General features: G+C 36.5%; 1 protein-coding gene and 1 pseudogene across 1 annotated transcript; both read right to left on the reverse strand.

Annotated features, from left to right (window-relative positions):
* Nucleotides 1-15,238: 15,238 nt before the first annotated feature.
* Nucleotides 15,239-30,597, reverse strand: LOC131604249 (protein TORMOZ EMBRYO DEFECTIVE-like; annotated as a pseudogene).
* Nucleotides 15,588-16,499, reverse strand: LOC131601355 (26S proteasome non-ATPase regulatory subunit 2 homolog A-like). Its single transcript, XM_058873141.1, has 3 exons — nt 16,342-16,499; nt 15,887-15,997; nt 15,588-15,811 (listed from the first exon to the last, which is right to left on the reverse strand). Exons 1-3 carry the CDS (start codon nt 16,471-16,473, stop codon nt 15,725-15,727), a joined length of 330 nt encoding a protein of 109 aa, XP_058729124.1. The 5' UTR covers nt 16,474-16,499; the 3' UTR covers nt 15,588-15,724.
* Nucleotides 30,598-72,089: the final 41,492 nt, after the last annotated feature.

The following is a 72,089-nucleotide window of genomic DNA, read 5'->3' on the forward strand; positions in this document are numbered from 1 at the left end:
GCGAATTCTATGCAATCTTTTAACATAGAAGGCCAATATATTCCATATCTAAACAAAAGCCATTTCATTTTGTGCCCTGCTTGATGTGCCCCACATGCTCCACTGTGTACATTTGAGAGAGCCAAATACGCTTCTGCTTCACCCAAGCATTTTAACAAGACCCCTTCAGGAGTTTTCTTGAACAATTCGTTCCCCATCAGGAAATATGACAAGGCTCTATATTTCACCTTTCTATCCGTGTCTGTCGAAGGATCTTTTAGATAGTTCACAATTGGACTCCTCCAATCTGTGTCTGCTAAGGAGTCTACTAAGGAGTCTATATTTAACACTTCGAATTCTTCTTTGCTGGCAAAGCCTAATTGTGAATTCTCCAGGTCACTTGGGGAAAGTTTGGTCGCCATTGCTTTTCCTCTGACTTCGATCAGTTCTTCTAATTTTTCTTTCGATACCTTATATCCTGAGGCTAACTGTGCCAAATCATTTGCTTCTTGATTCTTGGTCCTCGAAACGTGGTTTAACTCCACATATTCGAATTTTTTAAGCAGCCTATTTGCTATGACAAAGTACATGATCAAGTTTTCTTTGATGCATTTGTACTCCTTTGTTAGTTGCTTAATCACTAGTTCGGAGTCTCCTTTAATTTCGACTCTGGTTGCCCCCAATTCTAACAAAGCTTCAAGTCCAGCAATCAGTGCTTCATATTCAGCTTCGTTGTTGGAGCATAGAGGACCTTCAATCTTGTACTTGAGCTTTGTTGGAATTCCATCAGGAGAAATTATCAATATTCCAACACCAGTTCCCTCTCTATGAGTCGAACCATCGAAGTATAGCTTCCAAGGCTTCAAATCTACATATTGTTGAGGGTTCTCAACCACTGCATGGTCAACAATGAAATCTGATACGATCTGACCTTTCATTGCCTTGAGAGATTGAAATATCAGTGAGTACTCAGTAAGGGCTAAAGCCCATTTGCCAATTCGACTATGCAATATTGGCTTTGATAGCATATGTTTGATAACATCACAATGAGACGAAACATAGACATCAACTGGCTTTATATAATACTTGAGTTTGATACAAGAGAAATATAAACAAAGGCAGAGTTTTTCTATTGCGCTATACCTAGTGCATCATTGAGTACTCTACTTAAATAATAAATGGCTCTTTCGATGCCATTTTCATCTTCTTGTGCTAACATACTGCCTATTGTATTATCTGAAGCCGAAATATACAGGCACATGTGCTTCTTCCCATTTGGGGGAGACAAGATTGGTGGATGGATCAAGTATTGCTTGATTTTATCAAAAGCCTCTTGATGCTCGGCACGCCATTCGAATTTTCCTTCTCCGAGACGAAGTGGAGGGGAGAAAGCTTGCGTGCGTCCACTCAAATTAGAGATGAATCTTCTCAAGAAATTTATCTTCCCCAGCAAGGACTGCAGTTCTTTCTTCGTGGATGGAGGCTTAGTTTCCATGATAGCCTTCGTTTTATTCTGGTTAATTTCTATTCCCTTTTTATGAACCACAAAGCCCAGGAAATCTCCAGCCTGCACAAAGAAAGCACATTTAAGGGGATTCATCTTTAAGCCATGTTTTCTCATTCTCTCGAATGATTGGCTTAGATGATCGAGATGATCGTATTCTGAGACAGATTTCACAACGATGTCATCTATGTATACTTGCATGAATGTTTCTATAAAATCATGAAATATAGAATTCATTGCTCTCTGATAGGTTGCCCCAGCATTCTTTAAACCGAAAGGCATTACAACCCACTCATAGGTGCCTATTGCCCCTGGGCAACGAAAAGCTGTTTTAGACACATCTTCTTCTGCGATGAAAATCTGATTATAACCAGAGTATACATCCAACATACTTAGATATTCGAAGCCCGCGGCTGAATCTACTAGCATTTCTGCCACAGGCATAGGATATTCATCCTTAGGAGTCGCCGCATTCAGATCACGAAAATCTATGCATACTCTTAATGAACCATTCTTTTTAATAACGGGTACAATATTAGCAATCCATTCGACATACCTTGTGGTTCTGATGAACTTACATCGTAGGAGTCTTTCGACCTCTGCTTTAATCTTCGAATGAATTTCTGGTGCGAACCTTCTAGGAGTTTGCTTGATGGGCTTTTTTCCTTCCTTTATGGGTAACTTTAATTCGACCAAATCGCGCCCTAAACCAGGCATCTCATCGTAATCCCATGCAAAGCAATCTTTGTTCTCTTTCAACAACGCGACCACTTTTGACTTCAGCATTGGCGCTAGTTTCGCACTGACGTATGTTACCCTCTTTTGATCTCCATCTCCGAGATTTACTTCTTCGAGTGGATCTTGGGCTAACATTTTGATATTTGATCCCATTGGGTCCTTCTCGAAACCCAGAGGTTCTTCATCGTAGATTGCATCCAATCTTTGACCTATCTCTTCTCCTGAGATTTCTTCGACTCGAACTGAATCTTCAGGCAGTTGAGGGATCATATATATCCCCAAATCTGGCGTTTCTTCCTTTTTTAGACCTTCATTAAACAACATGTTTGACAATTCGGCTTCGAGAGCCGTCTTTCTTTTATTCTCGGCTACGTAAGCTGAAATCCTTTCAAAAAATGATGACTCAGGCATCATCAACTTCGTCATCCCAGCCTGTTGGCCGTATCGTTGGATCCTGCTCTATTGGTGCGGTATCTTCTGGGCCATCCATTATTTCTCTATTCCACTGAAATCCATTTGGGTGCAAAGATAAGTAATACAATGCGTTCTTATTCGGGGTATATATACCTTCCGCAGCATGGCAAGGCCCTATGTTTGCCAAGTTCCTATCGAAGTTAGTTTTATTAACCTGGTTAACTTCAGCCATGTAGTAACTTTGGTCTCCCTCAATATTCTCAACTATGCCATCTTCTCTCCAAATGGTTAACCTTTGATGCATTGTCGAAGGGACAGCAGCAACTCCATGGATCCATTCCCTTCCGAGCAAGAGGTTATAATTTGCTTTCGCTGGTATGACCATAAACATAGTTGGCCTTATGACTGATCCCACCGTGAGATTTACTTGGACAACTCCCAAGGTTTTCCCTATTTTGCCTTCATAGTTAGACAAAACCATGTTATGTGGCCTTATATCAGTATCAAACATACCAATTATTTTCAGCATGTATTGGGGCATTAGGTTCACTGCTGCCCCTCCATCTACCAGGACTTTATTAATTCCAACATTTTCAATCTTAGCCCTTATGTAGAGTGGCTTCAAATGGTTTCGCATACCTTCATCAGGCCTTTCGAAGAAGGCATTCTGCTCCTCAACTGCACCGTTGTTCAGCACATAGTAACACACAAGTCTGTGTTTTGCCATCTCTTCGACGTCAGCCTCCTCACAATCTTCAACTTCAGTCTCTTGATTAAACTCGTGAGGGAGTACAGATACAACATTGCAGTTTAGGTTTATAGATGATACTCCATCAGATTCAAAATCATTTGTCATTCTATCATCCTCTTTCCAAAGGCTTGAATGCATCATCTCCTCTTCTTTCTCGTTCTCAGAATCGAACAACTTGCGCTCCAACGGAGGATTGCTTGCCTTTGCCCCCTGCATTGGGATTTGATTGCTACTTGTCTCTCCAACCTCCCTTGGTTTGAAATCCCTTTGGGCTTTCTTCATCCTCTGATGCCTTCTCCATTGGGATCTAGACATAGGATTTTTCCCTTCGTAGTTCTCCAATCTGTACATCTCTCGATTGGAGGTCTGGAATTGCTTTCTATATGCCATTGCGGTTCTTCCTCCTTGGTCCCAACTTCGCCATTTGTTGGTTCTGGAACCAGCTTGCATCCATCTATCCCTGGGTATGTCTGCAGGAACCTTAAATGTAACCCTTCGAGCTCTAGGGTGCGGGCTGTCAGGCCTTCTCGATGGGGTTCGATCATCGAACCCAAACAAGTTAGGACGCAGTCCCTGGGTCTCCCGACCCATATAAAGATACACCCTTTCGAATGATCCTGCTAGCAGTTCGTCATAGACTGCACCACATCTAGGGCATAGTGCAACTTCAGAATTGTCGTTGTGACACCTGACCAAAAAACCAACCAAGCTTTCTTCAGACCTTGGGTACACTTTCAACAGCAGGTTTCCTCCTCTCCAAGGTTGCTCTAACCTTTCTCGCAAAGCCCTCTCGAAATTGGCCTGGATCCTCCGATTTGTCATAATTGAACATGTTGGGCACATCACCCTTTTTCCTCCATTCTTTATATGACAATTCCAAAGATAATCTTTCAAACTGTTTCCTCTTGGTGGAATCTCAAGGTTTGCTTTCTCCCACATCAACCATTTTTCTAGTTCTTCGATTTCAGATAAGGGACGTCTAGCATTGATCATGTTAACAACCACCGGAGGAACTTCAGAAATCTGTATCTGTTGAAGCTTCATCGTGAGGTCTTCAGTGGCCTCACTTGTTTTTTCTTTCGGATCTTCAGTCATTTCAGCATCGAAGGATCCTTCAACATCAGCATTGAGGATCGGATTGGCACTTAGGCTTTCAGTAGCCTGCTTTCCATCTGAAAATGTCTTTGATCCAGCAGTATGAATTTCAGATACTTCCACCATGTTGACATCAAATGGTTCACACAAGTTAGTGTCAGCCACATTCAAGGGATCGGCGTCAACCTTCATAGGGTTCTTGCTTTTGTCAGCGAATTTCAAACGTCCATCCTTGATAGCATTCTGGATTAGATCCCTGAAAAGAAAACATTGTGAGGTTTTGTGGCCTAAGAAACCATGATATTTACAAAAACCTCTCTTCTTTCGTTGTTCTAACGGAGGAATTTTAGAATTTGGAGGCACTATCATTTGGCCATCTTTTACTAGTAAATCAAATATTTCGTCACACTTAGTGACATCAAACGTGTAAGTTTTCTTGGGAAATCTATCACTTTTATCATTATCTACTGGATTTCTTCCATTAGAAGGGGTGAGTAATTTGCAAGCATAGGGTGGCGCTTCCTTTAACTCGGCAAGATCTATTTCGACCTCTTCCATGTCGCATGAGTCTTCGAAAGGTTCGCCATCAACTTCGTCTGCTTCGACGTATGCTACTCTTTCCTTCTTATAACTCTTACTTGCTCTGGCCTTTTCTACTTTTAACCGTTCGACTTGTCGAACTCTATCAGCCAATTGGGCCATATCTCTCAGGTATTGAGTATCCAGTTTCTTTCGAATTGAATAATCTAGGCCACCTACAGCCATTTCAACTAATTCATGCTCCGGGACAGTCGTGAAGCATCTTGATTTCAACAAACGGAACCTGTTTAAGTAATCGTCAATAGACTCCGAGAATTTCCTCTTGATGCTAGCCAATTCTTTCAAACTTATCTTGGTTTGACCCATGTTAAATTGTTCATGGAATAATCTCTCCAAGTGGGCCCATGCATCTATAGAATTTGGAGGTAAGGTAGTAAACCAAACAAACGCATTTTTTGTCAGCGAACTAGGGAAGTATTTAATCCTTAAATCCTCATTCCCTGCTAAGTCTCCGGCTTCTGTCAGATACCTGGCAATATGTTCCACCGTTGATTCATTTGTGTCCCCTGAAAACTTAGTAAATTTTGGCACTTTGGTGCCCCTTGGCAACTCTGTTTGCATGATATAATCCGCTATGGGAGATGTATAATTTGGACGTCGAAGTCCAGTACTGAGGCCATTATTGGCCATAACTCTCTCTATCATAGCAGTTAAGTTATTTTCTGTGGCTAGGTTTTCTCTCCTGACTCTCTGAACTACTTCGTCTGGGTGTTCGTTCACCTACTACCCTTAATCTGAGTCTCTCTTCCTCAAACCCTTGTTGAGCAGGAACAGTTCTTTGGTTCGAAGCCTCCAAATCTATCACCCGATCTCTTTCGACCATTGTTGTTCTTTGTGGAGGAATCACGCCAGCGGCGTTCGTATTAGGCGGAGGAACTATATTTTGGACACGTTCCAGAATGTGATCCCCTTCTCGATAAGAGGATTGGTTGTTTCTTCGCCTGGGTGGTTGAACTCCCATGAATTCTGCCATTTGGGTCATTTGGGATGATATTTTTTGAAAAGTTTCCATATTCTCCCGATTAGTATTAGCAATATTTGTTGCTAAAGGATTTAAGATTGACGATAATTCTCTGGCCAGGGTTCCTAACATATCGTGATTACTTGCGTCCATCTCTTGTCGGAATGCTGCTTGATTACTTGTGGTAAAATTGGGTATTTGGGCAGAGAAGCCAGTATTTTGTGCGCTTCGACCTACTGAACCAGCATTTGGCGAAAATGTTGCGGGGTTAGTTGTAGTGTATGTAGGTCCTGCTCCTCGTGTACCTGTCATGTATGGATATGGCATTCCATATTGACTGTTCGGTCTCCATTCGAACGCAGATGACCCAGGGGAGAATAACTGGTTTGCAGCATTCGTCGAAGCAAGTTGCATCTCGCTTGCACTTGAGGATCGAGGTGCAGTAGTCGATACCGAAACTGGAATAGTCCCTGTCGTTGCTGTATTGTTTTCAGGTACAGCCTGGGAACTATCCATGGGTCTCGATCCATTCGGACCTGGTATGTTCTGCACTCCTTGAGTAGAAGTCGAAACATGCGCAGAATTTTCCGCTCCTGTTCCTGACCCTTGTGGGGGATCTTGATCTCCCCCCGCACTAGTCGAAACGACCATTTTCTTGTTGTACCTTCGTTTGGGAATCGGTTGTGCACTGTTTGTTAATTTACCGTTCCTAATTAAGGTTCATACAAGGTCTTGATATTTTCTAGACAAAACAAAACAATCGATTAATAACAATCTGTTTGACACGGTCCCACTGGGCGTGCCAATTTGTTTACGGTGATTTCCAGTAAACAACCGCTAGTCTTCCAAACTATAATAAATATGATTTGGTTAATCGCAGGATCGACTAGATTGATCCTAGGACATAGTCAAATAGATTGTTATTCATGATAGTTTGAATTATGTCTAAGATTGATGTGTCTCGAAATAAGAAATACTTAATCAAATAAATAAAGATTAGCAATCACCTTGTTATACACGTAAATATAACACCAGCGAAAGGGTAAGTTAAAGATAAAACATAAGACAAAACTGTAAAAGTGCGAGAATCTTAAACTGCAGAAAAGTTAAGTGCTTCGAAGATAAATGACATGAAAATAAAGAGTGCAGGAATGTAAATGACAGAAAGTAAACGAAAACGTAATAATATCGAAAGATACTTGAATAAAGGAAAATACACATGTATTTAAATTGGTGTTGGTGTCATACGTACATTTCTCAGCGAACTCTTTCTCTTAACACTTGATACTTGAGCAATATGTGAGTGATTTGTACAAAATGAACACACAGAATCCTAACATTAAGACCCTTATTTATACTAGTTTCGACCCTAACGGTCATACACTAATCTAATGCCACGTTGCTCGCAGAAAATCCAGGGATGCCATCTGTCTTCGTGCGGTTACATAAACTACTTCGAAATTCAAATCATCCCGCCTGAATCCTCCTTCGACGCGTGGCAACATAATTATAATCGAGAATGCCACGAAAACACGCTAAGCTTCAGTACTTTGCATATTTCGCAAAAACGTCTAAGTTCCAAAGATCATTCTTCTCGAATTTAGCTTCGGTGCTCACTATTCTGTTTCAACTTAAACATCATTCTCGAAGCATGGCCATCAGTAGCCATTCTCTGTCTTCAAAGATGGTCATCAGTAACCACCTCCTTCGAATTTCAGACCTTCGAAGGACATCTCTTCCCAAACGAAATCTTCAGCTAACACTGTCCTATTGAGAATAGCGTGATTATGTTATGTTTGATATACAAAGGGATTGATTCAAAGATAAAAGATATAGTTAACGTAGAAGTTTATATTTTATGTGACTTCATAATATATATTTATAATACTAAAACTTGCACTTTATTAATAAATTATTTTATTAATGTTTAAATTTTTTCTATATATAGAGCTAGGGAGGGATATCATTTCTTGCATGGTGCTAGAAATAATAACTCATGTTTCTGTGAGTATTATTACTCAATATATAAAATTTACTTATAGGTGAAGCGACAACCATCAGGACATGATTGTGGATATCATTAAAATCAATATATCTAATATTTTTTTATGAATCGCGCATTATTTAAATAGGACCTTTTTACTTATTGCGATTTAAATATATGGTACAAAATGTGCCATTTAGGTTTTGTTTATAAACTATATATATTTTCATAAAATAATTTTTTGTTTAAAGAATTATATGATCAAAGTTAACACTGAAGATGTAAAGTATAGGTTAGAATTGTTTTCTAGTAAAACAATTTTTACAATATTTTATTCTTTTATGGTATTTCAATTCCTTATCAAAATGACCTTGAACCCTTCACTGATGCTAGGACCACCCATTTCTTCAACTATGATAAGATGACCTTGACCCCTTATTAACATAACTTCAACCTTTCAACAAAGTCAATGGCTAACTACTAAGATAAGAGACAACCACTTTTATTTTATTAATTAGTACCAAGCTGAAAATCAATTTAACAAATGATTATCTGGATAAGACAAATATATATATATATATATATATATATATATATATATATATATATATATATATATATATATATATATATATATATATATATATATATATATATATATAAATTTTTCATTAACAATATCCATGTGGTTGTATTGTGATTACCCTCATGTCTACATGAACTAAATGTGAAGAATAATAAAGTCCAACACAAGGAATATTATTCACTCCAAGTGTAGTGAAAATAATCCAAACCACAAGTGAAAATATAAATATTTATCTGCTTGATTGTAATGCTAAAGAGCATACAAATATTTCTCTGCTTGATTGTAATACTAAAGAACATACAAATATTTCTATGCATGAATATCATGATCACCGACATTCACAAAAAGAATTAACGCACATCTTACGTTTTGGAAGCCAACACATAGCTTTTGGACAATCACGTGAACAATAGCAAGGAATAAAACCTGGGATTTCAAATAACAACAAACGAAAATGTTACTAAAAGATGATGAAAATATGTGTATAAGATGAAAAAAAAATCGAGATGGTGTAAAAAATAACTTGCCCCCGCCGATTATAACAACGAGTAGAGAAACAAAGATGATCAAAGCATAAACAATTTTGAGAATTCGGTCCATTTTGTTTGAAGAAAATAGAAAACTGCTTGATCACATTCAAAGTTGCATGCTTTGATGTCGTTAAATATAATTGTTTTTGGAATATTGGAGTTGCAAGAAGCCACTCATAAGAATGGAAAATTTGTTAAATGTCCTTAAAGTATACTAAGGTGTTGAGTTTATCTCCTTAACTCAGTTGTTTTTGGTTATTAAGTTTTCAATATTTTTCGTTTTAGTTTTCTTGTAACCTTTTAAAATAGGTTAGGGCTCTCTCAAATATATGGAAAGTCAAGGTGCCTTCTAAAATTCTTTTCTTTTGTTGGAGACTTTTACATAATCGGCTTGCTACTAGAGATCTTTTAGTGAGCCGGGGCATTTTGTTAGAGGGTAGCAATTCTCTTTGCGCTCTTTGTTCGAAGGAGGAAGAATCTAACGTGCATCTCTTCTCGGAGTGTGAAGTGTCGCGTCGTGTTTGGTGCCGGGTGTTCATGTGGATTGGAGTAGGTGATAAGTTGTCTATTGAAGAATTCATAGATTTCTTCTATAATTGTGAAAAGATAACTTGTCCTTCTATGAGAGCTATTGTGTCGGTTGTTTGGCTTGCTTCGACTTGGACGTTGTGGTTGAAGCGTAACGCAATCATTTTTAAAGAAGATTCTTTTAGCTTTATAGATTGTATGTCGGAGATTATTAGCTTCTCTTGGAATTGGTTATGTTCTTTCTACAAGAAGGCGCCGTTTTGTAATTACTATGGTTGGAACATCCAACCTCTTTTATGTTTTGAGTTGTAATGACTTTGTATTGGGGTGGAGCATCCCTTTTGCTCCCTATAATTCCATTGCTTATTAAAAAAAAAATGATGAAAACAATTAATTATGGTAACAACTCATGAAAGGTGGCAACTATTTATTTTAAATAGAAAGCATCATTATATGAACAAGATTTGTTTATTGATTCATAAGATCAAAGTTAATACCGAAGGGAAAATTCTTAGGTGGACACGGATATAAGAAATTGTTTTACACACAACCAATCACAAATTTTTAATTAATTAAAAAATAAATCATGAATTTTCTCTCTTCTTCATAATCTCAACCACCCTATGAATCCAATTAAAAACAAAATTAAAATAAAAATAAATTAAAAAATTGGACTCTTCTTATTGGTTGTGTCTAAGAAATAGATTTAGGGTCGTGTCCATGCAAGAATTTCTCATACCGAAGATGCAAGAAAGGAAAAAAATTGGGATTGGGTTGTGTTAACGTTTTTTTTTTTTTTTTTTAAATTATTTGATTTCGGTGATATTTTAGTTTGTATAAGAATAGAAGACAAACGAACAATAAGATGCATGTTATTTTTTTTAACTGCTAAAATCAGTTATTTTAAAAATTATATTTATAGATTTAGGAGATATAACATTATTCATAAGCCTTTAGATTTTAAGTAAAAGATCAACTAGCTGTTTCTGGTGTTAGGAAATTAAAAGTGTAAAAAATAAATGGTATCAAAGCATGTTGATTGTTGAGCATATTTTTTCATGTTTAAACACTTTACTTGAAGCAGTTTTTAGAGCTATCTGTTCCATAATAAAACCTCAATTCCTCAATTCCACCAATAGAAAAACTTTAGTTAAGTTCATAGAAGCATGTTTTCTATCAGAACATCTGTTAGTCCAAGTGTTAATCTCCCCTCATGTTGGTTTGTCAAGAAATTTACAGTCGTGTCTCTTTCTTCACAAATATTTCAATTCACCAAAATATATCAAATATGACATCTCTAACAATGTTTTATTGGTATTTGAAGTCTAAAAACTTCTTACAATAAATCGCGCGTTCCAGAAGTATATTCAAGCATATGTCTCATGACACATAGAATAAACCTCATCAATAAAAAAAATATAAAATAAAGTTACAAAATATTTAAATTTTCTTATTTTAGAAAATACTTTCATCAAAACCTTTTGAATAACAAAAAAAGAGAAAAAAAAGTAAAGAGATAAGAATTATAATTACACAATTTTTTTATAGATCAGTATTCTACCTGAATGCTACGTTTAGTCTAATTATATTGAGATATTTACCTTCAAACATTGAGAATTTCAACTATCAAATAATAATTCTTAATAATAGAGGAAAAATAAATTATCCTAGTAAATACTTCTAAGGTAAATTAATCTCTATGAGAGAATACAAAGTGAAGTTCTTGTTCAATGAGTTTTAAAAATTCCCATGATTGATTGTACATATATATAGTTTTATTACCAGTCAGTTTCTCAACTTTAAGTGTTACAGAAATGTTGAATTTACAGTGATTGAGCAACAAATTTGTTGAAGACTCATATGTTTAAAGAGTCGTTGTCACTATATAAATATTATAGGACAAAAACCCAAATTTAAGGTACATAATAGAAACACACCATTACACTTACTGGTACAAATTTTGCGTCATTCAAAATTGATTCTTTCAAACAATTGACTTTTGCATACTAAACTATATACTTTGTGATGGCAAGTCGATCATTTCGTCTATCAATATACTGAGGTAGTCGTCCTTAAACATTTAAAAATTGTCTCTTCCCAATTTCATTTGGGTTCATGAACATATGTGAGGGTCTTCTAACTATGTGCCGAGCACAAGTCTTGAAAGCCTTCTATTAACATATTATTTGATCTTTTTTGTCTGATGTGTACTTTCTCGGACAACTTTCGTAACCAATGACTTCTTCAGCTTCACCCGATTGTCTCTTGGTTTGACCCCTTTATCCTAGATGATGGTGATTTTCTAAGACCTTTTCTCTTGGTGAAGCCCCTCACCTCCACCGTTCATTCTACTTACTGTGTTATATTTTCGCCGATTCTCCTCAATATTGTCGAATTTCATATCCAAAGTATTGACCTAAGATCCACTTCAATCGGAATGTTGGCTCTTATTGTACCCATTTGGGTTCTAATTCTCCGAACGAGGTGAAAATGATGGAGGAAATACATTTTGTATATCAGGGAGTTGGTTGTGAGGAAGGGTTCGGCCTTGGTGAGGTGCCCCCTACCGAATTAAAGAAAAGGCGGATTTATACTCACGTTATCTTCAGTGCAAATACTCTCTAGGAAAGGAGGGGAGTATTTTGTGAGATCGTAGTCTTAATGTTTTTTTATATGTGTGATTACATTTTTTATATTGCAGATATGAAGCACAAAGAAAGTAAGTTGAATATATTCTACTGCCTGCCAGATGCCCAAGGTATCCAGACTGAGGTGAATACTAGAACTTCTTCATTTGCCCCTAATTCTACTCCGACTCCTTTTTTATCCCAACTGTAGAACCCTTAACTTTCGTGCTCGAGGTGGATCGTCTTGTGGATGTTGTGACAATTTTAATGGTGGATGAACCACCTCTGTCTCCGACTTCAACTAAAAAGGCTCAGGTTGAGGAATAGTCGTCTTTGAGAGACGAGGTTTCTCCAAAGCAGACTCATGTTGTTGAGGGTAATGCTTCTAGGGGGTGATCTCATTTATAAAGATACTAGAAATTTTCTCTTCCCGACATCCGTGCCCTCTTAAGGAGACTACTGCTTTTGTTTCGACGTCGTATTTATCCTTCTTCTAGAACCTTAACGGGACTAGATGGAAATGGCTTATAAGCTTGCTCATAACATGTTCAAAGTCGCTTCTATCTTTTCTCTTGTATCTACTAGACGGGGTGATGTTATGGCCCCGACTAATCCTTTCAAGGAGGTAGATACTTGGAGAGAAAGAGTCGAAGCTATGGAGCTGAAACATGTCAATCTTTAGAAGGAGCATCTTTCATTGAAGGATGGGGTTTAAGCATCAAATTCTTTGTAGGAGGCAGTGAAAGTATATGGCTCCCTTTATGCCTTGGCGGCTTGTGTGACAAAAATGAAGAGTTTTATCTTAAATATAGAGAAGTGATACAGGGCCGCTACTGACTCTGTTGAGAAAAAGACCCGCCAGGTGGAAAAGTGTCGGAAAGATGCGGAGGCTATAAAGGCTCTCCAAGATGAGGTGTTATGTCTTGTGCGCAATCTTCATGTTGTTCTTCAGCATACTATATGCAAGATTTTCTTGGAATCCGATAGCAAATGGTGGAGCAGGAAAGGAAATTTTGTTTGAGTGTGAAAATTTCTGCCGAGGGGCCAGACCCGTTTAAGTCTTCTTCTAGAGTGAATCAAGGAGGCGGTCCTAGCATTCATTTTTAAAGGCTCCAAATTGATTTTCTTTTTGCCTTGTATTATTCATTCCTACAATGATTCACAGGCTTTCATGTCTCGATTGTAACAAATTTGGATATTTAATAAAATATTTTACCTTGATATTCCAAGTCTTGTTAGCATTAGAGTTTTGCGTTGGTCTTTGCTCAGTCGTTATCATTATTCAAGATTTTTTATAGCTCTAGACCACCAGTATTCGTCAATGATGGAGGGATATTTGTTGTAGGCATGAAAACCTTTATTTCATAGCTTTTACGAAAGAAGTTGCGTTTTTAATTGTAATAAGATGGTTGATATGCCTCTGGAATTTTTCATATTTTTTGCAACTTGGTACATTGAATGATTTCGGCTAACCTCTTTAGAAGGGGTGCTCCAGCTATGCAGAAGTGCGTTTAACATGCCTCTGATACGAAGTATGCCTTTGAGCTATATAAAATCGCAAAAATGTATTAAGCGTGTATCAGTGCATAGTTCGACCTAAAATGTTTTTAAGCCTTATCGAAATCGCAGAAATGCATTAAGTCCGTATCTGATACATAATAGGGCGTAAAGTGTGCTTTAAGTCGTATCAAAATTTAAGAAGTGTGTTAAGTTAGCATCGAATGCACAACAAACTCGGACTATGCGCAAGCCATATCAGAATCATAAGAGTGCGTTAAGTCCCTATGAAAGACGTATTCATACAATTATCTTTGTTCTCCTTTTGCGGGCTTTCAAACAAAGAGACAAATAAACACACATCAAGGAAATATATATATATATATATATATATATATATATATATATATATATATATATATATATATATATATATATATATATATATATATATATATATATATATATATATATAATTAGACTAATCTATTTTTTTTCCCAATAGACCCTTAACTGAGAGAGAACACATAAATAAAATTAAATAAAAATAAATGAATATAAAAAAAAAACTATTTTATAGGTTTATGTGCACACCAACCAACTGACCGACATATCAATAAATTAATCATATAAATAATTAAAATTAAAATCAAAATTTAATAAAAAAAATATTCGTTAATATTTAGACGCATGTGTATATTAAGAAAAACGGATAAACGGACACGAGAGTATTTATAATGTTTATGACACATTAAAAGATGATCAATGAAATGAAAAATATATATAAATATTTTTTTTATTTTATTTAGTCATTTTAGTGATTTTTCCCTTATCGTAGAAACTATAGTTTTCATAGGAAAATCTTGCTATCATTATGCTACACAATTATATATTGTATTAAACTATTAAATAAGTCATTATACACTAGTACAAAAATGTTAATTTACACCCGTTTTTTATTAAATTTACACCCATTATTTTTAATAAAAATCGGGTGTATATCCACAGGGTGAGAAATGTCTAACGAATTTACACCTGTTATTTTTAACAAAAATCGGGTGTAATTGGGCGTAATCACGTTTTTAATTACACCCTGTTTTAATAAAAATTGGGTGTAATTGGGCGTAATTATGTTTTTAATTACACCCTGTTTTAATAAAAATCGGATGTAATTGGACTTAATTACGTTTTAATTACACCCTATTTTAATAAAAATCGGGTGTAATTAGACTTAATTATGTTTTAATTACACCCTATTTTAATAAAAATCGGGTGTAGAAATGTTTTTAATTACACCCTATTTTAATAAAAATCGGGTGTAAATACGCCATTTATGAATGAACAATTATATCTATTTACACCCTATTTCATATACACCATTTAGTTATATTTCATTTTCAATTATAATAGCAAATACTATAAAATCATACACATAAAAATCATATTTTAACTAAGTCAAAATATTTTTAATATTAACCAAAAAGTATACAAAATCATGTACAGTCATAATATTTTAAGTATTATAAAATCATACACATAAAAATTATATTTTAACAAAGTCATAACACTTTCTTCATATATAATTTTACGCCATGCTTGACGGTTAGCTTCGGTGTTCTCTAGTCCAATTGAATCCAACCGCTTTCCGCATGTAGCATTGAATTCATCCATGGCCAAAATACCACGCCCTAGAGAAGCAATTGTTTTCTGTATGCAAAAAAACAAGACACAAGAAATTATTACAAGAAAGTGTTATTACAAGAAAGAGCCACATGTATCGATGGTAACCATACCGCGGTTTTGACGAGTCTAACCATGATCTGATACCACTTGTTGGGCAGTTCGGAAAGCGTCGAAAGTGTCAATGATGATAAACATTCAGGTTCTAAGAGACTTTTATACTACATATCCACCAAAAAAAATCATTTATTTATTTCATGCCATACACATCTTTCATGGGAAAGCACTTGCGAAGTTGTGCCAGACCAGAGTCAACATCCCAGAGTGAAATCATACCCTGATATATCACATGGATAATATAAGTATCACAAGTGGAATTTATATGATCCATAAACTAGTAATGAAGACATACCAGGCATGCTACAGCATTAGTCCTCCCGTGTTCCTCGTGTTTGAAAAGCCAATCTTCAAAATAGCTGCTTAAGCAATGTTTTTGGCAGTTAAAAATAGTAGCTTCTGATTTCTGAAAATAACTTCACACATACTTGCATTGCAGATTATTTTTTGGCTTTTAAAATATGAGCACCAAGTTCAACACATGTATAAAAAATCATAACCAATTGTTCAACAATCACTTGCAACTATTAATAAAAAAAATCATAGATTTAAAAGAAAACACATGCAAGCAGCAAAACTAATAGTTGTTTGTACTTCAAATTAAAAGAGCATGATTTATTTACATGCCCTTTCATCAAATTGGACCATAATTTAATTATTTACAATTCTAATCTTAGGGCATTAGATGTAAAAACTACACATGTACCGGGATTCATTGAGGCGGGACTAAATTTATTCTCAGTGTCAAACCTTGTATATATCCATAGGGGACTTGGCCTCCATGACTTCAAGATCACGAGCAAGAGCTAGATATCCTTCACTTAACTTAGAATTGTATAAGATATCCTGCAACATTTCTCTGTCGTCTTCATTTCCAGCCATTTCTATGTTGAGCACAAAAGCAATTCCCTACACACATCACAAAAATCATCAAAAGAGAGTCTCAATAAAGCTGTCGTCTTCATTTCCAGCCATTACTATTAACAAAAGCAAAATTCACATGACATTACTTTTCATTGATTCACTAATTTCTATTAATTTATTATTTTTCTACACAGGTCATCATCATAAGAAATTTTATGTCAAAAGAACATATATTTATATTTATATGATGACTTATTTAAATAAAGGATTTATTATAAGTAACATAGTTTTTTATTTAGAAATATAATCAAGGTACAAAACCCGCATGAGAATTATAAATAAACTAAGAAACTACACGATGAAGTAACATAACATGTTTATTGAATCTCTTTCATCACAAAAGCACAAATTTATTTAGGTAAACACTGAACACAGACAAGATAGAATAAAATAAATGGGGTTTTGTGTGAGCATTTGACAAATGGGGTTTTGAACAAACTTCAGACTGGTCAAATAACTTGTGTTAGGAAAACATGAATAAACTACTAACAACGTACCTGCTGTACATCAAGGCCACAAGCCTATCATAAAGATCACACAGAGTATCAAACTTTCATTCCTCCCTCTCAACCTCAACAAAGTATTGCTTAATGCACTGTAATCAGGGAGCAAAGTAATTGCATCAATATCAATATCCTGTTAAAGACGAAAAAGCAGAAATACAACGAAAGCAATTGATTAATTACCTCCAATGTCAATTCATCACGTTTTACAAGGATCCTTACAGGATCTGTCATGAACTTATTTGTCATCTCCAGTACTTCATGAGGTAAAGTAGCGGAAATCAAGACAACCTGAAGACTAGGTGGGAGGTATCTGTACACATCATAAATTTGATCTTTAAACCCTCTGCTCAGCATTTCATCAGATTCATCCTGTAACCAAAAAGAAAAATATAACATAATCATTGACACGACTACAAAAAGAAATAAAAAAAATCAATAGAAGGAATGAACTACCAGAACTAACAACTTGATAGCCCCCGTGCACAATGTTCTCCTTTTGATCGTGTCACAGACTCGACCAGGATTCCCAGATACTACATGAACTCCTTGTTCAAGTTTCCTTATGTCTTCTCCCACACTTTTGCCTCCAATGCAAGCATGCAATGGAATCTAACTGCAAAATCATAATTGTAACGCCACTTGATAACAAAATGCAGCAGATCAACCAAACCTTATGTCAATCAGTTCATGAATGAAACAACAAACAAGCATGATACTGGCTTTGGACATACTAATCAATCCCTCAAATTGATATTACACACACAGACACATATGATTGAGACCACCTTAGTTCAAAAGTAACTTTTGTCATAGTTAATTCAATTAGCAACTTCTTTGTAGACATTGAATTGATGAAACTTAAATATCTACAATGAGTTATTAAATAGACTAACTCTGACAATAAGTATGAATTGTGTTTCCAGAGGGATATCTCTTCCACAAGTTCCTACTCTATGTGTCATCCACCATAACTTGAACCGGAAGCAACACAAGAATCGAAGATCCCTGTTCATAACTCATAAACATAACCAATAAGAATAGGAAAACGAACTGCAACCTTCTGATAAAGCCTGAAACCATTGCCAATGAGCTGCCTTGAAATAAAGTTTATCAAAGACGGAAGAACCAAATCAACTATTACATCCATATTCGCTATTGTCCTACAAAATTTTAATTATTGAATTAGGCTTTCATACTATTAAAAATCATTTTCTTTGTGGTATCGTTCCATTTGCTAAGGTACACCTAAAACTCACCGAAAGTAACTTCTTTCGGATGTACACTTTTGCAAGGCAAACCCTCCCACTACATCAACTTTCACGATTATAAGTATATAACATAGGATCGAGTAGAACCTTGTCTTCGTGATTGTCATATGTGGCAACACATTCATTTGATTTTACAGTCCATAGTTTTACTAAACCATCAGCACCTGAAATATTAATTGAGGATATCACACAAGCAATCAAAACATTGGAAATTAAAAAATCAGCTATAGATAGCCCCATACCACAAGAAACAATCTGTGTTCCACGAGTAACAAACAGTGCTCTTAGCACACTTGAAGTGTGTCCTTCAAATGTTTTCAAACACGAACCATCAGATATAGCCCATATCCTTATTGTTTTGTCCCCAGATGCTGTTACTACACATTGATCAACAGGGGAAAACTCTACAGACCAAATTCCTCTTTTATGCCCTTTAAATACAACTACTGATACTAGATCCGGAAGTCTCCAAACACATGCGGTGCCGTCCTGATTGAAGACATGAAAATATAATTGATAGTAACTACAATGGAAGCACAAAATTTTCAAACAGGAAGAGTAAAGGAAGGAAGCTAGTGTAAGTAGTCTTTACACGTTAAAAAATGAAGAATACTATAGTCAGCAATGGGAACATACCTTTTAATAAGATTAGTTAATATAAAAGACCAAAGAAATTTGCAAGTCATATATAATACCAACCTGAGAACCACTACATACTAAACTATCATTTGGAGCAACAGCTACAGAATTGATATCTTTATCGTGAGCTGCAACAACAGCTTTTGCTTTTAAGTTAATTGGAGCTGTCAAGTTGTCCAAGAGACCATCCATACTCCACACCTTAAGAGTATGATCACTGAGAAACATTCACACATTCATAAGAAAAACTTAAACAGTATAAGTAGTATCCGAAAGCTTGCGCGTTTAAAACCAAAGGATTCAACAATAAACCCGGTAACATATTGGAACAGTCAAGTCATACAGCATAAAAAAAAAAGGAAAGTTTAACATCAAAAAATAAACAGGAAAGTCAAACTTTATTAAGGATAGGGATCCATTGGGAGAAAACTATTTGAGAGAGATAATTGTGGCTGTCTTCTTTAAAAGATTGGCAACACAGCATAGGTCAACCATAATGTTTTTAACATGTTATATCAAAGTGACATTGTCACTGGCAAAACAAAGCAACAGATAACAATCAAACTTAACGACAGAAGGTTTTTGAAAATATATTTCAAACTAGCTATTGGTGCTAAACCATAATGTTTTTAACATGTTATATCAAAGTGACATTGTCACTGGCAAAACAGAGCAACAGATAACAATCAAACTTAACAGCAGAAGCTTTTTCATCTTACAGTAATTACTTTTACTATTAAAAGAGTTATCATGAGAAAAACCATATAAAGCGACTCCAAAATGCAGGAACTTATGGAGAGTAAAAAATAAATCCTTGCTGTTATGAAAAAAAAAACAGTAATGCATCGACAGATTCTACACTCACCTACTGCCACTAACAAAGAAGTCCCGCTTTTTTTTTAAAATGCAATGGCTCCAACAGCTCCCATGTGACCTATACCAACTCCAATGCAGCTTGTAATTTCTGAGTCCCATAACCTAACCTATACAGCCAGTGGACATTGTTACATAATTTTATATCGACTTCAACAAAGTGCACTACAAGCATATTATTATTATTAACTTATTACAAACATTATATAAGAGTTCCTGCAGAAGAAAGTTCAAAGTCATAGTGGAGACCAAAGAGGTAAAACTTACAGTGTTATCTTTACTTCCAGTCACAATTAGGTTTCTCCCGGAACTTGATACACAGGTGTCAAGGCATAGAACTATTTCAGTATGACCAGATAAGACATAAGAACATGACATAGATGCAAGGTCATAAACCCGAACCTGCAAAGAGGTAGTTCATTAAAGGCCGAGAACATAAACATCACACTTGCGCGGCTGAAGAATGCAGAATTGATACATAACAAATTGAAGGATGGTAACCAAATGCTGAACTTCTTACATTGATCAATCATTCAAATCCCAACAAATATGGGAGACGGCGTCTCCTTTATCCTTTTGTGAAAATAACTGTATAGCTTTAATAAAATTAGGATTGTTCAATTTCAGAAAATTAGGATATATAGTTTTCTGGTGTGACATTATACCAGTCTTTGCAAGACACTATTGACTAGCACTTTCTCTATTTTTCTTGTTTGTGTTCTTTTTTGACCTCATTTGCAATGCATCCAACGGAAATTTATCCTTTTTTAGCATAAAGTTTAAATGTTGATTAAATAAAAAAACTGAGTGCACAACTTTTTGCACATCTGAAGCTTTTTGCTCAAACAAGCAAACTGCACTGTTGATATTAAATAAAAAAACTGAGTGCACAGCTTCCATCTTGATTAAGATAATTTTGAAACTTAAAGGCCGGTCCTTTAGTTGGTAAAAAATATTATATCCCAAATTTAGGTGAGCCAAATTACTTACAAGTTACAGGTTTGCCACCGTATAAATAAACTCCAAGTGACAAACACAAATTATGTTAACAAGTTTTTAACTCGGGTCCTTGCATACCTCCCATATTTCATTTCAATCTAATTTCAGTCACAGTTTTGGATTGATCAGTATTATTAGGTGTACACTATTCTCTCTTTCCTTTCAAACAACAAGACTATGGGAGATTGATTCCTAAGATTTTCGGCTTAAACTCCTAACCTTAGGGTTAGGGGCCTTGGTCTTTGGGGGTTTTTCTCTTAGGTTTTTCTGTTGTTTCAAGTTTTATCTAGGGTTAGACAAGATGAGGTTTTCAAAAGAGGGTCAATGGATGAAGGTGAGGGGAGGAGGCAGGAGTGTGTTGAAGTGGGATATAGCTAGAGAAGGAAAAGGGATGCTGAAAGAAACAGATGTTTCGTCGTCTTTTTTTGTCACTGAGTTTGGAGATAGGTGGAAAGCTAGGGATTTATTTTATGAATTCAAAGAAATGGGAGATATAGAGGAAGTGGTAATCCCACCTAGAAAAGATAGATTCGGGAGACGCTTTGGTTTTGTTCGGTTCCTTAATGTCATAAACGAGAACTTAATGGCAACAAAGCTGGATAACATTATTCTTGATGGAAGAAAGCTCTTCGTAAACTTGCCTCGATTCAGTAGACCTAAGGCCTTTAAAGAAGCTGTCAAAGAGACCAAGAAGGAGCCGGCTCAGATGGTTTTGCAAGTTAATAATGGTGATAAGTTTAGGGGTAACAGATTTGGTAAGTTTGTGAAGAATCGTTCTTATGCGGATGTTATCCAGAATACCTGTGGCGATAAAGATGGTGCAGCAGGTAGCCCGATGAAAAAAACAGTATGGTACCAACCAAGTTTAGATGCAATCTCGCAATACAAGAAGGCTTACACAGGTTGGGTTAAGGATCCGGGTCAAATGGTAGATTTTAAGAAACTTTTTCATGAGGAAGGAATTTTTACTATTAGAATAACGAGCATGGGTCCTAATCTCTGCCTTTTGGAAGACTTGGTTGAAGGTGACATTGATTTGTTCCTGGAGGAGAGGAAATCTTGGTGGGAGCAGTGGTTTTGTAAGATTAGGAAGTGGGAGCCGACAGACATAGATGAAGAGAGGGTGGCATGGATTAGAGTGGTGGGAGTTCCCTGTCATGCATGGGGTGAGAAGTGTTTTAGCATCTTAGTTGAATCCATAGGAGTTTTCGTGAGATGTGATGAAGGAACGGCTCTGAAGAATAGGTTGGATGCAGCTTGCATTTGCATCAGAACTAGTCACAAAGAAAAACTGGATGTGGCGGTTAGGTTAAACATAGAAGGAATATTTTTTGAAGGCAGATTAATGGAGGACACTCACGGTATCCCTGAATGTCCAAAGCATTTGGCTTTTTGGGAAGATTCGGAATCGGAGTCATTTTACCAGGCGGAGGGCAGCAGGACCGGTGGGGAGGAGGAAGAAGATGTTCAAATCGAGGCAGAAAGTGAAAAGCTGTTTGTAGGTGTTGATGGGACAGAACCTGCATATAGGGATAGACAAATGATCTCTATTTCTGATTCACAGAGTCAGAAACTTTTGGAAAAGGTGTTTTTTGAAGTTTCTAATGCTGGTAATAAGGAGTATACCGAGGCTAACTTTAAGGAAGCATTTAATGATAGTGGGTCAAATGTCAATACTAGCTGTGTGGGGGAGTCTGTACGTGCAGAGGCTGTAGAGAAGAGAGGGGGTGATGCTGACTCAGCAAAGGTTAATAGTGGTTTAAAATCTATTGGGCCTGGTTCCTCTATGGATAGGTCTAATGGGCCTTTATCTTTTGATGAGGTCTGTAGAAGTGTGTGCAAGGGGGTGGGACCAGCAAGTTTGCCTAAGGGCCCAAGTTACAGGAAATAAAAAAAAACAAAAAAAATCAAAAAGAGAAGCCTAAGCGAAAATTTTGGAAAACAAGTTTCAATTTCTTCCTCATATTTTGCCTGTATCGCTCCAAGGCATGAGAAAGGCGTCGGAATTAATAGAAGAAAGGGAAGCATGGTCCAGACGGAAAGGAATGGTTTAGCCGGCACCTCTTCATCTTCAACCGATACCATCTCAACAGGTGAGTCCTTCTCGGAATCTTCTTTAGCGGATTCTGCTATAATTCGTTGTAATAAGCGACTGACTGAGAAATCGGATGTGGGTACGAGGGTGTGGAACTCAATTACCAATTTAGGGGTGGTAAGTGGTAAGGAGGATAATGAGAACGAGAGGATGATTAGTGATATGGAGGTTAGGGATATGGAGGGTATGAGGAGTTTGAAGGTGATTAATGAGAGTGTCCGATGAATTTTCTTTCCTACAATATCAGAGGGGGTGGAACTCTTTCTAAAAGAAAAAGAGTTGGTTTGTTGATTCAATCGTTTGGCATAGATGTGTGTTTCTTACAAGAGACGAAATTAGTTTCTTTTAACGATGTCCTTGCAAGAGAGTTCTGGGGTAATAATGATGTGGAATGGACAGCGAGTCATTCTAGAGGAGCTTCGGGTGGTATGGTGATCTTATGGAGAAAAGGCGCAATAATGGTTAACTATAGTTTTTCGGGTAGTGGTTTTGTTGGTATTAATGTTGCGTGGAAAGGAGAAGGGTATAACCTTGTTAATATATATGCGTCTTGTAAGAGGATGGAGAGACTTGTTACGTGGGAAGCTTTGATTTCGCTTAAACAAGGGAGGAATTTGGAGGAATGGTGTGTGGCGGGAGATTTCAATGAGGTTTTGAGAAGAGAGGAGAGGTTAGGAGAAGGAGGTCACCGGAATTGTAAAGGGATGGAGGACTTCCGTAATTTTGTGGAAGGTATGAATTTGATAGATGTAAATTGTGTCGGAGGGAAGTACACTTGGTTCAAAGATAATGGCAAAGCTATGAGTAGATTGGATAGATCCTTAGCTTCAAAGAAGTTGTTAGATAGATGGGAAGTGGTTGATCAAAGAATAGAGAGAAGAGAAATATCGGATCATGCCCCCATTACTCTTAGAGTGGGTTATGTTGATTGGGGTCCTAAACCTTTTTGCTTTAATAATGCTTGGTTTAAGCATGAGGATTTCTTTGATTTTGTGGTTCAAGAATGGAAGTTGTTGGATGTAAGAGGAAGGGGAGACTATGTGCTTTATGAAAAATTAAAAAAGATCAAGGAAAAGATTCGGGTGTGGAATAGGGAAGTGTTTGGTTGGATAGATTTGAAGGTGGAAGAGGCAATGGATAAAATAAATGATCTTGATAAGGCTATTGAGGTGAATGTTGGGGGAGGTATTGAAAAAGAGGTTTTAGATAGAAGCTTGGCTACCAAAGATTGTTGGAATTTCTTGGATATGAAGGAGAGTATGCTAAGATTGAAGTCTCGTAATCTTTGGTTGAAGGAGGGAGATAAGAATACAAAGTTCTTTCATAATTCTATGAAGGAGCGTCATAGGCGTAAAGCGATCTCCTCGTTGGAAGCCCCTCAAGGTAGAATAGAAGGTGTAGTGAAGATAAAGGAGGAAGTTAGAAGACACTTTGATGATTTCTATAGGGAGGAGGATAGGGATAGACCGGTTCCGGAAGGCCTTGTGTTCAACACTTTGAAAGAGGAAGAGGCTTCATGGCTAGAGAGGGTTTTCTCGGAAGAGGAAGTGAAAGAAGCGGTGTGGTCTTGTGATGGGAACAAAAGTCCGGGTCCGGATGGTTTTACCTTAGAGTTCTTTAAAAGGTTTTGGATTGTGGTTAAGGAGGATGTTCTCCTTTTTGTCCATGACTTCTATGAGAGGGGGAGACTCATTAAAGCTTGTAATTCCGCGTTCATCACTTTAGTCCCTAAAACCAACAATCCTCAATCTTTGAATGAATATCGACCTATTTGTTTGGTGGGAAGCTTGTATAAGATTTTGGCTAAGTTGTTGGCAAATAGGTTAAAGAAGAGGATTGGGATTCTTGTTTCGCAAAATCAATCGGCTTTTATTGAAGGTAGAAATATTTTGGACGGCGTTCTTGTTGTGAATGAGGTGATGGATTTAGCTAAAAGAGAGAAAAGAAGTTGTGTGGTTTTGAAAGTAGATTTCGAGAAAGCTTATGATAGAGTAAGTTGGAACTTTGTTAGATATATTTTTAAAAGGATGGGTTTTGGAGATCGGTGGGTGAGGTGGATGGAGTGTTGTGTTTTTTCTAGTTCCTTGGCTATTCTTGTTAACGGGAGTACTACAAAAGACTTTAGTGTGGAGAAAGGCCTTAGACAAGGCGATCCATTGTCCCCGTTTGTCTTTGTGTTGGTCATGGAGGTTCTCACTGCGCTAATGAAAAGATCTAAGGAGATAGGAGAATTCCGGGGGTTTCGTTATAAAGAGGATAAGGAGATGGATTTGCTTCAATTTGCGGATGACACAATATTTTTGGCCGAAGGAGATCCCGCGAATCTTTGGAGTATGAAAGCTATTCTTAGAGGTTTTGAAATGATGTCGGGCCTTAGAGTTAACTTCCATAAGAGTAATCTTTATGGTATTAACGTGGGTGAGGAGTTTTTGGAAGCGGCTTCGTCTTTCTTAACTTGTAAAGTGGGTTCCTTACCTTTTAAGTTCCTTGGGGTGAGAATAGGTGATAGCCCTAGGAAACTTTATATGTGGAAGGATCTTTTGGTTAAGTTTAGAAAACGGATTAATAGTTGGAGAGGTAGATATCTTAGCATGGCGGGTAGAGTGGAGATGATTAATTCGGTTCTCAATGCTCTTCCGATTTTTTCTTTATCGTTTTACAAAGCCCCTAAGAAAGTGTTACAAGAGATCAAATCTATTCAAAGTAGGTTTCTTTGGGGAGGTGGAGATAAAGAAAAACCTATTCATTGGGTTAGTTGGGATACGGTTTGTAAATCTAGAAAGGAAGGAGGTTTGGGTGTTAAGAATGTGGAAATAATGAATGTTGCTTTAATTAGTAAATGGAAGTGGCGTATTCTTACGGAAAAGGAGGCGGTGTGGCAAGATTTGTTAAGAGCTAGATATGGCAATATTAGTCTTAAAGTTTTGATTGGAGATGTCTCAATTTTGTCAAAGAAGGAGTCGCATTGGTGGAGAGATTTAATAGCCTCGGACAATTATGAGAAGCTTCTTTTCGATCACTTTACGAGTGCTATTAAATGTAATGTTGGGAATGGATTTTCTACTCCGTTGTGGTTCGCTTTTTGGGCGGGTCAAAAATCTCTTATGGAATTATTTCCTAATTTATTCTCTCTAGCTGGAAATTTTCTGGACTCAATTAATCTTGCAGGAGCTTTTGTTGAAGGAGTTTGGAATTGGAACTTGGCTAGTTGGTTTGCAGAAGGGAGTATAGCGGCTGAGTTAGCAGTGCATCTGCCCCAAAATTCCATGCACAGTAGAGTGGCAGCGCTGGAAGCCACCGTAGCAGGCCTTGCTGCCGCCAACAGTGGTGCTGGGACTGCTTCTGTCCCGACTCAGCACCTGGCAGCTGAGATGCAGTCCCTACTGGCAGCTCTTAATACTGTTCGGATCAAGGAAAATGTTGAGGACAGCTTCTCTTGGGCGAAGGATTCTAGTGGGAGCTTTACCGTTAAATCGTGCTATGAATTTTTTAAGAAGTTTCTATCCGGTCCGCCGTTGGAAAGTGAAAAGGTGGAGGCCTTAAACTTTCTATGGAAATTCAAAGTTCCTCCAAAGATTCTTTGTTTTGCTTGGAGGTTTTTATTAAATAGATTGGCCACTAGAGATCAATTGGTGAGAAGAGGTGTGTTGGAGGAAGGAATTGATTCTAGGTGTGCCTCATGCGGCTCCGGTGAGGAATCCTTAACTCATCTTTTCTTTTCGTGTAATGTCACCATTTGCATATGGAGAAGGGTGTTTATGTGGCTTGAATTATCCGGATTTTTGTCCTTTCAAGAGTTTGGGGATTTCTTCTATAATTTCCGGAAAATTCCTTGCATTGTTAAGCGTACGATTGTGGGTACCGTTTGGCTTGCTACGGTGTGGTCGATTTGGCTTAAGCGGAATGCGGTGATCTTTGAGAAGGAAGTTTTTAGCTTTACCGAATGTATGTCGGATATAGTTTTGAGCTCTTGGAGGTGGTTATGTGCTTTTCATAAGAGAGTTAATCTTTGTAATTTTTATCTTTGGAACACTCTACCTCTTCTTTGTTTTGAAAGGTAGTAGTTCTTTTTCTTGTATCGGTTCGGAGCATCCCTTTTGCTCCCGTTTAATTCCATTACCTATTTAAAAAAAATCCACCACTAACTAAATTTAATTCATACAAATTGATATGGAACTAGAAATATTTTAACTTATGGAAAAAAAAAATTCACATATATTACCCTTCAGAACTCCATATGCGCACAATGCCTCGTTCACCAACAGTAACAAAATGTGTTGCTTGAGAACCAGTATGTTTTTTTGAATTTTGGCAATATGAATCTAATGAGGAAGCAAAAGGACTCCCAGCACTAATAAGACAAACAGATTCAACTGCCTCATTTGTGATGACAGTCTTCTTGCTACTATAATCACGAAGATCCCACAATGTCACAATCTGCCAATACAAATTCAGAGACCAATTTGTCAAATTAATAAATGAAGTTCATTGCAGTTTTGGCCTACTAGTAAAACTGCCATCCAGACAAATTAAGCAATGTGTAAAACTAAGGATAAGTCTCACTCTAAAGAAAAATAAATAAAATGAAGAAAAGAAAACGCTCATGGTGCAAAAAAAGGACATAGCGGAAGCCGCAAAGTGGTTAAAATAAATAACTAAAAATAAAATATAGCATGCTGCACACAAATAAAAGCTGCATAAACAAAAATTAAAAAGGTGACTAACAAAAAACTCAAAATCGCAACAGCTCAAACAAGTGACAGAAGTGCTGTTTCATTTTCTGCAGTTGATCTAAACCCCTCTGTGTAATAGCAGTATAGCAATGCTATACCAGTTATTTAGCAACACCAAACCATTGTATCACAGGTAAATTAAAACAGAAAGGAAAGTGAAGTGTTAAAAATCTTGCCTTATCTCTTCCAGCACTGAGCAGGGTCCATCCGTCTTCAGATACTGCAATGGAGGTCACTGCAGAGTGATGATTATCTAGGACTGCAATGCATTTATTCTTTCGCTTGCTCTTGGAAAAATCCCAAACCCTTACAGTTGCATTATCACCCCCATCATCACTGCCAGAAAAAAGCTGCATACACCGATTCCATTAGGCTCAAACAATCGATTATTTATGGTTTAGGTTTAGAATCGGAATGGGAAACGTGTTTTTCTTCAATGCTGAAGCAAATCCCCATGAATCTGGATCTAACAGAAACCGCGTTTACACACATTCGATTTTCATTGTTGGAATGAGAGAGTGGATTTTGAACAGTTAGGTTTTTTAGAGAGAGAGAGAGTGAAGAATGATTCAAAGATCAAGAGTGGCATTGCTTTGGGCGTAGAAAGCGCCAAACTAAACGTTCTCAAATCAATCTTGTATTGAAATTATTCATAATATTCACAATATTCACTAAGAATAATATTTTGACTTATAAAAATAAATATTTTTTTAAGTCAATTTAAATTTACACCCGATTTTTAATTTAACGGGAGTAATTGAAATTTAAATATAATAATATTTTTAATTTACACCCATTTTTAAAAAATCGGGTGTATATTTTCACATGATCAATCATAAACTTACACTTTATTTACAAAAGTGCCACCGTGTTTCTTATTTACACCCGTTTTTAGTATATTGGGTGTAAATTTTAAAATTATATTGTTCATTTTGCACTAGTGATAGTTATAAATTGAAGTTGCTATTTTTCATATCTCTATGAATGAATTAAGGTAACATTATTTGCATTACATAATTTAGGCATAAGATGTAAAACTAAAATGAAACTTCCAAATATTTCTCTACATGATTGTTATGCTTACTCACATTCACAATAACCTAATACACATCGCCTTCTTCGTGGAGGCAAGCACATATCTTTCGGACAATCTAGGAATGATACACAAGGAACGAAAGCTGAGATGTCAAACAAAAACAAAACAAATGTTATTAAAAGGAGACGAAATATTGTGTATAAAACATAAAAAATATTGTCAATAAAATATAAAATTATTGTGGATAAAAAAAATGAAAATGGTGTGAAAAATAACTTACATCCAACAGGTTCACGTGGTCCTGTAAGAGCAAAAGAAATTTTATTAAAAGGTGATGAAATAATATGCCTAAGATAAAAAAAAATAATAGTTTAAATGCAGTAAAAAATTGACTTACTTCTACTAGTTCCAATAATAATTAAGGAAAGAAAAATGATCAAAACATAAATGAATTTGAGGATTTGAGCCATATTTTTCCAGATATAAAAAAAAAAAAAAGAAAATTGTTTTATCACTTTTAGATTAAAAGCTTCATGTGTTGTTGGTTTTTAATGTATTAATTTAGCACATAAGAGTTGCAAGAAACTATTTTTAAAATTAAATTATTGCTAAATGTCTCTATGATACATCAATATGTTGTGTTTATCTTTTTAAATTGTTATTTTTTATTGAACTTTTAATATATTTTTTCTACTTAACCTTTCAGGATAGCCAAAGAAATAAAACCTCTCAATATAAATAATACTAACATATTACTAATTAATGATTAAATAAACTCATTATTGAAATAATGAGTCAAGGAGGTAACGAGACATATATTTTAAATTTAAAATACGATATGATAGTTTAAAATGAAATCTATGGTAAAGTTAGTATTAAAAGTGCAAGAAATGTGTTTGAATTTTGTTGAAACATTTTAAAATTGATTTTACAAATTATTTATAAAATATTTCTCTTTATAATGAAAAAACACAATTTTGGAAACAATGTTTAATCAGATGAAAGACAGATAAGAATGAAACAATCACACAAATTTTTGATTTTATTATTCTTTTATTGTACATAAATTCACTTCATTTAGTGATTTACCTAAAATATTAGTGAAATTGTTTCACTCTTAAAAAAACCTATTGGACTTGATAAATGCATGCCACTATGGAATGAGTCAACTCTAGTGTGACTCCATACCTATCTATCACTTTTCACATTAAAGTGAACCAACTAGAGGACAAAGAAGAACTCGCTGATCATAAGTTCTTCATGAACGAAGAACAATATTATTAATATATGAACGAAGGCGTTGCCACAAAGAAAGAGCCATTTCTAGTGTGTTTATAAACCTACATGTCACTCTCCACAATAAAGTGAATCTCCTGGAGGACAAGGAAGAACCCAGCGACAATAAGTTCTTAATGAACAAAGAGCAATATTCTTAATCTAAGGTCTTAAGTAATTCTCTCTGAAAACACCTTTTTATCTCCACTATGCCAAATTTGTCTTTTAACAGCACCCCTACGAAAGCACTTTTAGGAAAAAGCGCTGGTATAGGCTTCGCTAAAAACAAAATTAAAAAACACGCTAAAAAAACATTAAAAAAGCGCTGGTATAGGTTATGTCTACAAAAGCGCTTTCTAAAAGCGCTGGTATATGCCACCTTACGAAAGCGCTTTGTAAAAGCGCAGATATATGGGTAGATATGAAAGCGCTTCAAAAAGCGCTGGTATAGGTATAGGCTACGAAAGCGCTTTTTGGGAAAAAGCGCTGGTATAGGGGTAGATATGAAAGCGCTTTTGAAAAGCGCTGACGTAGCTCATTTTAAAATTAAATTTTTTAAAACAAATTAAAACAGACGCGTTTTGTCTTTCATTATTCTTCATCGTTCTCACTGTTCTCACTGTTCTTCACTGCCCTCACTGTTCTCACTGTTCTTCATCGTTCATCGTTAACAAACGCTACAGCCGACCACCACTCAACGTCTGCTCGCCGCCGCCAACCTCCACAACACCGACCACCACTCAACAACTTCTCGCCGCCGCCGCCGTTCTATATTACAGTTTCACTTTGTGAAGGTTAGCGAAATTCTCTGTTGTAGTTTTAGGGTCTGTAGTAGTTTTAGGGTTTTGTGTTAGGTTTTAATGAATGGGTTTTCTGTATTATTGAATCCTATTATTAGTAATTTGCATAAGCCATAAAATTCATGTGTGCTGTGAGTAGAATCGAATAGAGGATTTCATTGCTTTCAGTGCTTTTTCTAATTAGAGAATCGAATGAAAACTGATACTAATTAGCCTCTGAAGAACTTATTATTAGTAGAAAGAAACAGAACAGTTTTGTTACCCATTTTTGGTCTTGTCATGATTCCACCAATGTCCTGTGTTGAAAATGATTATACCAGCATTATAATACTGAGAATTAGTAGCCCAATTTTATTTGAATTTGAAAAGTGATTTATAGCAACTTGTATCGTATCAAAGCTAAATTGCAATGACTCAATGACCATTATTTCATCTTCTCCGTCGTCTTCGTATTCTTCATTGTTAGCTTAGGACATTAACCAAGTTAAATAAGATAGTTTTTTTAATGGCGCTGCTATGGCGATGACAGTATGTGTTTTGTTGTGTCCTGCGCCACAAATTTAGTCTCAGTTACTAATATTTTCACTGTATTTAGTGTGTGTGATTTTCAAGCAAGCATCTTTAATATATAGATATGAGAATTATGTTTTCTTTTTTATATGTTTAAATTAGAATTTGAAGGACTGAATTTCATGTGTCTATTAGGATGTAGGTTCTTTTAGAATCTCTCAATCAATTTTGTCTTAGCGGTTACTAACTTTGTGAATTTGCTATAGGGGTAACTTGTGTAAAGTGAAGGTTTGATCGTTTCCCGGCCTAGTTCGACGTTTGGTGTTTTCTTGAGTTCGGTAACATCCGAGGTAAATTTCTTTCTCAAATTACTGGTATTATGATGAATTTTGCAGTATAAAAACTAATTTTAATATGTTCAATCTAGATTGGGGTTTTTTTGATATTGTGTTAGTAGTGGTGTATTTAACAACATCGTGTGTGTGTTTAATTTTACAGTTACTTTGAAGCCTCTGGTTTCTACTTGTACAACGCCGATTCAAACCTACCCGTCTCCCACATCAAGTCCAACTCAGGTTACTAGCCCTTTCTTCTTGCTTATAGTTTGTTGTTTTATGCTTATAGTTTATTGTTTATGGTTCTATTTAATTTCAATTTAGTGTCTCTCAATCAGTTTTTTGGTTTGTGGACTTATATTACCTTGAAATAAGGTAATGTCTTCTTTAAGAAATCGGGGGTAGGCTGAAATAAGGTACTGTATTCTTTTAGAGACTCAAACAATCGAGACAACTGTAATTTCCTATCTTTAGCTAAGTACCAACTTAACAAATATGAAAGCTATAGCATCTCATTAGGTATTGCTTAAATGTTGCTTATTCACAGTAGTATATTTTTGTACTATAGTTGCATAACATTCTATTATTCACACTTTATAGGATCTCATTAGGTATTTTGATCAAGACATAATGATGATAGCTATTTATTATCTTGACAGAATTCCTTAGTACCTGATAGAGAAACCAAGAAGCATTTGTTTAGCTTAATTAAGACATGGATAAGACATGGATGAATTCAAACCGATTGTCGAAAGAGTACGAGAAAGGGGTATGGGAATTCGTTGAGTTTGCGGTTGCGCACTCCGAAGACCCGATTCGAATGTCGTGTCCTTGCTTGGGTTTCTGTTATGGGGATAAGGTTGACGGGAATAAGTTGGCATCGCATTTACTACGGTTTGGAATTGATAGAAGTTATACAGTTTGGAGTTTGCATGGTGAGAAAAGTAACGGGAATGTTGAGCCGAGGTGTAATACGAAGTATGATTCAAACGACGATTGCACAGACACATACGATTGCGATCGAGTCGAAGAGATTGCAGAAGCGCTTGAAGAAGATCTTGTGGATTGTCCCAAAATGTTCGAGAGGTTGGTAAGCGATGCAGAGAAACCGTTGTATGATGGTTGTTCAAAATTCACAAGATTGTCTGCGGTGTTAAAGTTGTACAACTTAAAGGCGGACAATGGATGGTCGGATAAAAGTTTCACAGAGTTATTAGCCCTTATGAAAGATATGCTACCAAAGGATAATGTACTGTTACGTTAATTATTTTTTACATTTTAATTTTAGACTGCTCCTACAAAACCCGCAATTAAGGGTAGAGGGATTTTACAGGAGGAGGAGTCTGTTGCATCACTAAAAGAGGTACATTTAAGGTGTTAATATATAATTTGAATCTAAAACTGCATGATTTTATATTTTACCGATTGTTATATGATTTTTAGGCATCTGCTCGGGGGTCACAACAAGTGACACAGCAAGTTCGTAGCGTACCACCTAAGGGTCCTCCGAAGCAAGCAGCAAAAAAAGGTGGTGCTTTTGTGCCTCGATACCGGACGATGCTCGAAACACTTGTTGATATGTCCGATTTGAAGGATGGTTCTCTCTGTAATATCAATATGGATGAAGGTATCTTTGGTGTTGAATTCATGTCAAATATTGCAATAGATGACTTGGAAGAGATTTTTACGCATGAACAACTAGGCGTCGCTAATATGCACTCATACATCCGGTAATATTCACTCATCCGATATATTCTTTAATTAGCCGAACAAATAATTTACACATTTCAATGAAAATAATCTAATGTTTATTATGTGTGGTTATTTAAGGTTGTTGTATGACAGAGTGTTGCGCGGGACTGCATTGTCAAACAGATTCCGTTTCGTGTCTTCCGCCCATTGCAGCGGAATGACAATTGCTTCGGAACCGGAATCAGTTAGACAGCGCTTAATCGATAGATTCCTGTCCTCCGGCAATACAGAAAGTATGATTCTTTGGGCGTATAATACCCGACCAGTAGGGTTAGTTTCTCATTTTTTATTCATCTAATCGTTGTTTCTTTTGCGTAGCAAAATTCTCATATAATCTATTGTTTTAATTTATAGAGCACACTGGTTGTTACTTGCTATCAACCCTATAAGAGAGGTGGTATATTTTCTAAATTCGGTAGATGGTGAATGGACCAATTATTCGACTATGAAGTTAATGGTTGATACGTAAGTGGGATCGTTCTAAATATTCGTGTATATTTATATATTTAATTATTTGTGAGATTGATCTAAATAATTGCTTTTATATTTTTGTTAGATCAATACAAGTGTTCCAAAGTCAACGAGACGCACATGTATCCCGGACAAAATCAAACAACATTACTTGGATCAAAGTGCAGGTACATTATTTTTCACAATTTTGCTTATAATATTTTTGCTACTTGATAAAACAAGACGTACAACTATAAAATGTTATTTGTTTTTCTATGTAGTGTCCGATACAGCGAAACAGTTCAGACTGCGGATACTTTGTTTTGAGGTTTATGAAAGAAATCCTTCAAATGAATCAATTAGAGATTCCAATCACGGTATGGAATTATAACTTAATTAGATAACTTCTTATAATTTATTACATTTAACTAAATCATTCATATTATGTTTTTGTTCTGTAGTACTTTGTTGAATTCCGCGTTGCTTCTTACACGAGACTTAAGATGGAAGAAATCAAAGAGGATTTGTGTCAATTTTATATTCATCAGTTTTTCATGTAGGATTTGTGTCGATTTGAAGTATCAAATTATAGTACTCTAGGATATATGGTTACTAACTTTGTTCATACTATTGCCAATATTTGAAGTATAATATTGTTGATGTTACAGATTTTGTTTGTTTGACAGGAATTATAATGATGTATATATATATAATTTTGGATATTAATTATAATGGTATTATATTAGTATATATATATATATATATATATATATATATTGTCCTACGTATGGTTGAAAATATATCGTCGAAAATATATTACACGTCGAAAATATTACAGGTTGAAAATATATTACAGGTCGAAAATATTACAGGTCGAACTGGGAGGCTTAAATTACAGGCTGCACTTTAAAATACCTCATTTAGCAACGACAGCGCTTTTAAAAAGAGCTCTTAAAGGGCCACATACGAAAACGCTTTATTACAAAAAGCGCTGTCAAAGATTAAAAAAAAGCATAAAAAATATAAAAATACGCAACCTACGAAAGCGCTTTTGGAAAAGCGCTCTTATAGGGGGGGCTATCAGAGCGCTTTTTCCAGAAAAGCGCTCTCATAGGGTGGGATACCAGAGCGCTTTTCTGGAAAAAACGCTCTTATAAGGGGAGCTACCAGAGCACTTTTTCCAGAAAAGCGCTCTTATAGGGGGGTCTACAAGAGCGCTTTTCCGAAAAAAGCGCTCTTATAGGGGGGGTTTACCAGAGCGCTTTCAAAAGCGCTTTTGTTACCTACGCCAGTGCTGGCTTTGACAGCACTTTAAAGCGCTTTTAAAGCCCAAAATAAGCGCTTTAGAAGACCTTCCGTGTTGTAGTGCTCACCCACAACCCCTCTTGAATTTGGAAAATAGAGTAAAGTGTTTGAAATATAATCTTGAGAGGAATACTAACTAGCCAAGGGTCTCCTCAGAAGGAAGTCGAAAGACCAGACTCAACCTTCTTAACCAAAGCCAACACAATGTTAACACTTTAACACCTAAGTTAATTTTTGAAATCACTAAGGTACATTGAAATTGGAAAGTGAATATCATCTTGTATTGGGGAGAAATTGAGTATTTATGGGATATGGGCCTTTAGAATCCTTTTTGGGTCTTGGTTCTCGCTGGAACAACTACTAACCACCATTATAATAATGTTTTAGAGAATTTCTTAATGCTCCCTTATGGATTCTTAGGGGGCCCTTAGCAAAATTCTCGTAATACCCCCGTAATTTGGTATGATTTGTGAACTCATCACATTTTAATTTTTTATAAAATAGGTTCGGAGATACATATCCGAAAGAACCAAATGGTAAATTTCGGCTGAAATAAACACTGACTACCAAACAGAAGTAAAATCCTTAAAACAAAGCAACTTAACATAGATTTAACATAGATAGTTAAAATTATATAGATAGTGGAACACAAATTTAAAATTACATATTGTTATAAACAAGTTACTGATGACATTGCAACATTTTGATAACATCTTCTCCCGATCTTTGAAGGTTCACATTGATTTCAATCAGACTTTTAATAGAGTATCAGTGAAAATTACTCCACACAACCTTTAAATCGTCATCCGTCTTCAGTGCAAACTGGGGAAAATTTATTTTTTTAGCTTGACCACCTTTCGATTTTTCAGGATATTGTAGGAGAGCATTCAATATGGTGTTCATCTCAGCGAGAGGTTTGTCCTCAGAGAGAGGCGACATCTCACCTCTAAAGTAGACAAAAATAATGTAAGGATATATTTGACTCATCTCTGTTTGTGGTGTGTGATGTTGAAGAAATGGTTTGGTGACCCTATCTGAAATTCTAGCACTTGTAACACATGTTAATACTGATGTCCCAACATCAAACTCAATGTCAGGACAGATGTTGTGACATCTGCTGATAGACTGAACCAAATATCAAAATTGTAACTTATGCAGAACAAAATAGAATATTACACTTCTAATACAAAACAATACTTGATCTTGCTTAAGAGCTTCAACCAAGAACAGTACTAAACTCTATGCTTACAAGTTTCAAGAGTGAGAACAATAACATGACAAACACTCAAGTAATGATCAATCTACCTCATGGTATCAAAATATACATGGGTCACTTAAAAACGAAAGAGACTCTCAAAACCTAGGACTTCTAACATTCCCCTAATTTTACAATTGTGAAAGACTTGATTACATTAGGTCTAGGTTCCTCTTTAAATACTACTCAGGCGTCCATGGGCTTCGAAATCTTCACCCAAATATTACTTGATACACAAGCTTAGAGCTGCACCAATTTTGCAAAAAAATCTCCATAAATCTTGAAAAGAACATGTGTTTTCAATGCAACTCTCACATTCTGCTATATCAGTTTGATCAAGAAGTTATGACATCTTGCTCAGCATCTGACATGAACTATGTTTTAGAAAAATTGATGTCAATCCTAAAACCATGGATCTAATACTATTTATAAAATATTTGGAGCAATTTGGACCCAATAATTCTTATCCTGCCACCAGGGCATGTTTCAGATATTAACCTCCGAATTCACCATTCAAGCATATGTTGACGAGCACCGAAAATTAGATCATTTGTAAATTGTTACCAAAAATTTATCTCAACATCGATCGTTTTAATGTCATCCTTCACCCCCATTCGGCCTAGCATCGTCATTCACCTTTTCCGTGTGAAGCCAAGCTTCTCCAACATTGTGTTTTGATGAAGTCAACTTTAAAATTTCTCAGGCCCATGTAGATATGAAGAAGGAAAAAGATGCATGATTTTTTTCAAGCTTTATGATCAAGTTTTAAGGTATATGAAACTCCAAACACATACAATCTCAGTGCTCAATCATTTTAACTCATGCATATAACATGTGAAAAATATATTTTGAAATTAGATTGACAGTCTTGGTTAAAAAGTTGAAGACTTGCATGATTCGTGATTTTAACTTAGAAAGATTTCAAAGTTTTCAAAATTGAAATCAATTGCAGTTTTTGTGCAATCAATTGAAAGTTTTCAAAAGTGCAATCAATTTTCACTAAGCCAACGCATATTTCAACGCATATTTTCAATTGAAAGATTTTTACTTAGTGCAATCCATTGCAGCACACTCAGCAAAGTGTAACCTTCTTTCTTTTAACTTTGTGCAATCGATTTTCCTTTATGTGCAATCAGTTGTCATTTGTTTTACTTATAATTTTTTTAATGTTGGCAGTCTTTGCAATCGATTGTAGTTTTAGTGCAATCGATTGCACCTGAAACAGAATTGAAAAATACGTTGTTTTCTAATACCCACCCTCAACTCTTTTCATGGCAATCATTATATCTTTTCACTAATAAAAGTTATGATTTTCTATCAACCATTGCCATATTTTTGAAGGGTTGTTAACTCTACTATAAATGGAATTCAAAGTTTCATTTTTTCATTAACCTCTTTCAAAATTATCAAAAACTGTCTACATATTTTTTATAAACAAAATTTCATACATTGATACTTTTTAGTAACATTTTCATATCAAATTCATAAAAATATCTTGAGCACTTAAGAGAGTATATTGTTCTTGAGTTTCATATTTGAAAGACAATAAGTCCTTCATAGGATTTATATACTACAAATTTATTTATTCAAATTTTTTTGTTTGTATCACATCTTATTTTTCCAGGATTGTTGGAATTAAGATTGTGTGAATCGTATTCCTTGTTTTCAGGATTTTTGGAAACAAGAAGTTGAAAGTGAGAGGATTGTTCTCATTTCAACTTGATAAATCCAAGAGGATTGTTCTTGATTGTTTGGGTGTTAGAAGATTGTGGGATAAGTGTTGGGATTAGACTTGTACAAATATCTAACAATTAGTGAAATCTCTTATTGTGTAAGGGGACTGGAGTACTCTCGGATTGTGAGGGGAACTAGGATATATCCTCGTGTCGTTTATTTTTCTGCACTTTATTGCTTTCATAATCTCATCATAAACCAGAACAATAATTCCATCAACACTAAAACCAGATAAATTTTCAAAGTTCTAATTCACCCCCCCTCTTAGGCGCACTCTTAAACTTACAGTCCGAACCTCTTACAACAACTTTGGGAAACATGTCAGAGCGCACCATATTTAAAATGGGCAAAAACAGAAAATCTGTTAAATTTTGTTTCTATAACAGAGCATGTTTCAGATTTGCACATCTGAAATATAGTAGATGCGTTTTGGATATGCATATATGAAGTGACGTTGTTTTTTAATTCGAAACTCAACATCATTGCAAGGAAATGAGAGATGAAACTAGGAAAGTTTGTTTTAAATTGCAGCTTTCTATGCTCTATTTGATATGACAAAATACTTGAAACTTAGTTTGGAGACGAAAAGTTGATTGAGAATGGTTGAAGTTTTGTGGTATGTTTTGGTTATGGGGGAAAATGAAGAGAATGAAATAGTGGTAGGGGTGATCATGCAGCAAGCTGATATAACAACAATGTTTCCGGATACACATATCTGAAAATACCTCTAAATGTTTAAATCCAACGTTCAAATAATAATAACGTATAAACATAGTGTTTTTGGAGATACATTTCTGAAACACATTGAAAATTAATTTTAGGTGTCTTTGAAAATACATCTCCGAAAAACTTTTTTTAATTATCAAAGATTTATTTCACCTCTATAAAATTGCAGAAATTCTTTTTTTTTATTCACGACTCTGAATAATCTAAATGTTACACAAAAATCCTGTTTTATTTATTTTTTCATTATTACTTTTTATTCTTTAAATGCATGCAAACATTTATCAAAATTATATAGGATAACAATCTGATGCAAAATGTAGAAGTGGAACAAATTATTATGCTACACAAAATTGTATCAAATTAATAAATAACTCATTATAATTATATCCTCTATGAATCAATAGAGGTAACATTATTTGCATTACATAACATAGGCATAAGATGTAAAACTAAAATGGTACAATTAAATAATGAAACTTCCATTTGATCCAAAAAAAAAATGAAACTTCCAAACATTTCTCTACATAATTGTTATGCTTACAGACATTCACAATAATTAAGTACGCATCGCCGTCCTCGTGGAGGGAAGCACATATCTTTCGGACAATCTTGGAATGTTACACAAGGAATGAAAGCTGAGATGTCAAACAAGAACAAAACAGATGTTATTAAAGGAGACAAAATATTGTGTATAAATATTTAAATATTGTGTATAAATATAATATTTTGGATAACATATAAGAAAATGAAGATGGTGTGAAACATAACTTACATCCGATAGGTTTACGTTTTGCTGTAAGAGCAAAATAAATTTTATTAAAAGGTATTGAAATATTGTGCTTAGGATAATAAAAGAAAATTTAATTGCGGTCAAAAATTGACTTACTTCCACTAGTTCCAATAATAAATAGGGAAAGAAAAATTAACAAAACATAAATGAGTTTGAGGATTTGAGCCATATTTTTCCTACATATAACAAAAAGAAAATTGTTTTATGACTTTTAGATTAAAAGCTTCGTGGTTTGTTGGTTTTATATTATTAATTTAACACATAAGAGTAATTGCAAGAAACCATTTTTAAAATAGAATTATTGTTAAATGTCTTTATGGTATATCAATATGTTGTATTTACTTCATTAAATTTAAATTGTTAATTTTACCATTGAATTTTTAATATATTTTTTCTACTTAACCTTTCATAATAGTCAAGGAAATAAAACTTCTTAGGTTAAATATATATTTTTTCCCTATAAATTATCAAATTTTATTTTTGGTTCCTATAAAAAAAGTGGCATGTTTTAGCTACTACAAAATTATTATGTACGTAGTTTTATCGCGATTGTTAAACTAATGTGTATTTTTGAATGATTATTTTGTATACATGTTTAAAAAATTATAAATGTAATAACACCCCATTTCTACCCGACAATCATTCAAGAATTAGAGTTTCAAAATTTCTCGACAAACAAATGGGGAGTCACATATTCACTTAAAATAAATCACCTAATCGCATTTAGCGGATACATAGCACTTTCTTTAATCAACTAAACAAATACTCAGCATATAATACTTTTCAAAAAAAAACAACTTCTTTGATTAGAACATGGCAGAATCATAGTTCTCAATCTTTGAATCAAAAACATCTTATTCACATAAATAACGTCATATTAACAAAGCAACTCCATTTAACATATCATCCTAATAAACTAGGATACTCACAATAAAACAACAACATCATAAACATCATAAATCGTCCCCCCGAGTGTTACGTATCAAAGCGACAACCGACTCGATTAATGGCAACTAAATCTTCATACTCGAACACCTGCACATTACTAATATAAAGGCAACGGAGAACAAGAGAAAAGGGTGAGATATTAAATCATAAAAGTGAGCACATGATAGATCGTATACTAGGATTCAGACATATATAGTTATCACATCACGAGTATTAATACTGCCATACACATCATGCTTTCACCAACTCACGATTCTCACATACTTTTCAGCGCAAAACAAATCACGATACTTCATATTCACATCAATTATACATATACTTCATTTATTTTACAAGTCAAGTCATGATACATCACAAGTATAAATCACAATCCTAGTCCTAAAACATCACATCATATAAGTCATACATCTAGTCACAAAATGTCACATATAAGTCACACATCTAGTCACCAAACATCACATATAAGTTACAACAGACATATTCAGTTAACGCATTTACAAGTATTGATATCTTCCTACTATTCACAAAGTCATCAATTCACATCTTCACATTCTTTCATCATTTAACTAGTCACGAAATCCAATCACGATATATTCACAAAACGTCACAACTATGAATCACATAAGACACATGAGACATCATGTATATGCATGTGGTACCAATCGAAGCTTCATCCTCCGTCACCAATTGCCAGTTCAGGCCATAAGGCATAAGCCTTCGTCACCAATTTTGCTAATCCAGACCATTACTGAGTATGCATATGAAATGTGACTCGACACACATGACATACACAACATACTCATCACAATCACACATCATCACTAGGCATACACATACGTAACTGATAATTACCAATTATTAGAGGCGATTCAACGTCACAATAATCATTCATCTTCACATAGAAATAAACTCATCACGACACCGTCATCATCATGTTTCGGTATATTACAACAAACATATAACTTCACATATTAACAATGATCATTTCAACGATCATCATGTTTCGGCATATCACGACAAACATATAACTTCACATATATTCCAACGACTTCACATAAAAAACGGGGCAATTCCAAGAACTCACAAAATCAACGATCAATGCCATTAATAAATAATCACAAAGATATCAACAATAATTCATAAGGTATGATCACAATTCGATATCGGTTAATCGGACACAATTTAATTACTTCACCGATTATCTAATTCATTCGGTTAAATTCACTACTTACTATCTATTTACGGTGATTTCCGATAAACAACCGCTAGTCTTCCAAACTATAATAAATATGATTTGGTTACTCGCAGGATCGACTAGATTGATCCTAGGACATAGTCTGTTAGAACAAGATTTGTTCTGATCAATATTCTTAGTTTTGATGATAACAAGGATATGAATTTTGTGTGAGATAATGTGGTACTCTAATACATTGCAATTTCCTTTTCAGGAAATATATAAAGAGTATGCACAAATCAGCGCTCAGAAGCTTTGACTCAGAAGGTTCAGCATGCAACATCAGAACATGGTCTGGCAAGACATCAGAAGATGGTCAAGGCAGAATCAGAACATGGGTCTATGGAAGCATCAGAAGAACTTGAGTTCAGAAGCAGAAGCACTGAAGTTCTCATGGTATCACGCTCAGAAGCACTTCAAGGTCAGAAGACAAGAAGTTGCTATGCACCAAGCTGTTTGACTCTGATGATATTCAAACGTTGTATACACAAACATCAGATTAGAAGAAAGTACAGGTGGCAGGCTACGCTGACTGACAAAAGGAACGTTGGAAGCTATTAAAGGCAACGTCAGTAGACACAGCGTGAACAAGGCTCGAGGTAGTTGACAAAAGCGTGAAACATTAAATGCAATGCTGTACGGAACACGCAAAGCATTAAATGCTCCCAACGGTCATCTTCTCAAGTGCCTATAAATATGAAGTTCTGATAAGAAGCTCAAACAACACTTGCGCATTATTGCTGAAACGCTGTTTAACTCAAAGCTCAGAAACTTCATCTTCATCAAAGCTCACTACATTGCTGTTGTAATATATTAGTGAGATTAAGCTTAAACGTTAAGAGAAATATCACTGTTGTGATTATAGCTTTTCAGAAGCATTTGTAATACTCTTAGATCTGATTACATTAATTTGTAAGTAACTAGAGTGATCAAGTGTTGATCAGGATACTCTAGGAAGTCTTAGCTTGTGTCTAAGCAGTTGTAATTAGAGTGATGACGTGGTGGTCAGGATACTCTAAGAAAGTCTTAGCTTGTGTCTAAGCATTTGTTCCTAGAGTGATCAGGTTGTGATCAGGATACTCTAGAAGACTTAGTCGTGGGCTAAGTGGAAAACCATTGTAATCTGTTGCGATTAGTGGATTAAATCCTCAGGTGAGGTAAATCACTCCGTGGGGGTGGACTGGAGTAGTTTAGTTAACAACGAACCAGGATAAAAATAACTGTGCAATTTGTTTTTATCGTTCAAGTTTTTAGACTACACTTATTCAACCCCCCCCCCCTTTCTAAATGTTTTTCTATCCTTCAATTGGTATCAGAGCGCCGGTTCTAAGGTGCAAGCACTTAACCGTGTTTAGAAAAGATTCAGGAAGAGAAAAACGCTTCAGTAAAAGATGGCTGGTGAAATTCCAACAAATCCACCTGCATCTACATCTGGCTCTGCTGAGCAATATAATGGTAACAATGGTTATACTAGACCACCAGTATTTGATGGTGAAAACTTTGAATACTGGAAAGATAAACTGGAAAGTTACTTTCTTGGTCTAGATGGTGAACTATGGGATCTTCTGATGGATGGTTACAAACATCCAGTGAAAGCTAGTGGCGTAAGGCTTACCAGGCAAGAAATGGATGATGATCAGAAGAAGCTTTTCAAGAATCATCATAAATGTAGGACTGTTTTGCTGAATGCTATCTCTCATGCTGAGTATGAGAAGATATCTAACAGGGAAACTGCCTATGATATATATGAGTCATTGAAAATGACCCATGAGGGAAATGCTCAAGTCAAGGAGACTAAAGCTCTTGCTCTAATCCAGAAATATGAAGCCTTCAAGATGGAGGATGATGAAAACATTGAGAAGATGTTCTCAAGATTTCAAACGCTAACTGCTGGATTAAGAGTTCTGGATAAAGGCTACACCAAGGCTGATCATGTAAAGAAGATTATCAGAAGCTTACCCAGAAGATGGGGTCCAATGGTGACTGCATTCAAGATCGCCAAGAATCTGAATGAAGTTTCTTTGGAAGAGCTTATTAGTGCCTTGAGAAGCCATGAAATAGAGCTGGATGCAAACGAGCCTCAGAAGAAAGGTAAGTCTATTGCATTAAAATCTAATGTTAAAAAATGCACTAATGCTTTTCAGGCTAGAGAAGAAGATCCTGAAGAATCAGAATCTGAAGAAGAAGATGAACTGTCCATGATCTCCAGAAGGGTAAACCAACTCTGGAAGAGCAAGCAAAGGAAGTTCAGAGGCTTCAGAAGTTCAAAGAGATTTGAACGTGGAGAATCTTCTGGTGACAGAAGATATGACAAGAAGAAGGCTGTCTGCTATGAGTGCAATGAGCCTGGACATTACAAGAACGAGTGTCCAAAACTTCAGAAGGAGAATCCCAAAAAGAAGTTTCATAAGAAGAAAGGTCTTATGGCAACATGGGATGATTCTGAATCAGAATCAGAATCAGACTCTGAAGGAGAACAAGCCAACTTCGCGCTGATGGCTACGGAAGATGATGGATCAGAATCTACATCAGAATCAGATTCTGAAGAGGTATTTTCTGAACTATCTAGAGAAGAGTTAGTTTCCAGTTTAACAGAACTTCTGGAACTCAAGGCTCATCTTAGTATCAAATACAAAAAGCTGAAGAAGCAGTTTGAATTTGAAACTAAGAAGCTGGAAGTGGAAAACTCTGAACTGAAGGAAAAAGTTTTAAATCTATCCAAAGATAGTGGATCTCCTTCTGAAACAGAAAAATCCATTCCTAGCATGAATCATATTCTGAAAGAATATGACTCGAGCTTCAGAAAGTTCTTATCTAGAAGTATTGGCAGAAGTCATCTTGCTTCTATGATATATGGTGTTTCTGGAAACAGAAGGTTTGGTTTTGGCTATGAGGGTGATACCTCACATAAATTTGAACCTGTTGATCATCTGAAGATCACATAAAAGCCATTGTATGATCAGTTCAAATATGGCCATGCTCATGATATTAGGCTCACTTCACATGCACAGAAGTTTAACACTGTTCACACCAAGAAGCATGTGACACATCCTAAGAAATATCATGCTGACAAACCTAAAGAATATCATGCTGTTCCTCCTGTTAAATATTTTGCTAAACCCAAGTTCAATCAGAACTTGAGGAGAACTAACAAGAAAGGACCCAAGAAATTGTGGGTACCTAAGGAGAAGATAATTTCTGTTGCAGATATCCTTGGCGGCAAAGAGGACAAAAAGCAAAATGTCATGGTACCTGGACTCTGGGTGCTCGCGACACATGACGGGAAGAAGGTCTACATTCCAAGACCTAGTGCTTAAACCAGGTGGAGAAGTCAAGTTTGGAGGAGATCAGAAGGGCAAAATCATTGGCTCTGGAACCATAAGTCTTGGTAACTCTCCTTCCATAACTAATGTACTTCTTGTAGAAGGATTAAAGCATAACTTATTATCCATAAGTCAATTAAGTGACAATGGTTATGATATAATCTTCAATCAAAAGTCTTGCAAGGCTGTAAGTCAGAAGGATGGCTCAATCCTATTTACAGGCAAGAGAAAGAACAACATTTATAAGACAGATCTTCAGGATCTTAAGAATCAGAAGGTGACTTGTCTTATGTCTGTTTCTGAAGAGCAATGAGTCTGGCACAGAAGATTAGGTCATGCTAGTTTGAGAAAGATTTCTCAGATTAACAAACTAAATCTTGTTAGAGGACTCCCAAATCTGAAATACAAATCAGATGCTCTTTGTGAAGCATGTCAGAAGGGCAAGTTCTCCAGACCTGCATTCAAGTCTAAGAATGTTGTTTCTTCCTCAAGGCCGTTAGAACTCTTGCACATTGATCTGTTTGGCCCAGTCAAAACAGCATCTGTCAGAGGGAAAAAATATGGATTATTCATCGTTCATAATTATAGCCGCTGGACATGGGTAAAGTTCTTAAAACACAAGGATGAGTCTCATTCAGTGTTCTTTGAATTCTGCACTCAGATCCAATTTGAGAAAGAGTGTAAAATCATAAAGGTTAGAAGTGATCATGGTGGAGAATTTGAGAACAGATTCTTTGAGGAGTTCTTCAAAGAAAATGGTATTGCCCATGATTTCTCTTGTCCTAGAACTCCACAACAAAATGGAGTTGTAGAGCGAAAGAATAGGACTCTACAAGAAATGGCCAGAACCATGATCAATGAAACCAATATGGCTAAGCATTTCTGGGCAGAAGCAATAAACACTGCGTGTTATATTCAGAATAGAATCTCTATCAGACCTATTCTAAATAAGACTCCTTATGAATTGTGGAAGAACAGAAAGCCCAACATTTCATATTTCCATCCTTTTGGATGTGTATGTTTTATTCTGAATACTAAAGATTATCTTGGTAAGTTTGATTCTAAAGCACAAAAGTGTTTCCTTCTTGGATATTCTGAACGCTCTAAAGGCTACAGAGTATACAATACTGAAACATTGATTGTAGAAGAATCAATCAATATCAGGTTTGATGATAAGCTTGGTCTTGAAAAACCAAAGCAGTTTGAGAATTTTGCAGATTTTGATATTGATATATCAGAAGCAGTAGAACCAAGAAGCAAAGCTGCAGAAGCTGATAGTCTCAGAAGCAATGGATCAGAAGATCAAGTTGCTGCATCTTTAGAGAATCTCAGGATTTCTGAAGAGCCAACAGTCAGAAGATCACCTAGACTTGCTTCAGCTCATTCAGAAGATGTGATCCTTGGGAAGAAAGATGATCCTATCAGAACAAGATCATTCCTTAAGAATGACAATCAGAAGCAGTGATCAGAATCAGTAGGCGTAAAGTCTATTCAGAAAAATACAGCTATCATCTATTATCTGATGGTGAACACGTGTATGTACGGTTAGTACAAAGCGTGCAGTTGAAAAGACGCCGACCTAGGTAACTGTGTTAAATCATTTCATTTACCACGTTCTCTCACCTAACGTCACTTATCATTTAATGTAAATTGATTTCTCTTGATTCTGTAACTGTTCATTTTCTAATCTTATTGCATTTTTTTTAATCCGTCGCTATATATTCTTTTCAAATCATCTCATATATCTTTTTCGCTCCTTGTCTCTCTTTCTTGTTCTTGCATACTCTCTTTTGAAAACTTCTTAGTCGCTTCTAAAACCCTAACCGAAAACCCAGAATTTATTCTTCCTAGTTGTTCATTCTGTTTCAATGGCTGCTTCTTCATCTCAAAATGTTGGTTCATCTACTCCTCTCCATATTCAAGATGAAGAAAATCAGGAACTCACTCCAGTCGTTGCGTGCTCCATTCCTAAGGATAAATTAGAAGTTCTATGTGAACTCATGGTTGATTTTGATAACATTGAAGAACACCAATTTCATCTCAAAGAAGATATAATTTTTCAAGGATGGACTTCGTTGTTCGCTGAGTTCTGTGGACCAGTCTACCCAGATCTTGTCAAGGAATTCTGGGTACATGCAGTTGTCGCCCCTAAATCAATCTTGTCCTTCGTCCATGGAAAGTTTGTGGTAGTGACTGAGAACATCCTAAGGATGATGTTTGATCTGAGAAACCCTGAGGGAGCTTTTGAAATCGATCAAAGGGTAAATTGGAAAGATGTTTTATCCACCCTCTACCCAGACATAAATGAAACAAAGAATGTCAAGGACATGAGAGATCTCTACAAAATCTGGACCAAGATTCTTCTTGGGTGCTTCTATCACAGGAAAGGGACACATGCTTCTGACTTTGTCAACAATGAGCAAAAATACATTCTGTATTGCATTGCCACTAAGAAGAAGGTTGATGCTATCTACATTATCTTCAACCATATGTGGAAGGCTGTGAAGGAGTCCAGAAATGCCTTCAGAGAAAAAAGTTGTACCATCATTCCGTTTGGTAGAATTATCTCAAATCTTTTGGTTCATTCCAAGATTGTTGAGGACCTAGAATTTGAAGGTATTATCAAAGACCTTGCTGTCACCTCTGGGGCCTGCCTGAATGCTTTCACTTTAAAGAAGATGAAGGTGATTAAGACTATCACCAAGACTCCCCAACCTCTTGCAGGAACAAGAATCAGAAGAAAACCAGTTCTAGCTGATTTTGAAACCTTCTTCAATAGTGAGGTACCAGAAGTCAGAACTAAGTATCTGAAGTCACAAAAAGAGGATAAAAGTCTTAAAGATCTAGAGAAAGGTTCTCCTATTAAAGTGAATCGCAAGAAGGAAGAAAGGACCAAAAGAAAGTTTGATCATCCTTCTATCAATCAGGTGAAGGTTGTTCAGAAAGCTGCTGCTACCACTGAGAAAGAAGTGGTTCCAGAAGAAGTCATTGCAAAGGTTGTTAAGGCCGTTTCTGTTGATTTTGAGAAGAAAAAGAAGGAAGCTGAGAAAAAGAAGAAGAAGTCAAATAACAATGTTGAGATTGTTGAAGTTGTTGAGAAGAGGAAAACCAGAAAAAGGAAGATGATTCTTCAAGAATCCAATGAAGAAAATGTTGTTCAAGAGGCTGTGAATCAACAGGAAGTTCTGGCGAGCGTCAGAAGGAAAGAGATCTCTAGCGGCAAAATAAAGTTTGTTGAAGAGCCGAAGAGTAAGAAGCAGAAGAAGACCGAGGCTGTGGTCAAAGCTCTTCAGAAAGCATCCAAAGGTATATGTATTTCTGAACCTGATTCTACTCCTACTGGTATTTCAGAAGTTGCACCAATAGCGGTTGCCCCTATCCCTGAACCAGAAAAAGCCACATCAGAATCACCTATAACTGTCCATGTTCTTACACCTCCATCTTCTCCTGTAACCATTCCTTCTTCTCCACCCACCATTAATCATGTTCTTGATATACCACCCCTTCAAACTCTCTTTCCACCTCACACAAATATCTCCATCTCTCAACCTCCTCCCCATGCCAACTTTGAACCCATCCCTTCCACCTCTCAAAACAACCATAGTGGTTCTGATCTTCCAACCTCTACATCACATGAGCAACTGCTCCGTGATTGCAACTACACTCCCAAGCCTCATCCTGAAGCTGAATTGGTAGTGTTAGATTCTGATACTGAAGTAGAATCTTCTTATAGGTTGGATAGAGAGCCTCAACCTTATTCCATCCCTAACCCTGTCTTTTCTAAAACCAATATAAAATCCCGCCGTCTGTACCCTATTGGTGTAATTTTTGAAAAGGTAAAGAGGAGTCTCAGAAGTATCTTTGATACTCTAAGAATTGCTGAAAGTTCTGGCTTGAATGACGTCGCTATGCGGAAGTTCTGGAGAATCTTACGCAGAAAATCAGATGCTCTCTTTATGGAACTTCAGGAAGCCTGTGTAGAAGCTGCTCCACGGCCTCGTGGAATTCTAAGAAGCTATGAAGACTTCTGGTTTGCTCGTCTCGGAGGAAGGTACACCTTGGAAGAAAAGCCCTTTGTAGATGAATTGGATGTAGCAAGATTAGCTGCTGCATTGGAAGCTAATCCTTGCAGGGAAATTGTGGTCTGGAGACCTCAATATCCAGTTCTGCTCGGGGATTTCAAGACCCTCTTTGACTTTCTGAGGGAAAACCCTTCTAAGGAAGACCCAAGCTTGGTCATTCCAGAAGTTGTTGACCCACCAGAAGTTGAAGGTCCTTCTGCCCCTAGGAATCTAGCCGCCATTCTTCAGGCACTTGAGAATGGAGATTCTGAGATTCCGGCTGCAGATTATGGAGATGCTTCTATGCAAGAAGCAGATGCAGAAGATCATGTTGCTGAAACAGTTCCTGGTGAGGAAAATCCTGCAAATGATTTATCAATGGAAGCTGCAGATCACAATGCCATCCCTGTGGATAGAAGCTGTGAAGCTTCTTCTGATGAACCTTCCCGTCTTGCAAGAACTCTGGAAGTTATTCAGAAGAAACAGGATGAGCAAAGCTCAGTCAATGCTGAGTTTAGAGCTTTCATGGAGAGGCAAAATGAATACAACAATGGGATTCAAGAGATGCTGGCCAAGATCTTGTCAAAGCTAGGGTCATCTTAGATTGAGTCTTAGTTGTTTTGTTTCTCGTTTTTTGCTTTGCTGCATCTGTTTTGTGCATCTTTTTCTTGCATATCTCCTTGTACTTCTGTCTTTTTTTGAGCTTCAATGAAAAATTTATGTTTTTGATGTTATGACAAAAAGGGGGAGAAAATATATGATAAATGATCTGATTAATATTAACAGTTACCGGGTAAAAAGGCCCCACACTACTAACAGAACTTGCAAAGTTCTATGCTTTAAGTTGTGTTGTTGCAGGAATTGAAGATTCTCTTTACAAGATCAACCTAAGAAGCAACAAGATGAATCAAGTTCTTGGATTCTTGAAGCAAGCTGAGTGCTATGAAGCTTCAGAATCAGAAGCAAGAAAGAAGAATGTTCAGATATTCTAATGATAGAATATGCTCTGAAACATTTTGTCTATTTGTTCTGACACATTCTATATGGCTCTGATACATATTATGTATTCTGAAACATATTCTATGTTCTGACTCATTCATGCTGACTTTTGTCGTTTAGTTTTGTTCTGTAACATTTCAGGATGTAGAGATGCTCTGATGATGCTCTGGTACATTCAACAATGTTCTGATACAATCTAGCATGAAGTGATGTAAGAAGAAATTCAAGCTCTGAAGCTGTCCCAATGGAAGCAGAAATCAGAAGCTGTGGATGTTCTGAAGATCTAAAGAAATTCAAGTTCTGAAGCTGTCCGATGGAAGCAGAAGTCAGAAGCTGGGAATGTTCTGAAGATCAAATAAATTCAAGTTCTGAAGCTGTCCGATGGAAGCAGAAATCAGAAGCTGTGGATGTTCTGAAGATCTAAAGAAATTCAATGTTCTGAAGCTGTCCTATGGAAGCAGAAATCAGAAGTCATGAATGTTCTGTAGATCAAGCACTGTGAACGTCTCTACTGAAATACTCAGGGAAGTCTTTTATTATTAAAATTCTTCTAGTATTAATTTCAGGGGGAGATTATTCATCTCAGGGGGAGATTGTTAATCTCAGGGGGAGACATATTCACATGCTTATGATATAGCTGTGTAATTGTCTTTAGCTGTCTGCTCTTTCTGATCGCAAATTCATATCATTTATATATGTTTTTGTCATCATCAAAAAGGGGGAGATTGTTAGAACAAGATTTGTTCTGATCAATATTCTTAGTTTTGATGATAACAAGGATATGAATTTTGTGTGAGATAATGTGGTACTCTAATACATTGCAATTTCCTTTTCAGGAAATATATAAAGAGTATGCACAAATCAGCGCTCAGAAGCTTTGACTCAGAAGGTTCAGCATGCAACATCAGAACATGGTCTGGCAAGACATCAGAAGATGGTCAAGGCAGAATCAGAACATGGGTCTATGGAAGCATCAGAAGAACTTGAGTTCAGAAGCAGAAGCACTGAAGTTCTCATGGTATCACGCTCAGAAGCACTTCAAGGTCAGAAGACAAGAAGATGCTATGCACCAAGCTGTTTGACTCTGATGATATTCAAACGTTGTATACACAAACATCAGATCATAAGAAAGTACAGGTGGCAGGCTACGCTGACTTACAAAAGGAACGTTGGAAGCTATTAAAGGCAACTTCAGTAGACACAGCATGAACAAGGCTCGAGGTAGTTGACAAAAGCGTGAAACATTAAATGCAATGCTGTACGGAACACGCAAAGCATTAAATGCTCCCAACGGTCATCTTCTCAAGTGCCTATAAATATGAAGTTCTGATGAGAAGCTCAAACAACACTTGCGCATTATTGCTGAAACGCTGTTTAACTCAAAGCTCAGAAACTTCATCCTCATCAAAGCTCACTACATTGCTGTTGTAATATATTAGTGAGATTAAGCTTAAACGTTAAGAGAAATATCACTGTTGTGATTATAGCTTTTCAGAAGCATTTGTAATACTCTTAGATCTGATTACATTAATTTGTAAGTAACTAGAGTGATCAAGTGTTGATCAGGATACTCTAGGAAGTCTTAGCTTGTGTCTAAGCAGTTGTAATTAGAGTGATCACGTGGTGGTCAGGATACTCTAAGAAACTCTTAGCTTGTGTCTAAGCATTTGTTCCTAGAGTGATCAGGTTGTGATCAGGATACTCTAGAAGACTTAGTCATGGGCTAAGTGGAAAACCATTGTAATCTGTTGCGATTAGTGGATTAAATCCTCAGGTGAGGTAAATCACTCCGTGGGGGTGGACTGGAGTAGTTTAGTTAACAACGAACCAGGATAAAAATAATTGTGCAATTTGTTTTTATCGTTCAAGTTTTTAGACTACACTTATTCAAACCCCCCCCCCCCTTTCTAAGTGTTTTTCTATCCTTCATAGTCAAATAGGTTGTTATTCATGATAGTTCGAATTATGTCTATGATTGGTGTGTCTTGGAATAAGAAATACTTAATCAAAGAAATAAAGATTAGCAATCACCTTGTTATACATGTGAATATAACATTAGCGAAGGGTAGGTTAAAAATAAAATCTAAGACAGAATTGTAAAAGTGCAAGAATCTTAAAGTGCAGAAAAGTTAAATGCTTCGAAAGTTAAATAACATGAAATTAAAGAGTGCAGGAATATAAATAACATGAAGTAAATAAAATGCAGAAATATCGAGAGATACTTGAATAAAAAGAGAAATACACATGTATTTAAATTGGTGTTGGTGTCATACGTACATTTCTCAGCGAACTCTTTCTCTTAACACTTGATACTTGAGTAATATGTGAGTGATTTGTACAAAATGAACACACGGAATCCTAACATTAAGACCCTTATTTATACTAGTTTCGACCCTAACGGTCCTACACTAATCTAATGCCACGTTGCCCACAGAAAATCCAGGGATGCCATCTGTCTTCGTGCGGTTACATAAACCATTTCCAAATTCAAATCATCCCGCCTGAATTTCCTTTCGACGCGTGACAACATAATCAGAATCGAGAATACCGCGAAACATACTAAGCTTCAATACTTCGCATATTTCAAAAAACGTTTAAGTCCCAAAGACCATTCTTTTCGAATTTAGCTTCGGCGCTCACTATCTTTTGTTCCAACTTAAACATCATTCTCGAAGCATGGCCATCAGTAGCCATTTTTATCTTCAAAGATGATCATCAGTAACCATCTTCTTTTAAATTCCAACTCTTCGAAGAACATTCTTCTCGAACGAAATCTTCAGCTAACAAATTGCCCCCAATAAATGCCTGTTTCGAAAAACAAGAGAAATAGGCGTTTCTTGCTATAACAAGATTTCGTTTTAGAGTTCCGAGACCATTGACTGACGTCATAATTATTTATGACTCTGTTTCCAAAACGTCTTGTCATTTTCAAAGATGTCTACTCATAACTTGCATTCCCACGTTCTGGTCTTACTTCATGATCATTACTCCTATATACTAGGAATGAAGCTAATAACTATTCGACCGCCGTTGGATGAAATCAACACCTGCCGCGTGTCTCTTGGTTTTTACCCAAAAGATTTGAAAGGGTTTCCGTTAAACCTTTAAATACCGGGACTTTCACCTTCATATAACTTTCACCTCTATTTCCTTATTCCTCCACAGAAAAGACCATTCCTGGTTATATTCAAACCCATTCCCAAAATCAAACTTCCTCGTGGCGTCTCCCTCAAACGTTCTTCAACCAGCTTTGAAACTTCAACAATCTACACAGATGGGGAATCAAGAGTACATACCAAACCCAAATACTGCAGAAGTGCGCGCCATTTACGCTTCTCAGGTAATCATTCCCTTTGAACTTTCTGGAAAAACTCATGCCTTCATGGTTCCTTTACCAGGAGAAACTAACTCCTCTCTGAATAAATTATTTCCTGCTTATTATAAAACTAGGCCTTTAGTTAGTAAGAACAAAATAGATGAAGATGGTCGTCCTATCTTAGTAGATCCTGATGGTGCAGAAGATACTTCGACCGTAACCCCTTCAGCCCTAGAGAAAATTAGGTTAAACTATGTAACCAATTTTGTGAAAGTTTTTAGGTCAATTCCCTTAGCAAAAGACCCTGAACTGTACTATGTCTGGCTACCAAGAGTAGAGAAACACAAGGCTTCTTTCTGGAAACAACTAGGCATTTACGATTTAATCCTACTGTCCAAGACTGGTTTAGAATACAACCAAACCATGTTAGTTGCGTCAGTTCATTTCTGGGATGCTTCCCATAACACTTTCCATCTTCCATGTGGAATGATCACCCCCACTCTTTTCGACATAGCTGCTATCACGGGGCTTCGACCAACCGGAGAAACCTTCGACCCCAACGTCATGGATACTGATACTATTAACTTTAACGAAGCAATTGTTACTTACACTGCGTTCATTCAACAATATCATGACGAAAACAATGAGGTAGTCTCAGACGAAGAGCATATTGCTTTCTTAGCCTTATGGCTCTCGAGATGCGTCTTCTGTTCTAGCTCCATACAAGTAGCAAAAAGGTATCTTTGTATGGCCAATCAACTACATGCTGGAACACAACTAAACCTGAGCCAGTTAATTCTAGGGTTTCTCTATGAGAACCTAGGTGAAGCAACAGACCTTGTTAAGAATTATAAAGCAGGTTCCTTGCTTTTCGCTGGTCCCTTCTAAATTCAAGTTTATTCCAATTAAATAGGCTCATTGAAAATTAGTTCAACCATTAATTTAATCGACCGATTAATATCACAATTTCGACAAAATAACACCACCACGATAATATACTAATTTAGCTTAGCTACCACGTCAATTTTCATCAAATTCCAGACAACTAATTATACCACTTATTTCGGCTATTTCGATCAAACGGGACTGTTTTTCATTTTAGTAGTTATATGACTATTTCTAATTATATAACATTTCATAATCATGTTTCATTTCTATTAAAAATATACATATCACATAATTGATAATTGATTCATTAATAATATTTTTAATCATGTTTCATTAATAATATTTTGTAGATACTATAATGATCAAACTAAACGTCTCAATAACAATACAAGCACATAGTAAGCACATAGTGTCGCCCTCGGTTTTTTACCGTACCTCTCGCGGAGAGATATGCGAACTGACTCTTTTTTATTTCTGCTTTTGTGTTTTTGAAAATCAGAGAGTCGCCACCGACTTTTATTTTATCCAATTAAGTAAAGGTTTATAAAAGAAACCGAAAAAAGACCTTTAAGAAATTATGGGTAAGGGGGTAGGTTATACAAAGGGAAGGTGTTAGCACCCTTTGTATCCATGGTTATCCATGGGCTCTTTAATTTGCTTAGCTCACTTGTTTTCAATTACTTTTCTATTGCCTTGAAATGCTCGTATGTGGTTTCAAATACCTTTGTAAATTGACTTTGTAATGATCCTTGTGCGGATTTATACAAAGTGTTTTTATCTTTCAAAATATGTTTTGAAAAAAGAACGTTAACTTCGTAATGATCCTTGTTTGGATATATACAAAGTATTGTCTTTTTGAAAGTTTTATTTTGAAAAACAATGATATATGAGAGATTTGTTTGTTTTGATTTGAGCAAGCAAATTAGGAGGTCTACCTTAAGTTATAAGGTCTTTATCCTATTTCCTTTAAAAAACTATCCTTTCACCGGATGAAAACGAAAGTTCGATTTTGCGTTTGAAATAATAGAATTTGATTTTGATTTTGAAAAGAGTGAAAGAGGGATTACCCTAAGAGGTGCAAGTGTGATTGTGTTTTGATTCAGATATTTTATCTTTGAAGTTAGTGATTTAACGGTTCAATTTTTATCTTTTGCATACACGCAGTTTTATATGTGCTGGAATTTAGAATGCGGAAATGTAAAATGCGGAAAGTAAATCTACGCTATTACATCGATTGTGCAGGAAATGTAAATTACGCTATTTACATGAATTTGACAACCTATACACTTGATCTAGGAATTTAAATTGCAAGAAAATAAAAGAAATGTTTTTGGATTTTTTGATGGTTGATTTTAATTATAATTAATGCATGATTAATTTAATTAAAATGAGAAAAAGATGGAAATAAAATTTAAACCTAAAAATTAAGTTTAAAATATGTTCAAAATACTTGTTAATTAATTTTAAAGGAAAACTAATTTTTTTTGGGAATTTTTGAAATTGTTTTGAAATTATTAAGTTAAATAATCACATAATTATACAAATAATTACACAAATAATTAAAACTTAAAGAGAAAATTATTCCAAATATGTAAAAAATTAGCCTATAATATATAAACTATATTTAATATAAAGAACAATTTTTTTTATGATTTTTTGATTGGTTAAAATAATTAAAAGATGAATATATGCATATTATCTAATTAATTATACAAAATATTTAAATTATGAAGAAAAATAAAATATTTTTATATCAGAAAATAAAATATTATTTTAGAAGCCTAAAAATGTTTTTTGTGTATTTTTTGGATTTTTAAAACTATTTTTAATTAATTTTTCAAAGAAATTAAAATAGAAATAGAAAATAAAATAAGGCATGATCCTGTGTGATTGATCTAAGAGTATATGATATGGGGAGTGTGTTTTGGTGTGTTAGATGGAAGATTAGATGCATCTAGTGGCTCAGATTAAAGGGAACATGACATAATGATAAGACTGCATGCACTGAATTCAAAAGGAATTCAAACTTCTGATGGGGTCCACACGCGCCAAAACTGGCCAATGGAGAAGCGAGATTCGGCCATGCATGCAGTCAAACATTCAACTACACTATTCATCTTCTTTTTCCTCTTTCCCGCGGATTTTGCTGCAGATTTAGCAGCCGAATTACCTGCGGATTTTTCTTTCTTTTCTTTTGCTTTTTGAAACCTACAAAAACATGGAAATAAATTACCAAGAACGACCCAGGTTTACTAAATAGCATGCTGGGAGTTCATTGGTGGTGTTAGTTTCGATTAAAACCCTCTCCATCTATGAAAACGAAAGCTTTGCATCCTTGGAGTTCAAAAATGGCACACGATGCTTTAGGGTGTATGGCTCCTATATGATATGTTGGATCATCTCTAAATCATGGTATGAACCCATAGAAACCATTAGATTATATTAAAAAGCATTGGCACACGAGATATTAAAATTGAAAATTTAATAGAATATGGAAGAATGGCTATGCATGTTCTATGTACAAACAAGCAAGACTATTGGTTGGAACCTGTTCTATAATAGTTCAGGAGAAGATTGAAGTGTTTATTTGAAGTTGATAGGAGCTTATACAAGGAAAACGAAAATTTACAAAGTATGTGATATTTTGAGGTTTTTTGTGAAGTTGATGGCTATGCCCTTGCTATTTTCGTGTCTCCTTTTATTTGATGGAGTATGCTAGCCTTTATATAAGCCAAGAGGTGCTTAAAAACTAAGCTAGAAGCATTTATGTCTTTGTTGAAACTTTGATTTTTAAATATTAAAAATCTTTGAATATTTGACTAAGTCTTGCGCTTCTTCACTTCTCTTGCCTTGTACTTCATTTTGCTGCAGAAAATTAAAGATTCCTTGATGAGTCATGCTTAATATTTAAGCTATGCATTATCCTTCCATTTTCCTTTTTCAATTTAATTTTAAATATGATAAAATTAAATCAAAAATGGAACAAAAATGATGTGGGCTTTGTCTTGGTCGTGGGAGGCCCATTATATCATGGTAGACATGTTTGGATCATGAAAACATGGCCCCATTTGGAAAAAAATACATTTTTGATCAATGTTGGTTTCATGCATTTTCTCAAAATTTAGCCAACTTCAACAAGCTGTAAATCCCTCAATTTTTGTCATATGAAGGAGCTCTTGCACTTTTTGGAAACCTCAAAGAGTCCTCTAACCAATGTCTTTGGTCTCATGTCAAAATGATTTTTGATGCTCCTTGTGTGTCCTTTTGAAAAAAGTGTCTTTTTGTTGACTTTCAAAATGACTTGTAATGTCTTTGTCCATATTTTTCAAATGGTGAATCTAATGACCATGGGACCAATTGCATTTGAAATATAATTGAATTTCCTTCAAAATGAGCGTTGGTTTGAATTTTTTGGATGAAGGATGAGAGAGTTATGACCAGTCAAAGTTCAGTTGACTTTTTAGGAGAAAACCCTAATTTTGAAAATTAGGGTTTTGTTGATTTTTGATCTTTCCTTGATGAATTATGATCATCCAATGATCAAATGATGAATCCTTTGACAAAATATGGATGTTGACAAAAAATTTCATTTTTGACTGCCTGTTGACTTTTTTGCTCAAACGGGTCGTCTGTTGACTGTTTGAGCTGCTGACGGTGCGTCTGAGTGAATTGAAGTTTGAAAATTTGTATGATAGTACTTTGAGATATATGGAGGTCCATGAAATCCATTTGAGGTCTCAAAAACTTGTTTCTCCTGAAAAAACAAGAAACCCTAGTTAGGGACTATTTGTGTATGAGACAGTTAAGCGTACCTGATTTTTGTGCAGTGCTGAGTCTCCACTAATCATGTGATATTCAGAAGACTTCTAGAACAAAAATCTTGGAGTTTTGAATTGCAAAAGATTGATTTGATTGACGGTACAAAACACGAAGAATTGTACTGTCAGCGGTTTGACTGTCAACTGACTGTTCAGGTATTAAGGTAGCAGTTAGTGTGAAAAATCAACAGTCAAAGTTAATTTTCTTTTTGTTGTTTTTGTTTTTTTTTATTGTTTTTTATGAGAGTTTATTTACATGACTTGTTAGAAAAACACAGACGTAATAAATAAATAATATATACTGTATGCGAGCAAAATTACCGATAATAACCCTGAAAATCATTTAATGTACAGAAAAATAAATATTTAACTGGCAGAAAACACACAAAATATTATCTGGATAATTAAGCAACAGTACGACAAAATAGTACAACATTTAATACTGACGGTACAAATATTACATACTATAATGAATAATATGACGAGTAAACGGTACATTAAGAAAATAAGAGATACGGCAAACTTTAAGAATGACGATTAATAACCCATGCTACAAACAATAAAATGTAGATGATTGGGAATGTCAACATCCCACGTCCACATTTTTCAGGGCTATGTAGACAGAAGAAGGACATGATTACCACCACGACGGTGATGATCATAAGAAAACACGTCTCTATCCTCTTCGCCATTTTTGCAGGGAGATGTAGAGAGAATGAATATGAAGTAGAAATTTGAGACATGAGTTAGAATTTGATGTGAGATTTTATGGAAAAAATGAGAGGTTTTTATAGGATGAAAAGAAGAATAGAGACGTTGGGGAATGAAGTGATTCCGTACAAAAGGAAAATTTGAGTGGAAGTAAGATTTGAAAGAAAGTGTATGATAATGTTGGGAAAAAGAGAGATGTATAGAGTATAACCAACCCATGTTAGTAGCAGCGGTTCACTTCTGGAATGCTTCCCACAACACCTTCCACCTTCCACGTGGAATGATTACCCCCACTCTTTTCGATATAGCTGCTATTACAGGACTTCGACCAACTGAGGAAACCTTTGACCCAAATGATATGGATGCTGATACTATTAATTTCAATGAGGCAACAGTCACTTACACTGCATTCATTCTCCATGTGTTTTATATTAGCGCTTTGTTTAAAACTTATGTGTGCCATGAACTTGTCGAATCTCCTATTCCACTGTCGAGGAGATTGTTTCAGCCCATACAAAGATCTATTTAACTTACACACACAATCTTCCTTCCCCTTTTCGACATACCCTTAAGGTTGCCTCATCAGGATTGTTTCATCTAGATCACCATACAAGAACGCAGTCTTCACATCCATCTGTTCAGTTCAAGATCGAACTGTGCCACCTTGGAAAGCAACATTCGAATGGACCTATGCTTCACAACAGAAGAAAACACATCATTGAAGTCGACACCTTCTTTCTGAGTGAAACCCCTTGCAACTAACCTTGTCTTGTATCTTTTCGACGTCACTCCTTCAATTCCTTCCTTAACTTTGAAAATCCATTTACAACTGACTAACGTTGCCCCAACAGGTTTCTTGATCAGTTCCCAAGTATGATTATCATGAAGAGATTTCATCTCATCATCCATGGCCTTCAGCCATTCAGTCTTATTTGGAATCCTCATAACTTCCTTGTAGTCTCTAGGTTCTTCGTCTAGAACCTCACTTGCAGAGATTAAGGCATAAGCTATAAGATCTCCATACCCAAGTCTCTGAGGTGCCTTGATGACTCTTCTCGACCTATCTCTCGATAATAGGTAGTCATCATCAGTTTCCTCAACTTCCTCAGCATCTTCTGCTTCTTCTTCGACTTCATCAGGGATATGCAATTCAGCATCAACATGCTCCACCTCAACTGGAATCTCTACCTGTTCCATCTCTTCGTCAGATGTATCTGTACTTCGACCAACATCATCAATTTTCTTTAAAGCCATTTCAGCTTCATTGAAAACTATATCTCGACTGGTGATACACCTCCTATGACCTGGATCTAGGCACCATAGCCTATAAGCTTTGACTCCTTCAGTGTATCCCATGAACATGCATTTCAGAGCTCTAGGTACGACCTTGTCTTGCTGTTAGCTGAAGATTTCGTTTTGCAAACATGGTCCTTCGAAGGATAAAAACTCGAAGGAAGGATGGTTACTGATGACCATCTTTGAAGATAAAGATGGCTCCTGATGGCCATGCTTCGAGAATGAAGATTTCTAAGTTATAATGAAGATAGTGAATGCTGAAGCTAGTAGGAGTATATGTCTTCGAAGACTTAGACAGATTTCGTGAAATATGTTAAGTATTGACACTTAGCGTGCTTTTTTAGTGTTTTAATGTTAAATACACTGCCACGCGTCGAAAAAGGACTTAGGCGGGAGGATTTGAAATTCGAAGACGGTTTCGTAACTGTCTAAAGACAGATGGCATTCCTGAGGTTCTTATGAGAAACGTGGCATTAGATTAGCGTAGGACCGTTAAGGTCGAAACTAGTATAAATAAGGGTCTTAATGTTAGGATTCCGGGTGTTCATTTTGTACAAATCACTCACATATTACTCAAGTATCAAGTGTTAAAGAGAAAGAGTTCGCTGAGAAATGTACGTATGACACCACCCTTTTAATACATGTGTATTTTCCCTTTATTTTCAAGTATCTTTCAATATTATTGCATTTCGTTTACTTATTGCCATTTACGTTTTTGTACTCATTATTTTCATGTCATTTATCTTTGAAGTATTTAACATTTCTGCACTTTAAGATTTCTGCATTTTTACAGTTTCGTCTCATATTTTATTTTGACTTACCTTTCGCTGAAGTTATACTCACGTGTATAACGAAGTGATTGCTAATTTTATTTGTTTCGTTCGAAGTAATTCTTATTGACAAGATAAAGCATAGATATGGTTCGAATGACCATCAATAACAATCTTTTTGACTATGTCCTAGGATCAATCTAGTTGATCCTGCGAGTAACCAAATCATATTTATTATAGTTTGGAAGACTAGCGGTTGTTTACCGGAAATCACCGTAAACAAATTGGCACGCCCAGTGGGACAGTGTCAAGCAGATTGTTTTTAATCAATTGTGTTATTTTTGTCTAGACAATATCAAGACCTTGTATGAACCTTAGGAACGGTAAGTTAACAAACAGTGCACAACCGATTCCCAAACGAAGGTACAACAAGAAAATGGCCGTTACGACCAGTGCAGGGGGAGATCAAGATCCCCCACAAGGCTCAGGATCAGGAGCGGCAAATTCGACTTCTACTCAAGGAGCACGGGATATACCGGGTCCGAATGGATCGAGACCTGCAGATAATTCCCAGGCTATGCCTGAGAATAATACAGGACCATCAGGGACTATTCCAATTTCAGTGTCGACCACCGCACCTTCATCCACAAGCGCGGAGGAGATGCCACTTTCCTCGACAAATGCTGCAAATAACTTATTTAACCAGGGGTCAAAATCTTCTTTCGAATGGAGGCAAAATTACCAATACGGAATGCCATACCCATTTGGAACAGGCGTACGAGGGGCAGGACCTACATATGCTACAACTAACAATGCGACGTTTTCGCCAAATGTTGGTTCCGTGGGTCGAAGTGCACGCAATACTGGCTTTTATGCCCAAATACCCAATTTTACCACAAATAATCAAGCAGCATTCCGGCAAGAAATGGATGCAAGCAACCATGATATGTTAGGGGTCTTGGCCAAAGAATTGGCTTCAATTTTGAATCCACTAGCAACAAATATCGCTAGTACGAATCGGGAAAACGTGGAGACTTTCCAAAAGATATCATCTCAAATGAATCGAATGGCAGATTTCATGGGAGTTCCACCACCTAGACGAAAAGACAAGCAGCCTTTGAATCTAGAAGAGAGGCCCATTTTGGAACGTATACAAGATGTGGTTCCCCTGTCTAGGACAGCCATTAAGAATGTAGGTGCCCCACAGAGAGTAGAAACGATCGAAGAGACTCAAGTAATAAACATAGAGGCTTTGAATCAAAGAACTGTCCCTGTTCGACAGGAAACGGAAGAAGATCGACCCAGATTAAGGATTGTGGGTAGGAACGAACATCCAGATGAAATCGTCCAGAGAGTCAGAAGAGAAAATCTGGCTACAGAAAATAACCTAACTGCCATGATAGAAAGGGTTATGGCCAATAACGGCCTTAGTACTGGACTTCGACGTCCAAATTATACATCCCCCATATCAGATTATATCATGCAAACAGAGTTGCCTAGAGGCACTAAAGTACCCAAGTTCACAAAGTTTTCAGGTGAAACTAGCGAGTCAACTGTGGAACATATTGCCAGATACTTGACAGAGGCAGGAGACTTAGCAGGGAACGAGGATTTAAGGATCAAATATTTCCCTAGTTCGCTAACAAAGAATGCTTTCATTTGGTTCACTACGTTGCCACCAAATTCGATAGATGCTTGGGCACACTTAGAAAGGTTGTTCCATGAACAATTCTACATGGGTCAAACCAAGATAAGTCTGAAAGAATTGGCCAGTATTAAGAGGAAGTTTACAAAACCAATTGATGATTACTTAAATAGGTTCCGACTGTTGAAATCAAGGTGTTTCACAACAGTCCCAGAGCATGAACTAGTCGAAATGGCTGCGGGTGGTCTAGATTATTCAATTAGGAAGAAACTAGATACTCAATACCTTAGGGATATGGCCCAGTTGGCAGATAGGGTTCGACAAGTCGAACGCTTGAAGGCAGAAAAGGCTAAGGCAAATAAAAACTATAAAAAGGAAAGGGTAGCGTACGTCGAAGCGGAGGACGCTGATGATGAGTCTTTTAACGACTCATACAACATTGAAGAAGTCGAAATAGATTTGGCTGAACTGAAGGAAGCGCCACCTTATGCCTGCAAACTACTCAACCCTTCAAATGGAAAAAACCGAGTAGAAAGCAATAAGAACGATAGATTCCCTAAGAAAACTCACACATTCGACGTCACCAAGTGTGATGAAATATTTGATTTACTAGTAAAAGATGGCCAAATGATACTGCCTCCAAATTCCAAAATTCCTCCGTTAGAACAACGGAAGAAGAGAGGTTTTTGTAAATATCATGGTTTTTTGGGCCATAAAACCTCACAATGTTTTCTTTTCAGGGATTTAATTCAAAATGCTATCAAAGATGGGAGGTTGAAATTTGCTGACAAGACCAAGAGCCACATGAGGGTCGACACAAATCCTTTGAACATTTTTGACGCTAGCCTCTGTGAGCCATTAGATATCAACATGGTAGAGGCATCTGAAGTCGAAGTTACGGAAACTAAAACGGTGTTCAATTGAGAGCAGGCTACTGAAAGCCTAATTGATGATGCAATATTCAATACTGATGTTGAAGAATCTTCCAAGACAGAGATAACTGAAGGTTCGAGGGGAGAGAACAGCAAGGCCACTGAAGACCTCAGGGTGAAGCTCCAGAAAATCCAGATCTCTGAAGTTCCTCTAGCAGTTGTTAACATGGTCAGCGCCAGACGTCCAGTGTCTGAATTTGGCGAATTGGAGACATGGTTGACAAGGCAAAATGGGGCATTGAAATTCCTCCAAAAGGAGAAAGCCTCAAGGATTACCTCTGGAATTGCCATGAAAGGAATGGCGGAAAACAATGGATGTGTCCAAGATGTTCGATCATGCTAAATTGAAGGGTCGAAGCTAACTTCGAAAGGGCTCGACGCGAAAGATGGGAACACCCTGGGAGAGAACCAAACCCTCTGCTACAAGTGTACCCAAAGATGGAGGAAAGCTTAGTGGGATTTTTGGTCAGATGTCACAAGGAAAACACTGAAGTTGCACTCTGTCCCAGATGTGGGGCAGTCTATGATGAAATGCTAGCACGATCATTCGAACGTGTGCACTGCTACATGGGTCGAGAAGACCTGATACGGTTTCGACATATGGACCCCAACGAAAAGACCTGATAGCCCACATCCTAGAGCTCGAAGGGTAACATTCAAAGTTCCTGCGGATGTACCCAAGGACAGATGGGTGCAAGCTGGTGCAAGAACCAAATAATGGCGAAGTTGGGACCAAGGAGGAAGGACTGCAATGGCATATAGGAAGCAATTCCAAAAACCAAATCGAGAGATGTATCAATTGGAGAATTACAAAGGAAAAAATCCTATGTCCCGATCCCAGTGGAGAAGGCACCAGAGAATGAAAAAAGCTCAAAGGGAATATAGGCCAAGAGAAGCTGGAGAGTCTAGTAGCAACCAAGTCCCACATCAGGGGGCAAAATCAAGCAAACCTCCGGTGGAACGCAGACTATTCGAAGCTGAAAAGATCTTGGATGAAGAAGAAAAGATGCTTTCCAGTTCTTGGAAAGAAGAAGATAGAATGACAAATGATTTCGATTCTGATGGGGTGTCATCTATAAACCTCAACTGCAACGTTGTGTCTGTGCTCCCTCATGAGTTTAATCAGGAAACTGAAGTTGAAGACTGCGAAGAGGCTGATATCGAAGAAATGGCGAAACACAGACCTGTGTGTTACTATGTGCTGAATAATGGTGCAGTTGAAGAACAGAACGCTTTCTTCGAGAGGCCCGATGAAGGTATGCGAAATCACTTGAAACCACTCTATATAAGGGCTAAAATTGAAAATGTTGGCATTAATAAAGTCCTAGTCGATGGGGGGGCAGCAGTGAACCTAATGCCCCAATACATGCTGAAAAGAATTGGTATGTTCGATACTGATATAAAGCCACACAACATGGTTTTATCTAACTACGAAGGCAAGATAGGACAAACACTAGGAGTTGTTCAGGTGAATTTAACCGTGGGATCAGTCACGAGGCCAACCATATTTATGGTTATACCAGCAAAAGCAAACTACAACCTTTTGCTTGGGAGAGAGTGGATCCATGGAGTTGCAGCTGTGCCTTCAACAATTCATCAGAGGGTAACCATTTGGAGAGAAGATGGTATAGTAGAGAATATCGAAGGAGATCAGAGTTACTATATGGCTGAAGTTAACCAAGTTAATAAAACTAACTTCGATAGAAACTTGGCAAACATAGGTCCTTGTCATGCTGCAGAGGAGATGTATACCCCAAATAAGAATGCGTTGTACTATTTAACTCTACACCCAAATGGATTCCAGTGGGACAGAGAGATCATGGATGGCCCAACAGATACAACACCATTGGAGAATTATCCACCAATACGGCCAACAGGCTGGGACGATGACATTAATAATGTCTGAGTCCTCCTTCTTTGAAAAGATTTCGGCTTACGTAGCCGAGAACAAAAGAAAGGCGGCTCTCGAAGCCGAATTATCAAATGTAATGATTAACACAGTTCTAACCAAAAAAGAAGTGACAGATCCAGAGATACATACGAGTTCTAAATCCTTTGGAGATCCGGTTCAAGTCGAAGAGATCATAGGAGAGGAATCGAGTCAGAGGTTAGACGCAATTTACGATGAAGAGCCTCTGGGATTCGAGAAGGACCCAATGGCATCAAACATAAAGATGTTAGCCCAAGATCCACTCGAAGAAGTAAATCTTGGAGACGATGGTCAAAAGAAGATAACGTACATCAGCGCGAAACTAAAACCAGCACTAAAAGCGACGGTCATCAAAATGTTAAAAGAAAACAAAGATTGTTTTGCTTGGGATTACGATGAAATGCCTGGGCTAGGAAGAGATTTGGTCGAACTAAAATTACCAATAAAAGAAGGGAAGAAACCTATAAAGCAGACTCCCAGGAGATTCGCGCCGGATATTCATTCAAAGATTAAAGTAGAGGTCGAAAGGCTTCTACGTTGCAAGTTCATCCAAACTACAAGGTATGTTGAATGGATTGCTAATATAGTACCTGTAATTAAAAAGAATGGTTCATTAAGAGTATGCATAGATTTTTGTGATCTCAATACAGCCACTCCTAAAGATGAATATCCCATGCCTATGGCAGAAATGCTAGTAGACTCAGCCGCAGGCTTCGAGTATTTGAGCATGTTGGATGGATATTCTGGATACAATCAGATCTTTATTGCAGAAGATGATGTATCCAAAATGGCATTTTGTTGCCCAGGGGCAATAGGCACTTACGAATGGGTTGTAATGCCTTTTGGTTTAAAAAATGCCGAGGCAACCTATCAAAGAGCAATGAATTCTATATTCCATGACTTTATAGAAACATTCATGCAAGTATATATAGATGACATTGTAGTAAAATCTACCTCAGATATCAGTCATCTCGATCATCTGGGCCAATCATTCGAAAGAATGAGGAAACATGGCCTGAAGATGAATCCCCTCAAATGTGCTTTCTTTGTGTAGGCAGGTGATTTCTTGGGTTTCGTAGTCCACAAGAAAGGGATAGAAATCAACCAAAATAAGACGAAAGCTATAATGGAAACCAAGTCTCCATCCACGAAGAAAGAACTGCAATCTTTATTGGGAAAGATAAACTTCTTAAGGAGATTTATCTCTAATTTGAGTGGACGCACGCAAGCTTTCTCACCTCTACTACGACTTAAGCAGGGACAATTTGAATGGCATGCTGAACATCAAGAAGCTTTTGACAAAATCAAGCAATACTTGATTCATCCACCAATTCTATCTCCCCCAAATGGGAAGAAACACATGCGCCTATACATTTCAGCTTCAGATAAAACAATAGGCAGCATGTTGGCACAAGAAGATGAAAATGGCATCGAAAGAGCCATTTATTACTTAAGTAGAGTACTCAATGATGCAGAGACTAGATATACCGCGATAGAAAAACTCTGCCTTTGCTTGTATTTCTCTTGTATCAAACTTAAGTATTATATAAAGCCAGTTGATGTTTATGTTTCGTCTCATTGTGATGTTATTAAACATATGTTATCTAAGCCAATATTGCATAGTCGAATTGGTAAATGGGCTTTAGCCCTTACTGTATATTCACTGATATTTCAGCCTCTCAAGGCAATGAAAGGTCAAATTGTGTCAGATTTCATTGTCGACCATGCAGTAGTTGAGAGTCATCAACAGTATGTGGATCTAAAGCCTTGGAAGTTATATTTCGATGGTTCGACTCATAGAGAGGGAACCGGAGTTGGAATACTAATAATTTCTCCTGATGGAATTCCAACAAAGCTTAAGTATAAAATCGAAGGCCCTTTATGCTCCAACAACGAAGCTGAATACGAAGCATTAATCGCTGGACTTGAAGCTTTGTTAGAATTGGGGGCAACCTGAGTCGAAATTAAAGGAGACTCTGAATTGGTCATTAAACAACTGACAAAGGAATACAAATGCATCAAAGAAAATTTGATCATGTACTTTGTCATAGCAAATAGGTTGCTCAAGAGATTCGAATATGTGGAATTAAAACACGTCTCAAGGACCAACAATCAAGAAGCAAATGACTTGGCACAGCTAGCTTCAGGATACAAGGTATCAAAAGAGAAGTTAGAAGAATTAATTGAAGTAAGAGGGAGAGCAATGTCTACTAAACTTTCCCGAAGTGATCTGGAGAATTCACAATTAGGTTACGCCAATAAAGAAGAGTTTGAAATACTAAACATAGACTCATTGGCAGATACATATTGGAGGAGTCCAATGATAAACTATCTAAAACATCCTTCGACAGATACAGACAGGAAGGTAAAGTATAGAGCCTTGTCATATTTCCTGATGGGAAACGAATTGTTTAAGAAAACTCCTGAAGGTGTATTGTTGAAATGCTTGGGTGAAGCAGAAGCATATTTAGCTCTTTCGAATGTACACAGTGGAGCATGTGGTGCACATCAAGCAGGACACAAAATGAAATGGCTTCTATTTCGTTATGGGATGTATTGGCCTTCCATGTTAAAAGACTGCATAGAGTTTGCGAAAGGGTGTCAAGAATGTCAAGAACATGCAGGTATCCAACACGCCCCAGCAAACGAATTAAGTACAATAGTGAAACCTTGGCCTTTTAGGGGATGGGCACTAGATTTGATTGGAGAAATTCACCCCAAGTCGTCTAAAGGTCAAAGATACATATTAGTAGGAATAGACTACTTCACAAAATGGGTCGAAGCAATACCACTGGCGAATGTGGATCAAGAGGCCGTGATTGAGTTTATTCAGAAACATATTATATACAGATTTGGAATCCCAGAAAGTGTTACTACTGATCAAGGATCGGTCTTTACTGGGCGGAAAATGCAAGACTTCGCCAAAGAAATAGGTTTCAAATTATTTACTTCTACACCTTACTATGCTCAAGCAAATGGACAAGTTGAAGCAGCAAACAAGATAATAATTGGCCTTATCAAAAAACATGTGGGGAAGAAACCCAAGAATTGGCATAAAACTTTGGACCAAACACTTTGGGCTTGTCGAACGTCTCCAAAAGAAGCTACAAATACAACGCCTTTCCAACTGACGTTTGGTCATGACGCAGTACTCCCAATCGAGATATATCTGCAGTCAGTAAGGATACAAAGACAGGCAGATATTCCTCCCAACGTATACTGGGAGTTAATGATGAATGAGTTAGTAGATCTGGACGAAGACAGACTTCGAGCGTTGGAGATGATAAAAAGACAAAAGGAAAGAATATCCAGAGCATACAACAAAAAGGTGAAAGGTAAAACGTTTATTAATAATGACCTAGTTTGGAAAGTTATTTTACCTATAGATCGAAAGAATCAGGCACTTGGTAAATGGTCCCCACACTGGGAAGGACCCTTTCGAATCTTAAAGGTATTTTCGAATAATGCTTACGAAATTGAAGAGTTAGCAGAAGATCGTAGGATTTTAAGAGTAAACGGGAAATATCTGAAGAGATATAAACCAAGCATGTACGAAGTAAAGATTGCAAAAACGTAGATAGTCAAGGTACTACGAAAGCCAAAATGGTCAAACCATTACCAAAATGGCTTTATAATCAAAATATATGATAGGTAACGTAAAGAGACAGAGAAACACCAAAATATTTGTCATTTAAAAGGAAAAGGTGCATGCATTACAAAAGAGATCTAAGAACATGACCCAAGAACATTTGAGATTACAAAAAAAAAGAAAACATGAAAACCTAGGGCAAACACTTGCTAATTGATCCTTTGATCTAGTCCTTCTAAGGACAGCACAAGCAAGCTTTCTGCCTCGAACATATCTATAGATCCAGAGGTGCGCATCCTCCTCACTATACCCTTTTTGAGGAATATGTAAGAGAGGAGTCTCCCATATGGAAGACACGTCACATTCCCTTGACGGGCAGCAGCCATAGAAACGGCTTCAACGAGCCCTTTGAAAATCATCAAGGGAAAGTTGATTTTCTTCCCTCGAAGGCCAGAGAGAATGAACTCTAAGTCCTCGACCATGATGCTATTTTCGTCATGCTTCCGAGGATGGAAGTTACCCACAAGCATTTGATGCCAAATCCTTATAACCTTGGCACTGAAAGGATCATTATCCATGAGAGTCCTCAACAAAAGATGAGTGGTCATGTTGAAGCAGTTATCATCAAAAGTCTCCCCAGAATTGTTACATCTCATCAAGTTAGCAATGGTGGTAGGAGTGATGCTAAGATGAGCACGTCGAACCTCAGAGACTATCGTGGTTCTACCTTCGGGATCTATGCGTAGAGACGCAAACATCCAGAAATCTGCTAGCATGTTAGGGTAAACATAACCCTCCAGGATTTCGCCATAGTAGAAATCCAGCTCTTGGTTACCAAAGAGAGTATTGAGGCTGATGAAGTTGTCCTCAAGTTCTTCCTCAGAAAGTTTGAACTCTTTTTTGATACAAGCTCTGATGTTGTTATAAGAAAAAGGTACAGCCATTTCAGAAAAGAGAGCTTAGAGGAAAAAAGGATATTTTTTCTATTGTTGGTGATTAAGGAAATGCAGGAAAAATGAAATTGTAGACGGAAGTTGATAAAACAAGAATGAAGAGATAAATGTGATGTTAAGCTCTTATATAGACCTGGGGCAGTAAGGGGCGGTTTAAATTTTAATGATTGATTGGACTGCATTTGGTATTCCAAAAAGAGAAGTTATGGCTTCCGCCGTTTCCCGCCCTTGGAAGTTGAGAAGTAATCATGAAAACTGATGCACGCACGTCTCAAAGAAACGTTTTGAAGAAAGTGACGTCACCATTTAATGATGATTACGGCTAAGGGAGTAGAAACGTCAAGTCTAAGAGTAAGGATGCTGCAAAGGATAGTCAGATTATATGTGTTGCATTAATTGAAATCACTGTGGAAAATCTGAAAATATATTTTGGCAGAATCTGAAATATTTGCTAAAAAATAGTGCTTGCGAATATTGGAAATATGGATAAAGTGAAAAAATAAAAGTCAAGCATACATATATATTTCCACGAAGGGTTTGGTTACAAAACGAAGGTGCAGCATTATAACAAAATACAGAGTTTGAGGTAACTAGTTAAAGTTCTCAGGGAGACTATTTTTGATCTTCGAATATTCAGTTTCCCATGAAGACATAAGAAGCTCGAGTAATGCCCGTTGTTTCTTCAGTCCTTCAATCTCTGGCACTAACTTTTGGGCAGTTTCGAAATGTTTAATCCCCAATTGCGCCACTTCGAGCAAATCTTGTTGGTTGGCCTTTTGAATGGTTGCCTGACGGGTTTCAGCTTCCTTTATTTTTTCTTCGAGTGCTTTTATCTCTTGTTTCCAGGAGTTGATGTTCTTCTCACAGTCGTCATATACTTTCTGATTCTCTGAATGTTTAAGCTTGAGGGCCTCACCTTGTTTGGTTGCATCCATAGCAGCGTTCCATGAAGAGTTGTGAGAGGCCATTTTTTTGCTTAACTGATCGTCGACATTTTGTTTTCGAAGAATATTGGCCTGGAGTTGTTCGACTAGAGAACCTAGCAAGACAATTACCTCTGAAACTTCTTTTGAGACTTGAAACAAGTCCACTTTCTTCAAAAGTTGATTCAAGCTATGACTCTTAGTAGGATTCTGACTAAGAACATCCGCAAGGTTGGTCTCAAAGAATTTTTCTTTTATCTGACGAAGGAGACCAGGGATGTCCTCCTTGTCACCAGATTCTACAGGAACAGCTGGAGAGACATCAAGTTCAGAAGACGAAGTAGTGTTCACATTCATCATGGCCTTCAGGAAACTGAGGGGGTCAGTTTGCTTAAGCTGTTCCAGTTCTGAAGGAGTAAGTTGCGCAGAGATAGGCGTCGAAGTTGCCCCAGGAGCAACTTTTGTATCAAAGGTTGAAGTTTCTTGAGGACTGTTTTTATCCGGTTTAGAAATTTCCTCCATGGCATCTTGTCCAGACACAGTATCTTCACTACCATTTGGTCGCTGATTCGCATTATCGCTACCTGAGCATGGATGATCTTCTCCCAGGTTTTTACCTTGGTGGGTAGGTGGGGATTCATTAGTGGAATGGCTTTCTTCAACTAGCGCATTAGGAAAAATGGTGGCAAGAGGCCTAGCATCTTCAAGAATTGGTGAGAGAACGTGAGATTTGTTTTGAGAAACATCTGCGTTAAACAAACCAGAATTAATCATAGTGACAAAGTTCTGAGGAGTTTATTGATGAAAATGAAGAGGTTATGATTACCTTGGAGTTTGTCGACATTAATGGTAAGGTCGGAAGCCTTAAGATCCGAAGTAGCAGTGCCAGTATCATCCTGCAATAACAAGGTAAGATGTTAATTTGATTGTTTAGTTAAAATTTATAAGATGATTTCGGGTTGAAACCCAAATACCTTGGGTGGAATGTTGTCTGGACTCGAATTGTGGCTTTCAACAACAAAAGCATTGCAGGCAGTTTTTAAAGGTGATTCTTCAGAAGACGCCTTGTCACTAGAGGAAACGACTTTAGAGGAACCTGACCCTTTCTCTTTTCCCAAAGGGGTAACAGCTTTTTGTCTCTTTCTATGTCCTTGCCT

Source organism: Vicia villosa, linkage group LG5 (genome assembly GCF_029867415.1).
Source record: "Vicia villosa cultivar HV-30 ecotype Madison, WI linkage group LG5, Vvil1.0, whole genome shotgun sequence".
In the NCBI taxonomy this organism is placed as follows: Eukaryota; Viridiplantae; Streptophyta; class Magnoliopsida; order Fabales; family Fabaceae; genus Vicia; species Vicia villosa.

Excerpts from the sequence above, each read along its gene's own strand:
- LOC131601355 (XM_058873141.1), bottom strand. The coding sequence starts at position 16,473 with ATGGCTGGAAATGAAGACGACAGAGAAATGTTGCAGGATATCTTATAC. Across the intron at positions 15,998-16,341 it reads CCCCTATGGATATATACAAG|AAATCAGAAGCTACTATTTT; the intron begins GTTTGACACTGA and ends AGTTATTTTCAG. Across the intron at positions 15,812-15,886 it reads CTAATGCTGTAGCATGCCTG|GGTATGATTTCACTCTGGGA; the intron begins GTATGTCTTCAT and ends GTGATATATCAG.